This window comes from Ischnura elegans, chromosome 5 (genome assembly GCF_921293095.1).
Source record: "Ischnura elegans chromosome 5, ioIscEleg1.1, whole genome shotgun sequence".
In the NCBI taxonomy this organism is placed as follows: Eukaryota; Metazoa; Arthropoda; class Insecta; order Odonata; family Coenagrionidae; genus Ischnura; species Ischnura elegans.
Window position 1 is genome coordinate 89,023,031 of NC_060250.1, and position 72,089 is coordinate 89,095,119.

A 72,089-nucleotide genomic window follows, 5' to 3' on the forward strand; every position below is an offset into this window, starting at 1 on the left:
TCGGTGGCGGCGGGGCAAAGTGCCCGCCTGCCAAACCCAAGGTCGCGGGTTCGATTCCCACCTGGGCAGGCTCGAAAAAATACGATTAGACTGTTATAGTAATAATATACCAGTAGATATAACCGCGGTGAATGATATCGCACAAAATAATCCGATGGGAAATAGGAATCTTTTCATTTGTTGACGATGGACTTTTCAAATACATCAAAGGCTTGGAACAATTAGGCTTGAAACAATTTCCAATAAAATTAAATCGTCATTACCAAAATTAGAATATAATGGGCATTATTTGCATTGACGATGATTTCACCCGGATGAAGTATAAAATGGATCTGGAAACAACTTTCAAACGCCGTAAACGTTGAATTTAAACAACAAAAAGTCATAAAGTAATCATGTGGAAGCCTTGTACTTCTCTCTCAGCATGAAATCATTTTTACAGCTTCGAAACAGTACAGATTATATTCCTCATCGATCGGACCATAGATTTCCGTATTTCCCAAAGACATAGACATATAGCGCTGGTACTCACCAAATTTCGAATCGGAAATAGGTTTTCATATCCCTCCTCAGCCCATGCAGATGAGTAGCAGAATTAAAATTAAGGATATGACACCTGATATAAAACATTTGAAATAAAATGCTTCGAAGTGTTTTATCAATTCCGGTATATACCAACAGTTACTTGTCTTTTCCATTGTACTTTGTGTATTATTCTATCGCTTTCTTTTCACGTAAAATTGTATCAATGTAAATACCAGACGCATAAAAGTTATTCTTCTAGGATAAAAATCACTTTCATCCTTCATCTTAGTTCTCGGGAAAGGAGACTCAAAGCGATGAATCCAAATGGTATTGTACCGTAGTTAGACCATAGTAAACCGATAACTATTCCTTAGAATACCTTGCTTTGATGTAATGCCACTTGTAGAACTTTGTCTCAGTAAAGAAAAATACAGCGAAAATCACCGTAAAATCACCAACTGAGAATTATCAACAGAAGTCGCCGACAGAGAACACCGTCTCAAAGACGAAAGATAATTAGTCACACGATGAGTGGATGGCATGTAAAAAAAAATGAGATGCAATACCGTTCTAAAAGTTATCAAGTGATCACAAAAACTGAAATTTGATATAGGTCTGGTAGAGGGCTAAAGGTAAATAATAAAAATGGAATCTTTAGGCTAGTAATACGAAATATTACAAATAAAATAAAGGCACCTGATGAAGACTATAATATATGAGCAAAATGTCATTCGAGAAGTTACTTGGAATTAAACCTGAGGGATTTTTAATTGTTCAATTGAAAATTTCCACTCACCGCAATGTTGCCAATTAACAGAGGCTTACTAATAAAAAATACGAAAGAAAATACACGAAAATAATAAATGTTTTTTCTTCAACAGCACTATATGAGTATATTTATTTTCATAATCTCTATACTGAACTTCTTCACGGCGAAATTTGGACCGTGAAAAGGCAATTACATGAACACTTACAAGACTGTACAAATGATAGGAGTCAATATAGAACTAGCCCCATTCAGACGAGTAGGTACACTATTCGCATGAGCTCAAAATCTAGCCGCATGAAACCATCTATCAGCCTCGTTAGATTTGATTGAGAGCCACTCGAATTAAAAATATTACACTCCGACGAATCTGCGGAAAGGCTGTGAGAGATATCCCGCAAAAACCCTGCCCTAACCCATAAAGCTATCCACCCGCCTTGATCCAACTGAATGAATCTATCTACCAGTTGACATACCTATGACATATTCCTTTCATCGCAACAACATTTTATCTCATTTACTAGATAAATCCAAAGATTGAACACAAAGCAGAACTTGCCCCGTTAACACTCAGAATACAGCCCAATACGAAACGACCTTAAAGGCTTACGGTTAACCTTTTAGATTGACCTGACTGCCACACGGGATGCACAAGACTACGGCAGGTATATCCCTCAATCCCACACATATACATTCAACCATCCCCCAGCCCTAATCTGCTCGAATGGCCTTAACTCCGAGTCAACTTCACCCGACTACATATCCCCATTACCGCCTACAGCATCTAATCCGATTCGCGCGATGAAGCGGCCAACATGGCGTTTAGCGAAGCAGGTCGAAGGAGTTATCAAAGGCGTGCGTCACCGCCAGAGCCAGCAACAGTGTGTCCTCCGCCTCATATTCCCGTGTCATCACCACGGCACGCGGGCGGAACGTCATAAAGGGTTGAGGGGTAGAAGAGCCGCTCATGGGGGGAACGGAACATGGACTCCTCGCGGAAGGACAAAGACGGCACGTACACAAGCACGACACATGCACGTACAAGCGAAGAGGGTCCCCTTTACTCCATTTATTTCCACCTTTCTTTTTTTTTTTTAATGAGTCCTCCCGTTAACTTCCCCTTCATCCTCTATCTTGCGCGGACTTCATCTCCGCGGTTATTATTTAAGGGGGTTTGGAGGGAGAGATACCAACTCGCCGAGAGAGCAAGCGAGGTGGGTCTCAAAGGATTTCATACCCTTACCTCCGTTCATTTTTTATTCTATTTATTTAGTTGTTTCGTCCATTTTTTTGTGTTTCCAGCGAGTGAGCGTTCAGGGACAGAGATGGCTTTCTACGTTTCAGTCCCACTCCTTGCTGATGTAGATCCCTCTGCTACCTCTCCTCCGTCTCTTCGCCCCATTGTCCTTACATGAGCACTCAATCCGTCGTGGTTCCCTTCATCCCCTTCCTGCACAAAATATCTCTCTCTATTTCCCCATATCTCCTCGTTTAAAAAAAATGATCTTCCATCCGCGTCTTCCCTTCTTCGGCACACGCGATCGAAGTGAAATTATCCAGGTGCTTCCACATAGTTCATTAACGCGAGCACACTCAAATATTCCCCAGAAATCTACAGTCATACATCATCATCATCACCGGACAACGTTTCACAGATTAGTCTGACGCAGCTCTCCACTCGATTCTCCAATCAGTTAACCATTTCACTCCTAGGTATTGCCCCTCTTTCACATACTCCTTTACCTGATCCAAATATTCCGTTCGAGGTTTTCCATTTCCGTTCTTGCCATCCACTTGTCCCTCGATTATTGTCTTCATCAAGCCATCATATTTCAAGACCTACGAGGTTGTTTCGTCTTCTTGTCAAGGTTTTCATAAGGCATCTCTCGTCTTCTACTCTTCTTAGGACTTCCTCACTACTTACTCGGTCGATCCATTTGATCCTCATGATTCTTCTGTAGCACCACATTTCGAAGGCCTGTAACCTTGATTTCTTCGCTACTGTCATAGTCCATACCTCATTTCCATGGGGGAACATAGTCCAAATATAAGTTCTATAAATTGCTTTCTTATAAAATTCCGCTGTAATTAGATCTTTCTTTTGGGTGGAAGGCTCCCTTCGCCTGGGCTATTCTGATGATAATTTCTTTCTCGCCTCTCCTCGTCGCCAGTTATCCTACTACATTCATACTTAAGTTTCCAAAAAGACAGAGTTTGAGCGAGAGCACCCAAATAAAATGGGAATAGAGTTCACTCATTTGTGCATCAAGCGGACACGTAGCCAAAGCATTCGGGTTCTTGGGTGGTGTGCGGGTTGTGTAAACTGGTAATTTGTTGTAAATTCGCTCGCATCAAAAAGTCGTCCATTTAATTAAATTAACAACATTTTTTGCTTAGTGCTCATACACGTAGTCAACGTTGGTTTTTACCGAAACTGCCGTAGTCATCATAGTTTGTTCTCCATGGGCGTTAGTTTCCGAAATCCGCCAGAGTTTTCGAAGAATTTAAAACTTTAGGGCTCTGATAGCAGTGATTAGTATTAAAGTGTCAGTCAATCGCCACGTCTAAATATCAGGCCACCCGTTTTCTCCTCTAAAACTTTAATAATATTATACAATAAACGATTCGATTCGTAAATGCGATAGTACCAATATCAGTCTACTAAACCTACTTTAATTGGCTGATGAAGTATTCATAAAAATATTATGCACTATCACTTGAGTCTTAGATGGATTTAAATGTATTCAAGCTCGTTTTCTTCTAAATTTACTGTTACCTTTGATGCTTACTTTTTTCATATCCGGTGGTTATCCCTTCGCGCCTTCATGCCCTCCTTGTTCCGCCATTCATGTTCTTTTATAACCTCAGTCGCTAAAAAGTGATCTTTATTTTTTCTTATGTCAAAATCGTTTCCAGTATTGTATTTGTTACAGATGACTCGACATGGCTTACCATTTTTAATTTAACTCATTTATTTTTTCTGGTAAACTAGTCAGCTTCATCAGTCTTTCTTCAACGCATACTTCAATGAAAAGAACGCAGAGCCCCCGCTCAATCGACAATTTTTGATGACGGATTAGTCGTTTACACTCATGGTTCCGACTGGAAATCTTTTGGATACATAAAGCATACCCGGATCAATTTTTTTCTGTATCTCAGATTTGAAGCTGTAACCTCAGTATTTTCGAAAAAGGTATTTTTTTAATTCCGAAACAGAAAATGTAGACAAAGGTCTAAAGAAATTTCAATGTGATAGCGTTATGGTTGTTTTGTAAATAGGTGACCAAAATAGATAACATAAGACCGATCTAGAGTGAGTTATGAGTTATCTTTAGCACAAATCACCCAAGGAGATGCCCAAAACTGAGAATGAAGGAGATGCCGTGTAATGAAAAGAAAATATTTAGGATATTTCATGTGAAGGAAAGACGCATAAAACATTAAGAAAGCAACCTTCAAATATCAGCCACTTGTCAAGAATGTGGAACCTAATTTTTACTCTATTAAGGATGGCTAAAAATGATTCCAAAACAGACGCAATAAAATGTCTTTCACTTAATTAACATCTTTACAATAAATCATATCGCTGATAGATAAGGTAATGATTTGATCAGTCTTTGTTTAAACAAAGTCAGTTGGAACTTTTAAAACATAAATTGATTCAATAGACAGAGATCATACGCACATATGCAAAATTACCATTATACGGTGAAGATTGCCTTATGAACGCGAAAATCCGAAGGACGATAAAATTATTTTAAATTTCAGAAGTAGAGCTGAAATATTCTGAAATTAGGGAAAGTAAAAAATAAAGATGGACACCATTGACTCCCTAGGTTTGCATGCCTGTTATTCAGTGAATTCAAGCGGATATTTAAGATGAAGAGGATAATTTTGATGAAGAGGTTATTTTAACGGATCTTCTAATATAGGGGGACGTTAAATGTGACATTAGATTACCACCTTAAGTCTTACGTAAAGAAAATTGAAAAATACCCATTATATTATAAATCATAAGTTTTAAGTTAGGAATTAGATACGAAATTGAATATAAAACATTAGAAAAATACCTTGAAAAAAACATAATAAAGAAAATTACGCCTGCTTAAATCAGGAAATTATCAAAAAATATTTCAATTCTTACATTAGATAATTGGTATAAAGGAAGCAAAAAGGAAGAGCAATATCGATCAATTTAATTCGAACACGAAGGTGCTCATGGTTTTATGTACGTCCGAGAGTGATTAATATTTTAATTAAACTTCAAGTCGAGATGAGTTAATTTTCACACTTGAAAATTTCATTTGATCCTTTAATTTTCGTTCCATCGTGGATTAATTGAAGTGGTTAAAAAGCTTCCATTTATAATAAATTAATTACACCTTTGAAAACAATGAATTTAGCCTCCTTTCCGGCTTTCTAAATGAAACAAAAAGGACGTCCCTTCGTGGTTACGCTCTGTTGTCAGCGAACCCGAGTAAAACTTTTACTTCTGTAACATTTGAAATTAATGTTTATGTTCAATTAATACTATTATTGATTTGAATTTTATGTTAAGTTTGATGCTTATGTATAATGAAGAGGGATGGAAGGTTGCCAAGGGGTTTTAGTGGGTTAAGAGGGGATTGTTGAGAGAGAATCCATTAAGAAAAGATCTTGAAGGAAGGAGGAGAAGAAATAAATTTTATTTTTCAAGAAATAAAAAGGTTTCGGAAGGAAAAATTGTCTGATGGCACACTTATCTATCGTTCCTTAATTATTTTACCCAAGGAATTAAGATCCTAGAATTGAAGCGTTAACACGGGAAAGGTAGTATGTCACTAAATGCGAATTTTCAGGAGACGAAAAAAAGGGGTTTGCCAACAGTGAGAAACTCATATTAGCGTACAAACTTCGTCAATCGTAGCAATTTATATATTGTACCAATTGGCTTCCTACCATTTCCATGCCATTGCCATATGCATGTACCACCTTCTCCATGAAAAGACGAAATTTCGATTTTCTGACTTTCTTCCTTTCCCATGTAAAGGCTTCAATTAATTATTTCAATATTTATCTTCTAATAGCACAGCCGTAAGTGGTAGATCGATCAAGCAAGCTAAAACTTCTCGACTATAGCAGCCCTCATTTCTGCGAGCTGTAAAATTTTGGCTAAGCCGCATGGTAACTTATTGATAAGGTTGAAAGCTGAAATTTCGTTAAGGTTAAATACTTTGAAGATTGTGGAACATACCATTTTCTCGTTTCCGAAAAACCTTTTGATAACATTATTCGTACGAAAATTCTGTTTCACAACTCTCGGTTCCCTTTATCTCCTTCAAATATCTAGGCGTTCGTTCTCAAGATTTTGGGGCAACTTTTCCCAGAATTCTCCTTTTCCGGTTCATCGCTCCCATTCATTCTTTCCCCACAGGTCCCTCATTCCTTTTCTCTAGACCAGCGGCCCTGGGAAAGCTCCACTTTCCTCTTTTTATTACGTGAGCCAATCCAGGTGTGCTCCTGGTTTTCCCATATAAACTGAAATAATACCCCAAGAACTACTGGGCTTTCAACGTGTTAGCCTGTTTCACAGAAAGATTTTCCGCGTTCTGTCGTCCCAGAAAATCTTCTGAGCCTCTTCCCTCACCTCACCTGCTATGAATAAAAAAAGTCTACTGTGCAAAAGTAAATGTACAATACAGCCTCGTGAAAAGTAACTAAACACCTAAAACTTTGAACCAAAACTGTTTCAAGAGTGAGAGATAGAAACGAAGACCTTGTAATAAAAAGAAAATACTGCATACCCACTGAACACGAATGTGTAGCATTAACGTTCAAAAAGTAGCAATATTTCGATTTTCACATAAGAGTTGAAGATATTTAAGATATTTATTAAGGATGTTAAGGGTAAATTTACCATTTATAAGTCCTGCAAGTCCTTTTCATATGGTGCGAGTATTGGTACAAATTTGTACCTTTAATAGTACCCACTGTTATAGCAACCAAACAAATTCATTCGACTTAAATATAAACATCCAAAGTTATTAATAAAAAATATTATTTCTACTGCTACCTACCTAGTTGTTCTTTCAAATTATAGCTATTTATTGCGCCAAAATACTTATTATTGAAGAAAGCTACTCAGAATTTCTGCGTCAAAATTAATTTCACGGTTTTTCGAATGATCTGAGGAGCTACTCTAAACGCTGGAGTGTGGGTGTCATCCACGGGAACACAAGTTTACAGCGATCTGAAGGAGACAAATTTGGAACTTACGTAGATTAGGTTACCCAATATCTGGTTCGACATTCTCACTTGCCATTGGTGATTTTGACCAATAGGGAGGTTTCCTATTATTTTTTATTGCCTTAATCGAAAGATTATTGCTCCTGGAGTACGTATTTCACGCTTTTAGATTTTTAAATGACAATATCTTTTTTTCGCGATTTAACGAAAAGTGAAAATTTTCAAGCGCGCAAAAACGCAACGGCTAAGTATGAATGCTGGGAAAAGCCCGTGTGACGTCTGGCTGCTGCTGTGTGATGCCAGGGTGCGAGGCTATGAACGCCGCTACGATGCAGGCTGCTTGCTGCCGTGCTTAACGGTAGCGCAGAGTACCCTGCTAGCAGGGAGCGCTTGGCTTAAATAAGGATTATTAGTACCCTATCAAACGAAGGAAACTTTCCGATAACAGGCGATTTTACTAGGTGATTATTAAGAGATGTTTCCCTGATCTCTGTGCCTCATGCATGCATTGGTAATCTCAGACGATGTAAAACTCCTATCTACTCGTATAGCATCTAGGCCCCTGTTTGGTCACGTGGAGTGGCATCGCATGAGCGCCAATCTGGCCTTTTTCAAATTAGGATAAATTTGACCATTAACATTCGTCTAAACTGGGATTTCTAAAACCATATCATTTGTATATTATGAATACACTATCGGTGGGTAACGAATCGCAATCAATGCCTTTCGTTTTCTTTGATGAAGGAAACTAATCTATTTTGGTGTCACGACTATAAAACTTAATTTCCTATTTTCTTTAACATCAACCGTTAGGATTCACCTTTTTTTTATTGTGGCCATTAAAAATTTCATCTTAGTAACTCGCCCACACCGCAACAAATTTGGGACCGGCATGTGATTAAAAAAAACTGAACCTTATGCTACAGCACACGAGTACAAATGGTGGAAAACTGAAATCTCAGCCTAATTGAAAGATTTACTCATAGTAAGTACGTAGGTGACACAACATTCCAAGCTTGGGTAGACAATGGATCAAATTTCCTTCGAAGTTTTCAAGAGGAAATTCGATTTATAGCAGAAAAATATAATTTTACTGTGAAATTCTGAACGATAAAAAGAAATTTTCCCTTTAATGCTCTCTTAATGATAATTAATCAGCTTTTAAGCAAACTTTCCCAATTAACTTCATTACTCATTTTATAGTAGCACTATTCGCTGATTTAACTATTTATCCGATTACAATTGTGAAATTTTCTTACTACGGAGTGATAATAACCGTAAACTATATTCAAAAGAATTAACAATGCATGTTAAAAACGAGCGTAAGAAATAATGGTACCTCAGTTTTCACGACACTTGCGTAATGAAGTTCCTCACAAGTTAACTATTTCATCATAACAAATAGAAACTACGAAATTAATGGCGAGTTTGACAGAGGACATGTATATCCAAGGTGTTAAAGATAATCGTGGGAAATTGCTTTAGGTTCCGATTGATTTGAACGCCTTGATATATGGAAATGATACACCTAGGTTTTGAAAATATCTTGCAAGTAAAAATTAGGAAATCTTGCTAATATGGGTGAGCAGGTAAAGAATATATTCATTAGGTCCGTTGGTGAAGGTATTAGGACCAGATACTATGGCAGACATAGACTAAAATACATCACAATTTAAAATGAATACATAACCCGAAATTAAAGAGAATTAATATCTGTCCAACGAATGGAATATAAGAATGAAAATATATTTTCCACAAAGAAACTTAACAACTTATATTCAAATTTTATTTGCCCTAAAATATCCACGGAGTACCAAAACTACAGCCTTTTTCAGATCCACTCTCATTCATACATACCTAAGTCTCTTCATGACCTATTTTCCAATAGTTACTGCACACCAATACACTCTTTTTTCAGTTTATATAATAGTAGATACATGAATTAGAAATTTAATAAGCAATAGGACACAATGCTGTTTAAATGAACAACAACGATCACATTTTCGTAATGATGATGTTACCCGGGTCGTATCAATTACAACAGCGAAGTGAAATTCACTAATACATTATTTCACTATAGAGATTTCACATCGTTTGACTTGAATTTGCATAGTATACTATGTGCCACATTTTTATCCTTTAGTGGACCTCGGCTCAATGTACATACAAATAAAATGAGGTCATTTTATTTTAACTTCGCCAAAAAAAGGAGATATAAAACGTACTCACTCAACCTAGGATGGGGGGAAATTAAGTTTTTATTTTCCGCCTTTTGCCTTGTTTTCGTTTTTCCCTACTCCTGACACCTTACCTTCTAATGAAAAGGGATACGAGAGGAAAATTTACAGAAAGCAAGAGATGGAGGATTTGTATGTACGTGCCAGCCGTAACACGGCTAGCGTCCCATGCGAGATTGATAGCAACAGATTATTAGTTTGCGCCTCCTTCTCCATGATAGATGGGAGTCAGACGGGTGAAGCGATCCACTGGAACGGCTAGAGGGAGACGCTAGCTATCTTCTCTGTCGTAGGCTGGCAATGGATTTGCGGGCGCTCTAACCACCATGTCTGCCCTATCTACCCCTCCGTCCAACCGGCACAAGAGAGGCAATCTGTCCACGGAAAGGGGCGCCAGATGCTGAAAGAGGAATCTTCAGCAACAAAAAAAAAGTGAAAGTCGGGATTATTTATTGCCGTGTCTCCATAATACTACGATACATCAAGATCAGGATTACTAAACGGATCTTGTTACTCGTTGGTGTAACTTTTCTCCCAGCAAATAAAATACAGTCGGCTTCACCCAGATTTAATAAATATAAGCTCATATTCATTTCTATACGAAATCGATTGACAAAAATATTAACATCATAAAATTAAAATGAAATTAGATGTTACGCATTCACTGACAGCAACCCATCGAGAGCAAGGAACCGAACACTAAATTACCGTTTATAGATGAAGAAAATCTCAATGATTTTGAGACCTTCTCTATGCAAAAAAGTCCAGTCATTAGAAATGAGAGTGATTAATTTTATAAATATGAAAATACTATAAGATCTCCGTAACCATACCCTGGCATATGATAGAGATCGATAAGTTTTTAGGACCCCAAGGCATTTCTTAAACAGCAAGTACTCAATAAGTGACCCCCAAGTTACTATTTAGATGAATACATAGCATTCTAAACGCAACGTAAATTTCGCAAGAGTTGACTCTCCCACAAAGGGATGAAGAAAACTTTGCTTCCACGGTTTTGAGAACTTTATCACAAATAAAAACCTTAAGTGGAATAAAAGTATAATTTTCAACTATTATGACGGAGATGACAAAGAAATATTCGCATAACAAAATATGAGGAATAACAGCTCACTCCTTACGGGTTTCCGATAGACTTGGGATTCAAAAGTTTATCGCACAACATATGAACCCATTTCCACGACCGCATGCAGAAGAAAACGAGGTTATCTATTGATCGGTAAGTCATGTAAGTACTCGAGTGGTGGGCCGACGGAAAACTCCTTACTACGACGTCCATTTCAAGCTTGGTTAGATAAATAGCCGCCAAACAAGCAGAAAAATAACTCTTGGAATATATACATACCCATCTTGGTCCGAGCTCGAGGCTTGATTGCAAGGGTGTTCGAGTCATAAATGATTCATATTTCTGGACGTGGGTTGAATACGCAATGCGTGACAGTATTTTCTCAATGCAGAAAAACCGTAGACTTAGATATCAAAGGTGTAAGATACTATTGCTAAACATAAAATTACATCGCCACCTACCATGATTTTCACGTGACATCACTAAAAGTCAACCTGAGTGATTATACTTACCGTAACAATTGTTTTACAATATCTCTAAATTTTTACATTGGAATATTTTCTAATAATTGAAAGGATATGGAACATCTAGATAATGTTTTTAGAGATAAAGGATAAGTTTAGGTCCAGCTAAACCTGAACTAGTAAGCAACTATAGGCGGAAGGAGGAAAATCGGTGTTTTGTCAGCAATGGTGACAAGTCGGGTGGCGCAATATAAATCAGTGAAATGCACTCCTATCGATTTTGAATTTATTATTTCGCCAACATATTGCATTGCAAAGTAGGCAGTCGTTTTCAAGTAACGATTTGGTACTAAAAAATTAATACATTTCACTTTTACCCAAAATAAGTAATTTTTCCACAAAGTCACTTCTACCTGAGGCACTTAGCAGTTGCTCAGTCATTTTCAAATAGGATTTGATTTGTTCCACGTCATTATCACCGCTAATTTTTTTTCTAAATACTTGTGAATTTTACCTCAAAATTATTTTTCTCCATGTCTTACCATTTTCTTTTACATCCATACCTGCTTTTAACAGCTCTACTGGCTTTAGACTCCAGACCACGATTAAATAAATTAAAAACCAAATTCACAAATCATAAAATCTTTTATAACCAAGCTAATAAAAAAAACAAATCCTTCGATAGCTGAAGCGTAAGTGTTGCGATGAATATCCGCAATGAGTGAATGGATCGGAATACAACACTGAAAGGAAGCAACTAGGAAAGATCATAGAAAGAAATAGTTGTCTGAGAGGGGAGAAATTTTGCGATATTAAGGTTGGGAAATGTAATCAACGAAATAAAAGGGGAAATAATTATAAACAGAAAGACGGAATCAATACGTAAAATGGAATGTATGTACATAGTAGTATTATTTCACTTTTCAATATAAAATTATTTTCGTCTAGCAGACGTATAGAAACTATTAGATGTCGAAGGAGAGAAATTTACACAAGGCCTTGATACCGCTCATTCTCGTCGGTAGGCTCCAAGGCATTCAAGAAAGCAGGCAAATACAACAATTCATGCTATTTTGTAGCTTAATGCCTTCGTTTCTGGTCTACACTGTGTTTGCGGGTTCTCAGAGGGATCTACGATAAAATAAATGAATAAGCCCAATAAAGTGACTGAAATGGAAGAAATAGAGAGAAGAGAAAAATGGAATACGTGTTGGAAATATTAGAAAGCCTAGAAGTAATTCATTCAAAGCTTCTATACAGCTTATTTTCATTGGTTGGCTCCAAGACATCGAAGAGAGCAGACAAACACTAGGCCACGTTTTTTTCTATCTTCATGAGTTCTTCTCTTATTTAAACTGACTTTACGCGCTCTTAGAGGGAGCAACGACAAAATAAATGAGCGAGTCCAACAAAGTGACTGAAATGAGGAGAAACAGAGAGAGAATAAAGAAAGATGGAAGAAAAATGTCGGAGGGAGCCTTGTGACGGGGAAATAACAGGCAGGAGGAAGCAAAAAGTGCAAATAATCAGGGCTGTAGCACTTCGGAGCAGGTGAAACAAAAGAGCCGGGATAAAGCTGAAGGGAAGGAGTTCAAGAGAGGAAGGGACGTCTGTGGGGGCGGTGCCCTATGACCTCTGACTGTGGTCTTTGCCCCCACAGCCGAAAAGACGAGCTCGTTCCTCAAACAGAGTTAATACAGCTCTCGCAGGTACTCAACTGAAAAGCTTGCCTAATTTTCCCTCTGCTCTCCGCCCTTGGGCAGAGTGCGAGCGTGTATTCAAGGGAAAATGACAGAGGAAAAATTTTCATTTATTTGTCGAGAGCAAGGGGTTTTCAAAGAAACACTGGGATGCTTGTTGCCCCTCCGCGGAGTAATTAGCCTCAGTTCAGCGGGGCAATCCCTGATGAGCTCCATATTCTCCTCTTTTACTTGTTAAACATTCACGGTGACGGAATCAAAGAATTAACTTGGTAAATTTAACTGCAAATGAATACCTGGCGCAAATTACAAAATTCATCGCTGATTCTTAAAAAAACAATTCTTTTCTCCAAAAGAAGTATCGTGTCATTCGGATAATGTACAATCATTTACCATCAAATTGGTACGGAAATTCTGCGGGGGGTCGAAAGTGAGGAGTGGCTTCCGAAAATATTAGGCGAGTACATTCTAAAAAAATAACCAAACGATATCCCCCATAAAAAATAACATTTGGTGTGGTGATTCTTATGGCCCTAATTTATGACTGAAAACACTCCAAATGAGATCGCAGCTAATGATTTCTTTCGCTAACTATTGTTTAAAAATGGTGTTCCAAAGAGAAAACATTAAAATTTTAGCCCTGCGTATTCACTGTCAAACTGTTCTTTTTCTTCTTTATATTTCGTCTGAAACAGGATTACAAGGAGCTCTAAAAATGCAAGGTAATGTAGTATCGTTGTTAGTTATGGACGGTTGTCTAAAATTTTAGGCTTAACAAAACCAAACAATGCAGACTTTAAGGGGATATGAATTACACAAATTTTCTTCCCGGTATTTAGATCCTTCTTTAATTCTGATATGCATTAAAATAATTAAAATTATACTGAATTTGTATGCATATACAATGGCTTGAAGGCATTTTAGATATTAGCATATGTATGTCCCTCATTCGACATAGAAATAAATGACAAATTTCCTCCGTAACTCACGTTCGTGTACATAAACTTTGGTCAAGTACATTAGTCAGATCCTTATCCTATTTTGTGTATAACGCAGCCGAGGCCGCAGAAAGAAACAAGTAACTGTGAAAACACAATTTGCTTTTCCAACCGGCACTGATATAACTCAAGGTCATACTCCCTTCGCAGTACTTTGAACGAAAACATGATTGCATCAAAAATCGACCACGTAAGAGACACAGTACAAAGAAAACATTGAAAGAAAGGCGTCAAACATTACATCTCAGACCTGCAAGACTCTTCTGGTAGTTAAACATTTATCAACACCGAATTATAACCCTGTATCCGTATTGCTTACAAGAAATTTTCCCCTCTCCTGAATATGGGCAAATAAACTATTACAACTCCATAATGATATTCAGCTTTCATCAAGGTAGTTATTTTCTCATACTAGAGTAATCGTTATAACTTCCTCTATTGTTCCATTCTTGATCTCTAAATTAATGGTTTCGGTTGAGAAGCACTGCTTCAAGGAAAGAGAAGTCCTCTGATTCCCTACACAAAAGTTACAAGCAAAGTAGTTAACTCAGCTTATTAAATGAGACACAAAGATATCGCACTATCCACTTTTATTTTAATTTCACCAACTCTACTACACGTGTTTCGAGTGGCTCACTATGATCATTAGGTAATAACATGATTCAATTCCAAATATAATTGTATTTTCCAAAAGTATTTCCAAAAGATATATCTGTCTGAAATTGAAATATGTCAGTACCTGAAGATGATTGCAAGCCAATCGAAACATGCGTAGTCGAGTTTGTGAAATTAAAGTTAAGTGGACAGAACGATATCTTTGGGTATCATTTACAAGCAAGGAACTTGAAAAGGAATGCGTGACCTTAACATCCTACCTATAGCCATTTTCAGAATCAAAGTAATCAAAGTTAATTAGCGTAATCCACTCTTGAGCGGGCACCACCAATTCTGTCCCAAGGGTGGCGTCGCATGAAGGTGATGAGTCAGATGTATTGGTATGAACTTAGCGACGGGAAAGTCGTACGTTCGTAGATGAGGGGGAAATAAATTCATGGTAAGGATGGGAGGAAGGGGTATGACAAGCTCGGGTGAGAAGGGCGGTTTAATGCACTGCGTCTCGATAAAAGGGTTTCGCGGTAGGGCGTGGCCTTGAGTGCGAACGTTTGGAGGCGGTATATAATGAGGGTTGGGCTTAAATTATAGCAGTAGTTAATAGGTTGACATCCGTATCGTTACGACATCACTTTGCTCACTCTGGATAGTGACAATTCCTTCTAACCCGTTATCTAATTTTCAGCCAATTTTCAAATAGAGCATCTATGATACCCTAGGGAATGACGCGGTCTGTAAAATATACACTCCCTCGAGAACCCCATGGAGCGGAAAAATACGCCTCCGCCATTCTTCATACAAACAAAAACGTTGGAGTGTCGCATGCTTTCTCCGCCAATTCTTTATGGCAATGATACACGTGAATTCCTCATTTTTCCAAGTATGCAACGCGTACTCCTCTCTACCACGCATTCAATATTACACACATAGCGATCATTCTGATGCATGATTCCATGCATAAATCAATAGCAATTAAATACTTTGATGATAAACAATTCGTGGCAAAAATTCACAACTATCTTCAACGGGCTGATCGAAGACAAAGAAAGATATGGTAATGTTCACACTACTCAAAGAGTGATATTCTTATCCATGAACCTACACGGCTAACACAAAGCAAAATGAGCTAAAATTATGTTTTTGACCTATAAACACTCAAATATTTTACTACTTAATTTAAATACCTAAAAATATCACATAATTATTTTTAATATAAGAATAGAAGTTGTAGTACATAACTACCGTTAACAACGAGCCATTTGATGAAATATTAGGTACAGGGAGCGTTTTATTGGCATAATTCAAACTGGTTCTTAAAATTACAACCTTAATTGAAGAACAACTATTTCATCTAATACTTCATTACAAGGTATATGAAAAAGGTTCACTGAACAACTAGTGGTGTTAATGCACAACAACTGAAACTTATATAACTTAAAATTTACATAGCTCCAGAAAGTGAAGCATATTATCTACTAACACGTTCTATCCATTGCGAGTCCAAAAATTCCATTCCGATTCCATGCCATGTCTGAAAATTCCATTCCATACCTATTTTCCCATATAAACGAAAATGTTTGCTAGGCAAAGACTTCATTACGCAGAATGACGAAATAATGAATGTGTTGTACTTCTAAAAATTTTAATTTCTCATTAAGATGACATAACAACGTCAGAAACCACGCCAAAAATTGAGAGGGTTAAGGCAAAAATTAATTCTTACTGATAGAAGTAATTCTAGTTCTTTGTTGATATGCAATATTGGACTATCTCACAAGATAATTTTCATGAAAGTTTAATGTCATCATCGGTCAATGATTGCTGCTTTCATTTTAGTAATTCTTCCAAAAGAGCTAATTTGAAGAGGAATGGTTATTTTCCGATCCATTAAGTTTTCCGTCCATTCCGATGTTGACCAATGAAAGATAAAAAATGAGATAATCCAACAAAATCATAAGAGCATTATCCCGACCCTTCGTTATGAAAGAGCAAACACTCCTGGCCAACACGCACGAAGAGTCTAAGCTGAATATTTGTTCAGTATTATTTTTTTCGTCAGAGAAAAGAGAGAAGGAAAGCCAATGTATCCAAATTAGCCCTTAGGTTATATCACTGGGGCGTTGAAAATTCCTCCGAATTGCCTGAAAACTGCTCACCATTTCTTTTCAAACATACATAGTTATTAGTGCCTTTAAACATTTATTGACCGCACTCAGAAAAACAAATCTATTTCTTACACGCACACATTCTCAATTTTTTTTCAATCTAAAAATGCTCAACTCTCCCCACGTTCTAAATTTATAGCTAGTGGTGAACCGTCGCGTTTACTATTTTCTCTGCGCTGTTGATTGAAGTGATTCGGTGATTATCAGCCATTATTTTCGGTAAAATCGCCATTATAATAATGACCATTGAGAGTTGTGATAGAAGTCGCTTCATGGTGAGAAAAGAGGGATTTTTTTATCTTTCATACTCATTAGTATAAGGGAATATGTTCTAAATTTTGCTTAGACTAAGCTCTACTAATTTCCGAAGCCACTAACACTGATATGGAACTATTTGAGGAGCTCGCACTTAAACTCTATGTGCGCACCTGTGACAGATATAGATAAACACTCGCCTATAAATTACTGGTAAATACCTCACCCATGATAGTGCAACATAAGCAATTAAAAAACATTGGCTGCCTTATCAAAGTACAAAAACACGCAGCATAAATGCAATATGTTGAAAAAAGTTCGCAATAAGCTCTATGGAAAATGCATAATAAGATTCTAAAAAGACAAAAATTAAACGTAGAAAAATATTAACGCTAACTTTAAATGTAGAGTAAAATAAATAATATCCTTGACTGCCAGCTGTCATCGACAATCCCAGAATAGACGACATGAGGATTCTCAAACACTTACCTATCCCTAGCCAAAAATCCATTGCTAAGAGAAATTAATTACTAATTTAATGGAATTTATGAACATTTAAGTAATTTATTTCTATTTTTGCTTTATGATCACGAAGTCAACATATAATTTAGGTGTATCAGAGTCCTTTAAGTGGTTGGAGACAGATTTTTTCTATATTTGACACGGCCACAAAAACAAAGCTGAGACTTTAATTCTTCCTAATGGTGTTAAATACAGCCTCAGTGCTTTTAGCCTTCGTGGGGACGGATAAGGGTTACAATTTTTCGTCGAAAAACGGGGAATTTATAAAACAATTAACACTAATAGATCCCATTACATCCGAAAAACTTCATGGTTTATCATCAGGAACAAAAAAAAGATAAAATATTAGGAAGCTGTTCACCACTGCATTTTTCCAAGAAATCGCCTGCATTTGAATCAGTCTTCATCGCGAAATTCCAGCACTCCAGTCCTCACACCCTCCAATAAACCGAGATTCGAGGCGGCACTCACTCATATCTATTCGTGCCACAAACCATCTGTCATATTTTCGGATCCCTTTCGGGTAGACGTTCGCGGAACGCAAATCGATAGCTCTCGATCGATCGGAAAAACTGGAATACCACGGCGATATCAAAAGAGACGAGGTGAACAGAGGGAGGGGAAAGAGTTCTGCGGTGCGGGGGAACAAGAGGAACGCGCTTTTAGCATTTTTCGTTATCAAGCCCGCCTTTACCACCACGTGGAGGCGCTAGAGTCGAAATTGAAACGAGGTGCGTGAGGGATTTGTTGGGTCCCGCCGAGATCCAACGGAAGCGAGCCGTAAAAGAAAAAAAAGTTAGTGCCGCCAACCGATCTGGATCTTCGCATCTTACTTTCGGGTTTTATGGCACAGTTTCGTCGATGCCGCTTACACCAGTCCACAATGCGACACCTGAGGCCGCTTCGGAGCTTCACTAACACAAGTTGGCTGACGGCAAGCTCGTGCGCCCTTCATTGCGACGTACCAACGAAGCAGCACGTGAGTTCCACCCCATTCTACTTTATAAACATCTCGGATACGTCATGATTACATTCAATTGACACCTTTGGGGAATGGTTTCCACGGTTCTCCGAAAGGCATGCAAGGTCATTATTACTATTTCTCAGAGCTTCTCTGAGTGTAGGTGAAGATTTCTGACCTTGAAAAACTCCGTGTTCGCGCCATAGGGAGTCCTATGCTTTAATCGCCACTCGCTTGCTTTGTTGTTTGTTGGGCGCCCTTGTGGGGGAGAGTTTATTTGTTTAAAGGTATTGTTTTCGTGGTTGTTGGCCGTGAACGGCAGTTGTGGATGTGTCGTCAAGTCGGAAGGATCTCGAGCCGACGCGTCGCGACGCTGCCTGAGCTACCCAACATGCAGTAAGTTTACATATTTAGGGTGTCCAGCCAAAGGAGTAAAATTTATGCATAATTCCAGCTTCTCCCGGGAAATTTTACAAAATTACAGGTAATATCTTACGTGATTACGGCGATAGATACGAATTTAAAAACACCCGAAATCTCTTAAATGATTTTAAATCATATTATATTCGTGTATTTACAGGGAAAAGGAATATGTTAGTCAACACAAATTGCATTTAAATTTTGAATTTATTCAAACCAAGCCAAGGAGCTGCATCAGCCACATAAGTAGACGTCGACGCCACCTGGCATTCTATTCCTCGTGTTTTCAAATCTTACTTGAGTCAAGAGCCATATTTCGGTTCTGTTGTCTTTTCTGATATCCCACGGTTCGATGCGGCTGAAAAAATTCTACTGAGATATTGCACTTAAAATTACAACGAACACATTTTAACCAGATTATGGTTGTTTAACTGGAAAAATTATATTTGAAATTAATTTGATGTAAAAGTTTTTGAAATTCCAGCTTGGAGCAAAAATTCACGAATATTTTTTGCATAATTCCCGACTTTCCCAGTCGCTAGACACCCTGAGATTCACATGTATTCAATATTCATTCGGATTCGAGATTCACTCGATTCATTATAAACGATTTAAAGAATCAAACGATTGCACAGTGGTCCCAATTGCGAATCTAGCGGGACAAAATTATTTTTCCCAAAAAACTTAGAGCTTTTGTCGTGAAAACATTCCGAATTGCCAAATTATAGACAAAAACACAAAATAACACTGTCATAGGTCTTTTCAAGGTGGTTTTTATGATTAAATTTTAAAAAATTTTAAAAACATTAAAATTAAATTTACAAAATAATTTCGTCTTACTCAACACTTAGAAAAATATGCGGAAAATCATTAAAAAATCTTTAGTAATGCGCTTTTCTTAATTTAATGAACTAATTACGCCAAAAATATACTCCTAAACACAGGATATACACATAAAATAGTTTTTCATAGAATGTGAACTGCGGAATATTAGTCACCTTCATCATTATTACTCTCCCAATTCTCTTCATCTCCGAAATTTACCGAATCCACATCCTCCATCTCTTTAACATTACTAATTTCATTAAATACAGGTAATATTGGTTCCCTGAGAAGCTGTACATCAAGAAGGAATAACAATGCCTTGGGTGCAACGAATTAATACTGGAAACATAACGATCAGATGTGACTAATAGCAGGTTAAAAACATCTCTCATTGTGTCCTTTCTTGAGTATTTTAGCGCGTGATTTTCTTTGATTTTCCGAATATGCTTATTCCTTGCTTCTTGGGCCTCTTTGGAAAGCATTCCAATGGGAACGAAATGCAATTCAATGGGGGCAATCAATCACTTTTGTCTCATGAATTAGATTTCATGTACCGTGAAAGGCATATAATACCATGAGTATGACGCATGTATATTTTTTCTGTTTTTTTAGCATACTTCTCAAATTCACTTGTACTTATGGAGAAACCACAGGAAAGTGCGCTAAGAATTGCTCCAAACCACTGAAATAATTCCACCTCTACTCCAGTAATGCCTGATGAAATGTCAGGATTCTTTTAACGTCAAAATTCTGATACTATGTATAATTTCTTCCCGTTTATTTCGATGACCAAGAGCATCAGTGGAGACATCTGCGCCTCTATCTTTTGCACTTCTTTCACAGTTATTTCCTAACTTTCACCTTCCAGAAATAATTTAATGGGTCTACAATACCTGATCGAAGATGGCCTGGTATTCTGCCATAAGATATTGTTTTTATCATTTGATTTTAGCTGAAGAGGCAACATAGATATGGAAAACATATAGGAATCGTCCACTGGACCTTATTCCTTCCGAAATACAAATCTTTGCTTATATTGCTTGTGCCCACTACTCCCATCTTAACCCCACTTAAATGCCATCGTTAGTTTGAATTCATTACCAGACCGAAAGAAAGCGGCGGCAACATCTTTCTGAGCCAAAATAGTGTTATTCACTAGAGCCAGTAATTTGACCTCGGCCGAAGTATCAGTAATGGTCAGTTCTTGTGATGGGGGATAGCAAGACAACTTTGAGTTCAAATTTATCTTGAATGAGGGATAAATATCGCACCGTCTCTGAATTTCCTCCGAAATTCCCTACCTCTGAATCCGCCACTGACCGGGACGATCAAGTAAGAAAATAGTTTAAAAATATATAACCACAGTGTATGCGCGACTTCCTTCATTACTTATTTTATTTATAACGTAAAAAACCTAGGTTGGGCAGAATCACAGAACACACTAAAAAAAGGATAAAAAACACTCGCAGTAAGTACTAAATTTTCGGTGGCGTATTACCACCTTCCTCAGAGTTAGGTAGGAGACATGAGTTGAGTTTAGTCTCCTACCTTACTCTGAGGAAGGTGGTAATACGCCACCGAAAATTTAGTACTTACTGTGAGTGTTTTTTATCCTTTTTTTAGTGTGTTCTGTGATTCTGCCCAACCTAGGGTTTTTTTACGTTATTTACCTCGTCGAGGAACAGTTCAAAGTGTCTTATTTTATTTATATATGCACATAAATTGGGACTGACAAAATCATAATAGCAATTACAGTCTTGGCTGAAGAACTAAGTAAGTGAGAGTCAAAATATAATTTATTGTTGCTGTTATTGCATTTATGTGTTCACTTTTCTAGGGTAAATATTATTACCAGAAAACCAGAGATTCGTTCGACAACTGAAAACATGCAGTCGTAAATTAGTTCTTATAAACTAGTTTATGAATTTATTTAGAAATATGAATCTGATTTCGTTTGTTCCTAATCTAAATATTCATATTTATGCCCTTTCCGGCCTATCGTGAACTCTTCCTCGCTTTATTCTACCTTACTTACGTCTATCAATTCCTAGTAATCTCTATTATTCGGATTATTGCCAAGTTTCAAATCTCTAACTGTACACTACCCTGCTGTTTAATTTTGCATAGCATTTCAAGGACACTGGATAATAAAATAATTCCCAAATCTTACGGGAATGCTTTACATATTTTTCAATAAATATTTCCCCCAAATGCGAGTACAAATATCTGGCACTTACTACCGCCCCAAGGCATTTTACATGTCCACAAACATACTAAATCGTACCTAAACCAGGTTTATGATGCAATTAAGTAATTTCTTATAGAAAATTCTGATGAATTTTCCACGTGATCATATTCAGTTTCAAATTCAACACACTCCCAAATCAATGTATCAACCACCCACTACAATTATTTTCGGTCCCACCCCACCATGAGGTATTTAGCCGACGGAATTTCCCGCCGCCACTTCTTTCTCACTATAGTTTCTTCACTTAGTTCTTTCTCACTTTACGTTTAGCGTCTTCTTATAACTTTGTTCCTTTATATCTTGGCCTTTTATTTAAACTAGTCCTTACATTGCTGTTTCTATGAAATGACCGCAGAGGTCATGGAGGACATAAGGACGCCCAACATGACTGGGTCCCCTGATAGCGTAGGTATTCACGATTCATTACGCACTCCGTTCTTGGCATCTATCATTTCAAGAAAGTTATTAAGGACCCAGGAGTACCTTTCAAAAGGCTAAATTATATTGACCTCATTATTGCCACAAACTTGACTAGGAAAACGGTGAATCATGTAGGAGAAGAGGAAATGTGCGTAGCTACTAATACACTCAAGGAACTAGGTATTTGGCCGATCGACTCGTCTATAGTACTCACAGAGTGTACACACGACTTGTAAACGCTCTGAGAAGATGCTTCTTTATATTCTTGGAGTATTTTCACCAAAATGTGTACCACATTTTACTTAGACAATGATTTTGAGAATAAATATTTAAGATACACATCGTCCAGATTCACTTTTTAACTAAGAATATCCCACGATAAGTGAAAGAAATTAAATAAGAACTTTTTTTATCAACTATGGTTCTCTTTAAAAGAAAGATGTGGTCTATTTAACAAGGATTGACCGATAACTCTGTTTTCTTTTAAAAACACCTGTGGTAACCATGAATCTCATCCCAATTTATGTTTTTCTCATCAATGATACTCTGCATTGGAACAGCCCCCACGGAATGCGGCCCCGAAAATCTTCCCTGGCGCTAACCTCATTGGCGACATTTCATCCCTTGGGGTTGAGGGCATTGGTGTCGCCTCAAGTAAGGAAGCCTCCGCTGAGGGAGGAAGGGGAGAAATTGGGGCCGCGACGAAACATAACAATCTCGTTTTCCGCCACACCCCCTTAAACTTTCCTCCTCTCTTCCTCAAGGTCCGACTCTCCAAAATCCCTCCCTCCACCCACCCCCGCAACCTGTGGAGTAATTGGTGGTTGAGAGGGCTACACTGGGAGAAGAAGAAGGAGCAAAGAGCGGGGGAGAGGTGCGCGGTGTCGTCATCCTGAATCGGAAGGGGCGAAGCGGGGAGGGAGGGAAAGAAAAATGAAGGGGGAAATATCCCGTGCGCATGCCCTGACACACACACACACATATAATACGCTCCCCTTTCCACCCTTTTCCGTCCGCTATCTCTCGCCCACCCCACGGCTAAGCTGCCTCTCTCCCTATCTCCTCTCCCTCACACTCTCAGCCCTGACCATCGATCGGGAGCTAGAGGGGAACAGGGGTGGCGCCTCGCGACCAAGGTGAGGCCGGGACGTGGGGGAGGAAGGAGGACAGAAAGGAGGGACAGGGGAACGGCTGGGAGCAAAGGCGAGGGGGGTTTAGGGGGGGTTTTTGACGGGATGAACGGGATGCGTTCACGGACCATGAGGGGAGAGAGAAAGAGAGTAAGTCCCTCTCTCGTGCTGCGAAACGCACTTGCGTTCTCCGTGGCGGCCCCTGGATTCCCTTTCCTGCTCGGAAGAAATCGAAGGAAGCGAGCAAGGTGGGTGAAGAATGGGTTGACAAGACGAGGGGGTGGGTTAGTGAGAAGAGGGGACTGGTTTGGGGGGAGGGGGGAGAAATGGAGGGGAAGGCCTGCGTGACAGCGCCGTGCGGACCGAGTAGGTGCGATCGTCCCTCCAACAACACGTGAGCCATCGCTTTCATCATCCGCGGGGACTGTGCCCAAGTTTAATACCCCCTTCCTCTCCCACGCGTTGGATTCAAAAACGACCGTACCCCTCCCGCCTCGCTCCCCTTTCGAATCGTCACATGCCACCCTTTACCCTTCCCCCCGAAGCCGTTTCCGTGTCTTAGAGCGAAGAACGCCACCGCCCAGGCCCCCATCTCGGGATAGATATGAGTCACTTTTGACTTTGACAAGAGGAGGCGACGCCCTGGTGCTCGCGAGCCGGTGATTGCTCTCTCCCGCCGAGAGCACCACGCACCGCTGCCTTCGACTCACCCCTCGCTATCGCGTCCATACGCACGCGTCCCGAAAAAAAACCCACGTCAACTCCTCCCACACCATCGTCAGCCAGCCACGGTGGCCAACCCCCTTCTCCCTTCGCAGTCCCCATCCCATCATCCCCCCCTTGGTGGGCAAGCCATTGTGATTTCTCCGACTGTGTACATCCGGAGTGGAGGGAAAAACCACGTGGCTCGGGCGCGGCCGACCTGGAGTGGAGCTGAGAGGCGACGACTCTGCTCAACAACAACAGCACGTAAGGAATCAATTGCGTCCTCCGGTAATGTGAATGTTGGGTGGAGATTTGTGACAAGAACGCCCTCTACTATACTCATCAGTGTCCAACTTCCACTAGTCCATTTTTACGTTTCGTTATGGAAACAGCAACAGCACGTAAGGAATCAATTGCGCTCTCCGATAACGTGTATGTTGGGTGGGGATGTGTGACAAGCACGTCCGTATACATCACCCGAACTAATCAGTGTCTAGCCTCCACTAGATCTATTGTTGAGGAGTTCACTTTGTGGAAATTCCTCGATAGTAATTATGCACACAGCTGTAGTAATTCTCCACACAAGAGCCCATGATAATGGCGTGTAAGCGTTGAAACCGGTTGAGCGAATAAAATAGAGTGGAAAATTACTACAGTTATTTGTTTCATTACTAGATTCCACTAGTGCATTCTTATGTTCCGTTCCAAAAACAACAGCGCCGCTAAAATTCTGCGGTCAGATGACCACGGTAAACGAGCTAAGAGTGGATGTTTTCATCGTAATGGACTTACCATATTTCGAAGCAGCGGCCAGTTACCCTTTTCTGTGCCTTTCCCGTTAAGTTCATCAGCTTTACTTCGATAGTTCAGTTAATTCCAGAATTAACTCTCTCTAATTTTGTTCAAGCGATTCAGGCGTGATGTAGTGGAAGTTCGACATATTGAAATGAAAAGTAGTAGCACTTTTCCTCAATTATTTATGGTGGGATGATTGCGATAAGTGCAACTACTTTTCATGTCAGTGTCTCCAAAAATATTTTGTTACACGGATAGTATATGGATAACCTACAACCTTGGTTATGTCACCAATTATCCTCTCACCTATGTGCAATGCAGTGGCGCAGCGAGGGGGGGGTTTTGGGGGATGAACCCCCCCCCAGAGCTCAGAGAAATTTTTAAGTTTAATCCATTTTACTTATTTGGATCACTATTACTTATAGAATAGTGTCAGGATTAATCAAATATCCCTCAGGAAGCCGTAAAACTCGCCATTTTGAACCATTATTCTTAAAAATTTTCTGGAGGAGGGCTCCCGCAACTCCCACTTACCCTGGCGTGTATGCAATACCCCCACACCCGTAAGTATTAGTTGCGCCTAAACCCCTCCCCCCCCCCAGCCTTAATTCCTGGCTGCGCCCCTGGTGCAATGGACGCGCTGGAAACGAACCATAGGTCGAAAATCAATCCCCCCTGTTGTCCACCTTGCATCATGGTCACTTTGCCTTCCTTTTCGACCCCTCGGACGATGTGTCATTTTCGCTCTCAGTTACACAATCTCGACTCCAAAGAGGCGGAAAAATTATCCAGGCCTCAGTGACCAGGTGTCCCGGGGACATTGACCATCAAATTCGTCGACCATTCGACGATGAAACCTAATTTCAGGGGGGAAGGTAACCGGGGAATAACACCGGAGAAACCCCGCGTGAAATCCCTCCGATCGATAAAATCTCAAAGATTAGCTCTGAAAAGCACCACTTAGTGTACAGTGAAGCGCTCGATGATTAGATTGATGAACGTACCCTCCAGGAAAAACCACTCAAAAATCTAAGTATGGTTAATTTGCACCATACCTTTATCTCCAGATTGGTTGTTGACGATCTTAAAATTTATGCCGGCCAGTAGTTCCGTTAGAAGCATCATAAATGGCGCTGTTAGTCCCCTGTAAAAAAAAAGAAACTGGCATAAGTAACAGCATGCATAGGCAAGGATCACGAAGGCAACGAGAGATTTTTTAGCTTGAGTTAAGCCCAAGCAGCAAGGGGCATACACTTTCATATTTTGCTTCCGAATTTACGCAGAAAATTTTCTTTGACTCAATAAAACAAATTTTATAACCTCCAACACCAAAAATTCAAAGCGATAAGTTATTCATACAAGAGGTCGCATTATTTATGCAAGAAATAGCTAATAGAAAAAAATATTGAGGTACAAGCAAAGTTTCATTGAAATGTACTCGCCATTAGAGTGGAGCCGTGAAATGTGGTACAGCAATAACAATTTCTGAATGTTGGACTTTAAATTATCAGCATGACTACATATAAATGCGAATAAATGCGAGTTAAATTGTATATCTTAATTGGATGATTTACCAAGGGACTAGAATTCGCGACTAAGCAAGTGGAGTTCATTTATCATTCACTCACGCACGCTAAGATACTGAGAAGAAGAAATAATTACTGATAGATTTTATAGTCTCGTGAGGATGCATGGAACTAAATCTGAATCATATCGTAAAAATGCCATAGCACCACATTCCAAGACTAGATAATGATCATTCACTTGAATAAATTTAATAATATACCCCTTCATGCAATATTCAATGCATATCCAATGCAACATTCAATTCTGCCATTAAGATAATTTACCACATCAAAGCAGTATGAAATGCGCCTTAAATATTTTCCCGTAATTATGGCAACGGTTATGACTCTAACTTTGAAACAACCTCTCGTACGCCAAATACCAATAAAACTTCAAGCAAAACTGGTATTCTATGCATAATTTTTCATTGGTAATGACAGTAAAAAATTCCTTCAATGAGAATGATATGATTAACCAAATAGACCACATATTACTTAATTGTAATGATAGGATTCCATTTAAGATTAGGAGGGTTTTAACCTACGCCACAAAATGAAAAATGACTTAGGTTTTTTAATAATTAAGTTAATTTTATCCTAAGCTCATACTTTTTCTTCAAAGTTAGTTTTTAACACGAAATTTTGTGCTTTAACTCTGTGCTTATACTCAAACTGTTATTTTTAACATTTTTGGGACGAATTATTAGTCTAAACTAAGTTTTCGTGCATGTAAATTTTCTTGAATTTTCGGATGGCACCATTAACATAAATTACGAGAGATTTCCTCTGGAATTAAGGTTTAAAAAATTACAATTTATTGACATTTTTATGTTATGAATGGTTAATGAATTTAGATAACAATAATAACTTAGGAGCATAATTTTAATGAAATCTTGTAGAATGCTCTACAAAATAAAATAATTCTCTCTTCTAATTTCGATGAAGCTGTGATAGCAATTAAATACATCTAAGGCTCAGATTTGACCAATAGGTATACAGGATGTCCTGTATGTATCGCACGACTAATTAATAGGGCGTGAATAAGGTATTCAATTCAACCAAGGTATCTAACGAGTAATCTAATGGAAAAGCCAAACAAACCCCATAGCGCAAATATCGCAGAATCGATTTATTATAATTTAAAGAACAAGAATTAAATGTAATGAGGATGACACAAGTTTTTTGATGGCCTAAGGGAGCCTCAAATAGAGCCTCACACAGATTTTGATTCAATGCGTTAACTGTCTCCCTGATAAATCAATGCATGCTAGATCTGGATATGACATGATCGCGGACATGAGAGATGGAGAGGTAAGCAAAGGTAGTTATGGAAACCCTACAAAAATTCTTAGTGAGGGAGGAACCCACAACCGAGACTCCAGGCCATTCGTAAACTTAAGGTGGGCTTTAGTCTTCTTTCTGCGATTCTTAGGCGATCCATGTTTGATTCACTATATATAACTGTGCAATATAGGTAGTATCACTATATGTAACTGAGCGATTGCAGCTTCCTTCATCGCCTCGTATGAAAATAAATAAACATGGTGAGCATTATTTTATCGGAATTGAAGTCCTTGCCGTACAAGTATAAGCCATTGATGAGATGAAAAAGAGATGTGAGAGATTATTCCTGGAGATACTACAAACATCTGAAACATTCGGTTGAGTCTTTTTCATAGAAATCCGAAATTAGGGTTTAACCAAGAATACCTGGACCGAAATTTTGTCTATCTTTGTGGAGCTTGTAGGCAAGCATAACCTGGTCTTCCAATATTACTCGGAACCGTTGTCTCCTAGAGATATATAGTGAATATAATGAGAGGAAATTGAAAGGATCCACTTCATTCGATGTAGGTACTAATCGTATTTATTTTCACCGCCCTATCTTAGATGCCGTGTGCATATAAAAATATTAGAAAACTTTTAATGCGTGTAAGCCAATGAAAGGGACACGTTCCTGCTAAAGATGGAATAACGGTAATGTTTGAATGCTATTTATAGAATGCCATAGGCAAAGAACAAAGTTAAATTATTTTGTGAAATTAAAGTGTTTTTGAAAGTTATCCATGCCTTAAGTTAAATATAAATTAAGCGTGTTTTAAAATGTTTACATGATAGAATGAGGGCACCAGGTGCATTATTAATGTGACACAGATTAATGAGGAACATACAAGCAAAGCACCAGTGAATAGCGATCTGTCATGATGACAAAAATTACCTAAGAGACTTGCTAAACGGTTGTTGGTCAAGTAGGTTACAGCCTAACATTCGGGAGAGATTTACATGCATGAACTAGTAAGATTTCACAAGTACATAATTTGTGTGGACAGACAAAAGGCTTCCATCCGAAGTTTGCTGAAAATAAAATATATATAAAAACACATGGTGAACGAAAAAAATGCTTAGCCCATGTATGACTGTAATGTACGAAGATCATACAGCGCGTCATATTAATAGTGCACAGCGCAAACCTCAATGGGAGTTTAAGAGAATTTATGAAAATATGAAATAATTTAGCAAACAAAATGACTTTTTCCACGGGAGTTTTTTTTCCTAAAAGAGAAAAAAATATAAAAAATTGTAACCTACTAATGTACTCATATTGAAGTATTGAACCGTATTTTCACGTGACGTCTACAATGTGAATGTCCCTTAAATGTTCCTTCTCCCCTTCTCTACCGCAGGAGCATCAAGATGGAGGGAGGGAGAGATAGAGGGGAGAGATTAACGCTGACCCACCACCCGCACTTGAGCCACCCCCATCCTCCGCCGGACCTCACGTGTGCCTGGTGAAGACCGAGGTGGAGGGCAGGGGAAAAAAACGAAGCAAGCAAACAAGTGAAGACTTCCATCACTGGCGGGCCTCAGGGCTCAACGAACAGTGGAGAGAGAGCCGAGGAGATAGGCGGGAAGGAGTAGTGAGCCAGCCTGCTTCTTATTAACGAGGGTGGACTACGAGGAGGTCAGAAGAGATACTGTGTTGTTTTCCCCTGCAGCGAAAGGCGGGCGTTACACATAAGCCGGGGAAGGACAGACCAAAAGTGTGCAAGGGGTGGAGAGAGGAGGGAGAGAAGCGAGGTTAGTGGTGAACGAAGAGAATTATTGGGCGCAGAAGGGAAAGCAGAAGCTCCCGAGGTAAACTGTGTGCTTCGCAAAGGCTTCCTACTCCCGCGACAGCCCGGTGTAGAGGCCCGTTTATGCCCAAAGCGCGAGCTCCCGAAAGAAATACGGCCATCCTTGTGCTTCGCAGGGACAGTTCTCTCGAGTAGTCAGTGCTTGACGGACAGGGACGCGAACAAATAACTGTTCAAACTCGCTTTAGCCACGGAACTCGGAGAGTGAGAATTTGTCGACTTCACAGAGTTAATAATGGTGAAATTACGAACACATAGCATCTGCACATTTAATGAGGTTTTGAGGCTGACGCACAGTTTTAGAGAGCGTCAATCATATCATCTCCAAGGATAGAAAACATCGGCGGTGCATCGACTGAGAGCAGCATCTGCATATGACAACGATTGACCGCGGACATCAACTGCCCCACCTTCACCCAAGTACATGCTTAATGGACCCCGGAAAACTGCAAAATCGATAATGGACGAGAGGTCAACCATCCTCTTTGAGAGGACCACTCTGCACGAAAGAACTCCGATGGCGGACTGAATATTCGCCAGCACAATCTTCCTAATGATTCCTATATTCCATCGACAAACCAACATATACATCGATGTCCCAGCATTTCCCACCTAAAAGAATTTAGTAACTCAGACATGGACGCGGTACCAGTGGAGACCAGGAAGGACCCTGCCATTACCCGGGGAACCGGTATGTCCTTGCGGACGTCCCTGGCCCTCTTGCTAGCTGCAGCAACTTTCGTATTTTTAGCAGCCTACACTTACGGTTTTTCATCATTTGCAGCAAAAAGTGAGGGTCCCTCGTGTCCAGCAGAGAGCAAGGAAGCGAAAAAAGAGGGCAAAGATTATGCTTTAGCATCTCCAAAAGGCGAAGAAGAAGAAGAACCCGACGAAAGACTGAGCGGTGCCGGTGCCTCTACACCAGGCTCCACGACAGGTCAACGGGTGGCTGGTCATCTTTTGGCCGTCCTTCTGTTGGCTTCGGTAACTGCGGCCATAGTGGAGGCCGTCAGAGCCCGGATGACCCGCACTACTGCCACCAAGGCGCCTGAGGCCGCGGCTCCCGGAGTCGCAGAGGTGCACCACCACGGTTCGAATCCAGGATGTCGGGTTTCCCGCCGAGGGACTTTTCAGGAGAAGTCCTACTCCTATGACGGCTACATCTATCGGTCAAGGTCCAGTAGCGCGGGAGTAAGCAACCAGCAGGAGGGTGTACCCGCTTCGTCCGCAGCATCGGCCACACGGTCGCAGAAGGCCATGAGGTTCCGTCTGGCCGGTAAGACAGGAGCAACGCCGCCGCTCTTGCGGCGCAGTTCGTTCCCGGTGATGTCTAGGACGTTGTCTAGAGGAGATTCTAACGGTGGATCACCGGCGACGGGATCTAGGAAACCCTCCATTAGCGACGCCGGTGACGATGAGCTGGGGGATCTGCAGAAGAAGAGGGTACGCCTCATAAGGAGGTTTTGAGCTTACAATATCGTACATTTGAGTGAATGTCGATATGGATTTTCTCAGCAAGTTCAGAGTTTTTTTTATTTTTAATTGTTGATGGTTATGAGAGAAAGGTTCCAGGGATATTTTGCTGAATTACGGCAAAAAACAGTGAGTAACATCGCTGAATTTTCTTTTTTCTCTCAATTCCAATCCCGTTCACATGACCTATATTACGATATAAGGCGCTATGGTAAGATACGGTCACTAAAGTAAATCTAGTTAAATATGCATCTCTATGCTATAACATGATAATTCTAGTCATTTACGTCGACAATTCGAAGAATCTCCCAGTATTGTTTATGTTAACGGACTAAACTAAAAGCACATTCAGGAAGACACAAATATCATGTTTGTAGTAGGTATCCTCCTTCGGAGAAAGAGATTCTCCCTGCAATGCCGTCTCAATTTTCAACTGATAATATTTCATAATAGTACGCTTTTCTGATTCTATCTTTATTCAACGTAAGACTGCCATTCGACACCAACGGTGTCTTCTTCATGAAATCAAAGCTCACTTCGTCGCGTATCATTGAATGACGAAATATTATATGGGTGCATATCGATAAATGGTACAAGTACTAAGCAGTCTTCGGAGATCACTTAATACGAACTAATATACCTGATTATTGATTTTTATGCGCAAATGAAAATCAATTGTAAATAGTGAAGTTGGAACTGCATATAAAGACTGCCTTGACAAATATCATGAGTAGATGCTTTGTCTGTTTACTTTTACATCGACAAGACATGCTTATTTTCTAATCTCTACAAGTGTCATGTAAATAATGTATCCTAAAAATTATTTTATAAACTCGAAATAGTGCTCCACGAGTAAGTAATTTTGAACACTAATTAACTCAAAGTAATTACAGAGCAGTTCTAGTCTTTACATTGACCCTTCTATATGCTTACGCATGAAATGAGGCCTGCAATGAAAAAATCAAATCTCAAACAATGTACTCTCTTCTCAGGTATTCGGCTACAATCTCATTTATTTTATACACGGTACTTTATACCTTACTATGCAACGATCTCAAAGTTTCAACTCTCCCAATATCATCACCAGCATTAATATATTTCCCGTGAGTCATAAACTCGAGCAAAAATATAAACAACGCCATATTCTGGTCGTGGCGCATGAAGGTAGAGGAGATACAGTAGTATCTAATTCTAAGTCTATAACGAGAAATATATTGCTATAATGTATCATACGTGTACGCTTCTAAAGACTATTGACTTAAACAGTAAGATATCATTAGAAATCCTTAAGAAATATGACATAAATTACCGCATCAGATATTGGAGAGCCAAGTAAAAATGAATTTTAATAATAAAAAGCAAGAAAATAAGATCTGGATAAAAAATTCATTCAGGGAATTGTGGATTCCGTTTCGAAAAATGCGCTTAGACTGACCATAAACAGAGCCAGCGCTACTACAGTCCATTAATCTTTAATCGGTTCGTGTGCCTTTTCCTCATAGCAAAAACGACATTGTCTATTTTCTGTAACCCAACGTCATGATTACTTCACGAAACTGAAGACTGTTTTAATATGGTGAGAACTTCCTCATCATCTAATTGCTCATTTTATACGCTGTTTTATTGATAACAATATAAAATAAATAATCACCCATTTTAAATTTTTTCGTTACGATCTATGGAAAATGGAGAAATATTCACCATTTCTATTTAAAATCCCTTCTAAAGAAACAAGGAGCAAATAATTTCCAATGTAGGCAATTGATGTTTTTACCGTAGGAGTAATATGAATGTGCTGTTTAATAATTTTTCCCATTTCTTGACGAAGTGGCATTCCCATTTAAGTAGCCATAAACCCACAGGAAACTGTCACCTATAAGTTAATGGATGTTTTTAAAAAAGAAACTCTAGAACAGAGCTATGCTCTCCATACGAGTAAAACAGATCTCTAATGATATGGGCAATTTCGGCCCCTTTAGGAAAATAAGAGCCATGTGATCTTTAAGCCCCATACGGCCATATTAAATACTGTTTATATTTGAATTGAAATTAGGCCTATTTCCCAGCTCATGAATATAACGTAAACATAACAGCAATTATGACAAACTATCATGTATTAAAGCTAAAGGTAATTTTCTGGTCATAAGTGTTAACATATACCCCCTACTGGGACGTAAGTACGAATACGTAAAATTCTTTAAAGAGCAATATTTTTTAAGATTTGTTGGTAACAAATTTTGCTTATGAATGCATTTTACTGAATATTTTCTGGTTGTTGTTCTAGATTATTTTTCAGTATGAACTTGTAAATACTATACACTAAAGTCTAGCTCTACAATAAACACATTTATTAAATTCTGATTTTCGACTGTTTATTTACCCGACAGCGTACGATTCACAATACATTCAGCAACAACTGCTAGCAGATAGATGAAATACCCATGATCTGAACATGAAAATGATTCGAAAACATAATCGCTATCGAAGAGGAAAATAGCAGACGATGTAGATAGTTTAGCAGTGCAGTTTTTCGTGTATATATTGTTCAGAATTTTAAAATAAATTGCTTTGTTATTTTAAAAAAATAATGAATATGCCCAAGGAATACGTATTAAATTATCTTCTACAATCTTCTTTACACCTGTTCTGGAAAATTAGAACGAAATATCAACATCAAATAAATTAAAACAATTCCTCCCAGATAGTCATGTATATCCTACAAAATAATATACATATTTTACGTAATAGAAGATTACACATTCAATAACTTAACCAATTACCGATGATGTATGACCAACTTGCGTTATTTCCTTGCCTTACACTCTTCAGAGACTATTTTATAAACTCAAATAAAATCAAGCAATTGAAAGATCAAAAAAATGCATGCGCCTTAGTAGTATACTTATATAGTTTTTTTTCATCAGAAGATATCGAAGATCTAAGTCAACCCGCTCCATAATTGCAGTGCCCCAATGCACTTTGCATTTACCACCGTGAATTCTTCAACCAAAGATGCACTTGTATGGCCGATTTTACGGTGAGTAATCGAATCAAAAAACAACATCCTACATAAATGTCTGCCTCCCTTTCGTCGGCTGAGAGTGTTCATTCCGTCTGCCGCCTGATCGTCAGCTGTTGAAAATGAGGAAGGGGAAAGACGTCCCGAGCTTTGAAAACTCGCCAAGAGGCGTCAGGTCGGTCTGAATTCTGCCATAAGGTCTCTGCCATCGCTTTCCACGAGCGGAGCCTTCCCCACAGATTGCCTTTGTACCACGAATGCGATGGAGAAAAGTCTGGGGAGGTGGGAAAGAGGGGAGAACATGGAGGATGAACGTCCTGAGGGAGAGAGGGATGGGAAATCTGGAAGCGAGGGGGGGAAGGAGGGGAGAATTTTGAGATAGGAGCAGACGATCTGACGCCAAGGAAGGCACGATACACAACCGCTCAACCGAATATTACCGAAGCGAGGTTCACTTTCACCCCATGCTTAACCCACGCTTTCGCCCGGAGTAAGAGTCGGTTCGTACTGATTCCCATACGTAGATTTTAAGGAATGACTCGCGGGTTTCCCTCCGGAGGTTGTTTTGCGTACCTGGTCACATGTTTCAAAGACTGAGTCTTCTGGGTAAAATCTATATTTTTTATCTTCTTCATTTTTTTCAATCTTGGCGATGGCAGACTCAGCCTTCGAAGCGTTGGGACCAGTCATCCATTACAAAACGCGATGGGAAACTCGAGAATAATTCCATCAGAATTTAAGCCCGGAAAAACGAACACTATTAAAATGTAACAATATATGCTATTAATGCTTCAACAATATCACATACGACGAAAAGAAATAAGAGTGGGCACATAGTATACATGTCGTCTTGGTGATACATAATTTTTAAGCTAGTATTAAATTTATCGAAAAGAATCTCAATACAAAATGCAAGAGCGAGTCTGTAGTTTTTCGGTTCCGCAGAAAAATTTCATTTGCGACAAGTGCAATGCGGCTGTTATGCATTCGTTGCACAAATATTTTATAGTGTCGTGCAACACATTTTCGCATATAAGCGTCCAAGATTTTCTCTCTTTGAATTTGGAATTCATAAAATACTTCTTAAAACTATTTTAATACCCGGTTCACTTCTAAATTGAAAATCGACCATTTATAGTTATTTTTTGATACATATTATTTTTAATATTTTTGTTACAAATAATTGGAAAACCATTAAAATTTTCTCACACTACTCGTTCTATAGAAACTGTTTCTCGAGTGCTAGTTCAACAATTATAAATAAATTATTCCTAAAATTCAAGCATACGGTTCAAGGTCACAGTAAATTTAATTTAAAACAAGTTTTCGTGAAAAAATATACATTTGTTAAACTGGATACTTTCTCAAAAAAATATTAAATTTAGCCTTTGATAGTCCAAATACATAAAATATAGTCAATGTAAGAGCGAAAAAAATGTGTGCGTCTACTTTTAAATGCACAATTTTGTCTTAAAATGATAACGAGGGTCAATAGAGGAGTGTATTAATAGCAACACTGAATGTTCTATAATTACATTTAGAGAAATTCTGTGTTTTAAATTTCCTGTCTCCGAGATAAGTTGCCATTGGCTGGAAGTCGCAATGGAAATGAAAAAAGATGCATAAGAGACACATTTAAGTTCTATCTTGATAAACAGTCGACTTTCTTGTGAATTGGATTCCAAATTACCTACGAACGATAACTATTCAGGCAACCGCCTCAGTAACAGCAATAATGAAGGGTGACAGTTAAGTTGGCACTTTTTTTTAAGAAAGGTACCATTAATATTCGATTTGGAAAAAAGGCATACTGATGAGTACATGGTAACTTATCCCGGAGTTTATGATACCTCCCAAACAACGCTAATGGCTGGCCATCAGTTGGTTTTCCCTACGGTGACAAAGGATAGTTGACTTTAGAAATACAGAGAATGATCATGTGGGACCCCTTAAAAGAGTTTTAGCAAACAGTCCTAAACTCAAAACAAAACTGAATTACTAACTCCCAAGATAACACTTTTCAAAAAATACTGAAAAAGTCCATTAATACTCGGGTTTAATATTTTTCCCTCAATACACACCGGTACCGTCATCAACATTAGCGCCTAATTCAATCTACCACGAACAACAAGATTTTTATTTTACATTCCGGCCCCATCGAAGGGGTACTTCTCTTTTTCCTCCACTCTTGACCACGTAAGTACTCTGCTGCTCGAGTAATACATATTCGTTCGTAAATTTACTAAGGCTTTGTGCCTTGTATGAGATCTTCGGATATAGTATGCATTTTCTTAAGGAAGGGACCGCATGACTCATGAATACAGCAACCAAACACACCTTAAATAACAACCGCAATCGCTCCTTATTAATCGATAAAAACCCGATTAACTGCTAGGAAAGTATTGAGAGAAATAAAAAGCTAGTATGAGACCTATTTTACAAATCAGATTTTAGTGATTTTCCTCTGAGCAGGCATTTGCCTATACTGTCGATTTAGATCGCCGAAATAAATTAGATAATATCTACGATCGTTTCGTCACCTGAGAGCTCAGTACGGTGGCATAAGAATCACTTTTTCAGTACTTGTAACGGCCATGAGGAAGTAATGCGCACTCCAAAAACAAATTCACAAATTGAGGATCAATGCCACTGACTAATATAATACTCTTTATGAACCGAGTTAATACGAGGTGAATGAGTAAAACAAGCCCTGAATGACTACGACGTATTCTTTATTGTGCCATTCACCCTCTATGACGGCCTATGAAGAAAATAGGTACGTTTGGCACCTTCATGCTGAGCCCGATGAGATGGTCAGATTTTTTAAGACATCTGGAGGAGAAGGAGAATAGGAGAGGACTTCCGTGATGGTATGAAAGAGAGAAAAGCATTAATGGAATCGTGTGACGAGGACGCAGAAGCATTTAAAGGAGGAAAACTGTCCCGAGTCCACCAATCAATACCGTATTTTCTGGTTCCGACGGCTGTCAACGGGAATAAAAGACACCACCCAACCTCCTCCACACGCCCTTTGGAGTCGGACCAAGGGTGTCAAGGGTGTGACATGCGGAAGACACGGACGATGGTGCCCCGACGAAAGGGTCCCAACAATATAAAAGCGACACAAGCCGCAAAATGCTTCTGAATGCCTGGACGGACAATTTTCCAACTTATGGGTCCTCAGAAATATAATCCGTCAGCTGGTCACGAGATTAGAGGCCTGACGAAAGAATCCCTCGGGAGACTCAATGCCCGCTTTTAACAAATTGGTAGGATTCTTTTCGGATACCCCGACATGAAGGGCGAAATGCATATTTCAAGTTGGTTCTGATTATAAGCAATCGTGGAATATCAAGCAAGGGCATTTTGAGCATACGATGAGCAAGCGAAAAACCTTACTACCCCATTCCTCAACATCAGCATACGATGGCAGAAATTGCTGATATGTAAAGCGGCGAACAGAAATAAAACAAAATATATTGACCGTGGAATACTTGAATTTAAAACTAAATTTAACCACCGTTTAGACATTTACTATTTTGCGCAGCCGATTCAAACACCCCAGAACAAAACAGTCCATAAGAAATAAATGTCAGCCGAAGACAAAAGACAACTCACGACACACTGCATAGTAGTTAAGTTGATGATCTGAAGATAAACGTAGTTGGGGGCTGGATTTCTTTTAGATTAACATGAGATTCCAATTCCTACATAACCCAGAAAATTTTTTGTGTGATAAAACAACTTTGCTTGGGCAAACCATTTGAATGTGGGATTTACATATCATAGCTCCATTTTATCTTTATGTATCATACTACTTTGTAACTATTTTATATTTATAAAGCTAGTATATTACTATTTTATCATTTATGAATCATACTATTGAGTCCAAAATTAGCATACAATCATCGTAACCATAGCTTCCAAATGCACCTAATTGTTGAGACCTTAACCTTTTAGAAGGTAAGTAGTGTAGTTTTTAGTAAGGAAAAATAACAAACTTTGCTGTCTACAGCTTAACCTTTAATCGTCAACTAGATAAACTTTATCATTTTCAAGAGTAGTGTTAAAGTTAAGTTGTAGAAAGTTAAAAGGTTAAGTTGTAGAAAGAAAAGCTTGTAATTTTTCCTAACGCAGCTTCCAGAGCTCAAAAACAAAAGGGTAAAACGGTAGCGTCAGACATTGGCTAGTAATCCAGGGCTACCTTACTGCCATGAGAAACACTTGAAGACACTAAATTCCAAAAACGATATACGGAGAAAAAAGCACACTGGATAATTACAAGGAACGGTAAGTAACAAACACAATTATATAAGATTTTTCTTCTAAGAATGGAAACCTTTAAATTTGGATAAAAAAATAACAGCCGGATTCAACTCCATGCGAATTAAGAGAAAAATCATTCGAGGGTGATTGTGCAACGGGGAAAAAGTAAAAACATTCCCTTTTGAAGGAGGGCGTCGGTGCTCTTGACTCTCTCCAGTTTCCGATCTCGACGGGGGAAAGGTAAGACTGCAGCAGCCAGCTGGCTGGCAGGCAGGACACTGCGCCCCTCCACAGCGCACCCCTCCTCAAACCCGATTACTTCCCTCGCCGACTGAGACGAGAGGACACTTTTTGTGGAGAGGGCGAGAGGAATGAAAAACTTTTCCGCGTCATAACTCCCCAACCCGTTTACCCGTGGAAGTAGGGAGAGATAGGGAGTGTGGGGGAAAGGATATAAAAAAATAAAAGGGGGAGCCAATCTTCTTGATTACGACCTGGACACCCAGTGGCCATGCTGCAGTCCTTCAACCCATTCTATAACCCTTTCTCGCTGGAAGTGGAGGGATGGGGAACCTTCAGCATTACGCAGATTGTTATTGCCCGAGGTGGACTCCAGACTAAGGTAGATTTGGGTAGGTATTGCCATGCAGTCTTTTAAAAAAATCCTACGACTTCATACGACTCTTCATTACGTGAGGAATTCTTATTTTTTCATCGCCATTTTAAATTCCTTCCTTTTGAAGTTTACGTAACATTATCCCTTTATTCATCACTATTTAAAAACCCTCCATTTTGAGCGTTTACGTAGGATCTTCCCCACGCTCTCATTCAAGCATTCCCTAGGCCATCATTATCTTACACTAGAGCTACTCTCCATTCCTCCAATGTTCTAAAGTGCTTGCATCTTCCGGTCCAACATGTCTACTAAATCTCTGTTAGAATCTTTCTCCAGCCTACTATAGCTCCATCACATTAGAGTTTACGGCAAAATCCTAGAGGTGCCTCATCAGGCCCCATAATATCCTAAAGGGTGGCGTGTTGCCTCACACACGTGCAGTAATATCAATGAGAAAATTTTATATTTCTTTCTCACTGAATCACTGAAACGATAAACCTAGGGGTGTATCCTTATATAATGCTAAACTGAATTATATAGATAAGAATCGACCTAAAAATAATTCACATTTTTTTAAAAATATTCATTATTTGAACCGCAATATTCCAAGTTATACACGTGGTTATCGTTAACAACCCCTTCAAGGGAAAATGCGGTATAAACAAACAAAATCACTAGAAGTCACCCCGTCAAAGATTGCCATGCCGATTTCCTTATTTATGACCTCTTTCTGTAATACCTTTAGCTTGTTTAGATAAAAGCATATGCAAGTATCAGCATTTCCGATAGCTACATTTGAAACAGATGGTTGAAAAGTATTTCGGGAAATTATACAAAATTAAAAATCGAGAAAACTTCAATGATATCACTAGTGAAAACCAAGGCACATTACAAACCGTCAATAAGGTAGTAAATAGAATAGTTAGCAGATGAGACTAAATCAGCAGGTAGATAACCGAACCTACACCACTCTGACTCATTCGCGCTCTCTATCCCGAAGGATTCCCGTTTGCTTTCGTGTCTAGGGTCTCACATCCACCCTCTCGAGTCGGATAAATGGATATCTGGCAAGGGTGACAAAAGAATGAGGAAAAGCATGGAGAGACCGTTCCCTCACAATACTACTCCCACAACCTAAACCCTATGAAGACCCTCTTTCCCGCGAGGCGAGGGCAACAGGATCTAGGGGGAGTAATTCTGAGGGTCGTGGAGTAAGGGTGAAGAAGAGATGCGGTAGGGGAGGGAGATACAGTTAAAGTCGCTTATAAATATCATGCATACAACGAAATGCCGCCTATAACGAGGTGAGTTCCCAGGCCCTTGGACTTTCCTATGATCACCAATGTTAATTTCCCCGCATGTAACGAGTTCGGATGTCATGTAATCCCCGCTGTTATGAACTATTCTATGGTATCTTAGGGAATTATTTCTTCTCCTATAAACAAAATACGGCCATCTTCGCTACTTAACCGTTCCTTACCTTATTATTAGTTGTTATTACGCGTGGCCATCACCACATAGTTCTACTTTTCATCTTAAAATACTTCCCTTACGGATCTGTGGTTTAAATAAAGACGAATTACGGAATATTAGCCGGCAACTCTGTGATTTATAGGGCAAAATCCTTCATTAAGGATATAATGAAATCACGTTTATGACAAAATACAACTACGAACCAAATAAATTCGTTATAAGGGAGTTTTAAGTATGTGTAAGTGTGGCGGGAGATTCATATTGAGGGGAAGGGGGTTATTGCAATGTCGGACTCCGAGGAGAGTTGAGCAGGGAGTTAAGGGTAGGTGGGGGAAAGTCGGCGCCGGGAGGTGGGGGATAGTTTAGGACGACGTAGGTTCGACGCTTTGAGGGCAAACCGAGGGTGGTAGGGGGGGCACTCTCTGGTTGGGAGGGGGAAAGGAGGGGTGGGCAATGGGGAGACTGGGGAGGAGGAGCGAGAGAGAGGAGAAGGGGGGAATTGAGGAGGGGAGGGGCGGGCGGGGATCAATACGGTGAATGCGGCATTGCCAAGTGTATGCATACGTGTACGCAAAAGGGCGGCCCCTTCGAAAAAGCGGCGGCACCCCTCCCTATCTCTCTCGACAAGACTTTGCTTCGCTCGCAACTTACCCAACCCCCAACCCCCCCCCCCCCCCCCGCACCCGTTATACATAGCGTCCCACGAGCCACGGTCGCTTCTCCACGTCCACGTCTTTCCCCCTCTCTCCCTATCCTTCCGAAAAAAAATTACTCTTTCAAAAAAAAATCGCCCTCCCGAACCTCGCCGCCATGCACTTCAACCCATTCCCCCGAAAGCGACCAACCCAACAACCCACATCTACCCGCCACTTCATAACCGCTCCCAAACTGGAAGAGAGGGAGAGCACGTGGAGGAGGCCCACACCCCCTGCCGTACTCCCGCACCCCTTATGCCTTTAAGGAGTCTTTGCAACCCCCGTTTCCCCAACCCGTGCCTAAATTTCCCCATCCTGGTAAACCCTGTGTTCCCACACTCATTCCTCCTCCCTTGTCTCTTCTCCCCCGACCCGCGATCGCACCGGCAGAAACGAACGTACTCTTGGTTACCTTACCCTCAATGCATCTACAGTCTTCTACCAGCCAGGATTATGCCTGTTTGACGACTGGAGTTCCAGCTCACCCTTCAGTTTTCCCGAGTTCGGGTACTGGGAGAGAAATAAACTATAAGAACAATGCTATTTCCTTTCTGCTGACATGCGTGGAGCTCGTGCAAAACCCTTACCTGTAACATAGGACATGATACTGCGAGCGGAGGTTGTCTTTAGCATCCTAAATCGACGCGAAGCTGGTTTTCACTCAGATTCCCTCGATTTTATCATTATCCACCTAATTTATCCACCAACACCCTTTGCCACAAGCGACCAATGCCCTCACTTAAATGGCCAACATTGGTGGCTATTCATAAAAATATCCCCCAAGACCTTTTGGAAGGCTGGTAAACAGTAACTCGAATTATTTTGTTTATCCGTTTCGCGATTGCAATTTTAAATCCTTCGTAAGTAAAAATGAGAGATTTCAACAATTATTTTACCTTTTCTTTCATAATGGTTTCAAAAGGTATAAAAATAGTGGCCGAAAACATAATTTCATTGGAAAAGTTAGAACCGTTCAAAACAACTCAGAAGTAAAGTATATCTCTAGAACCAATATCTCCAGGTATCTTCTTAACAATCCTCCCACTACTCAAAAAAGACTTCGGTTGTTACTTGTCTCCTTAAAATAACAAACTAACCATGTCGCGTAAACTTTCGTCCGAACTAAGACGACACCATGTTCGTGCTTCACATAACTCTTCCTGTGCCGACACACTGTTCATCCCACGAATCTCAACTTTTCTCGAAGTCACAAATGATCACAGTCGTGGGTTACCTTTCCCAAATAACAACAACAGCCTCCTAGAGCGAAGCGCGGGGCGTGTTCTCCGCATGAGAGACCAATCTTCCAACACAAACTTCGCCTTGGAGCACTCACATAACTCCTTATTTCGCTTCCTGCCACTTCCTTGACATCCGTCTCATGCCTCGGGGGAGTTTCCGCCCTCCCGTTACCGATCCTCCCATTAAGTATTCCTCTCAAACATTGGATGGAGGCATTAAAGCCGCAACCACCCCACGAGGCCTCCCACTACCTCAAATCCCGCCGTCACCCACTCGCGCACACGATTCGTGGTAGTTTCGGGGCGCCAGCTAATCATCCCACTTTCCTATTCGATCGGGATAATGACGAGCTAAATTCTCGCGTAAATATGAGATTTGTGGAGCCATTTGGCTCTACCACGACTGGATTCAGAGCGGTCCTGTTAACATTCTAATCCCATATATGGACAGGAATGGAATAATTGAAGTCGTTAAAACTTTCGCGGTCCATATATTGTCAATTAATTAAAATTGTGGGTTAACCCGCGTCTTGTGGTCTCAAAATCAACGTTTCTTCCCATGTGACTACGTAGATTTCCGCGGTGTTCAGGTTCCAATTTCTCCATGTTTCCGGTGCAACCGCGTCGGTTTGTTGGTGATGACAACAGTTTCGTTTCATCTTCGACCTGAAGACGCTGGCAGCAGTGCCAGCGAAACTGTTGTCATCACCAACAAACCGACGCGGTTGCACCGGAAACATGGAGAAATTGGAACGTTTCTTCCCCTCTGCTGGGGACCGATAGGTCGATATATAAACAGGAGCACAAGCTCTCCATAGCACGTTAGCCCTGAAAGAGCGGGTAGCCCAAATTTTTTTCATTGACAATAGAAATATTGTCGAAAGAGTTGCTTACACTTTCACTCTCTCCTCCTGCCACAGCTTGATATCGTGCTTCTGAGCAAAAAAATGAGTCATCTGATTCGTCACGCCAATCGTTATTAAAGAAGCCGTATAACTTTCCTTGCAGGATACACTGAAATCGCAAACAAGGGTAGGCGATGGGCACACATGATTGGTAATTCTGAGTCGAAAAGAATTCTCCTCTGCCAGAAGGGGCTACTGCACTTGAAATTAGCTTTTTCCACTACAAATTTCCCAGTTGAATCGTTGAAAAAAGGCACTATTTAATGCATTATCATCAATGCTAATGTCTTTCAACTATAATGCTTCTCCTTAGAGTACAGAAAGAGTGGAATCTAGTTCCCAATAATTGCTTATTCCGGAAATACTCCTAACACAACAAACAGCTCCAGGATGCACTATTTACCCTTCCTTTTTAATACGATCATACGCGCAGCATTGAATTTTATTGCATGAAATTAATACATCACAAATGTGAATGAACTGAAGTCAAAGTGAGGAAACTTAAAGGTTAGTATATTTTTAATAAATATATATAAATAATAAATTCAATTATCCACGCTCAATTTGGTGTTACATCGTCCACCATTATTACTCTGAAGACACTTGCACATTCCATGTCACTGCATTTTCCGTCATTCCCATCACACATTTAGCAAAGTCCCCGGTCCACTATGATTTAACTGTATCACTGAATGACTAGCGCTGATAAAAACCATTAAAATCAAATCAAATAAATTTTATTCAGAACTGAATATAGGGAAAAAATCTTGCATACTCTAAGACATGTACTATGTCAATAAGGGAATTCGAGGAAGTGATTTTTGAGCCATTGTAAGAACTTAATTGCTTTTAGAGGTTAACATATGGAAGTTCCCATCCACGAGTGGTCCGAAAATTAGCATAATGACCCACCTGATTTCCGTTAGTCTACATCCCATTCTCTCGCAGAGACTGTAATTTTCAGAAGCCAAGCCGCTTTCTGAAATGCAACCATAAATTCCACCGCGATCTCCATATTCCCTTGTTTGCTAACGGCTAATGGTGGGTCCACCCAAGCCATTCCGGAAGAGGGATAATTCGTTTTTATGGTTGACCTCGGAAAAAATCTTCGTCAGTATTTCATACCAGCCAGACCAAAGTATAACCTTGTATTTCTATAGTTCATCCCAATGGATGACGTTTGTAGTCTTGTATACATTTCCATTTACATTAAATGCTCATAACACACACCTTCAAAACAATACATAAGGCGGGAAATTCGTTACTAGTTGGGGTACCTGGAAATTTCACTTCGTTGATAAACCATCAGCCAGTATTTCCTACCAGCCCAACCAAAGTATAGCTTCGCATTTTCAGAGTCGAATTAATACTCCTTGATATTTACATGTGTCATCATTACAGCAAACTCTCCCAAATGGATAACGTATTTAATATTGTATATTGTCACATATTTTAAATGCTCGCAACATGCACTTTGAAAACAGTGCATAAATGGACAAATTCATTATTTTTGGGGTACCTGAAAATTTCACTTCGTTCATAAACCATCACTCTTTCAAATACCCCTTAGTCATCGATCGGCCATTCCTCAGCCATCTTCCATCCATTTTTTTTCGTAATATTCATTCCTGGTGCCGAGAACATTTCCTCAAATCCCATTATCTCTTTTCTTTTCAGCAATTTATTCCATGATCTCGTTTCGCTCCGCCCGAGCCAACTCATTCTCCAAAACTTTGATTGGACCGCGAATTTCAGAGACGTCGAATCAAATGTTTGCCCCCACTCTCTAATGCAAGCGCGGAAGCACAATGATTTTCGCAATTACACTAATGATATTGGGGAAGAACTTGGAGAGAACTCTCCCTCCCCTCCTCCCCTTCACGAGCGGTTTCCATTCCCTCACTCCCCAATTAGTTAAGCCATCCAGCTCCCCTAGCATAACACTCACCCTCTTGCGTCTACCTAAACCTTTGTTCTTCCTCTTCAGCTAAAGAATACGCTCCATTCTTCTGAGTTACCTCGCGTAAACTATGAAAACTAAGCTCAAATGAAAACCATCTTATAAATGTATATCTTCTCAATGACAAGGAGTCGTACTTAACAAACCTTCATATGGTTAAATTTATTGTGATGCGAATTTGATAAAATACGCTTCCATTCTATACATTAAGTAAGGAATTTCGAAAGGATTATACCTACTATAAATTATGATTCAGATAAATTCTACCTAAAACTTCTTAAATAATGAGCCTGAAACATTCTGTTCGTAAACGGGAACTAGATTTAAATTGTCACTAAGGAATTCCTTCCCAGTTCCCTGAAAATTTTAGTTTTTGAGTGCACTGACTCAGAAATGCTTTTTCTTCTCTTAGGTCAGCATTAACTTTCAGGAGTTAAAAATGGGTAAAATAACTTCACAGCCCTCAAATCTTCCTCATATTCCTGAAATTCCTCCCTCTATCATCATCCTCACCCATGTATAATAATCACTTAATTTTTTTTAACTTTATATTAGAAAAAACGCGGGTATATTTTTAAAATCCTTTCATCAGATGGTTTGGTATACAACAAATAACCTCGTGAAGGGTGAAAACGTGTGAAGTAACGCAAAGAAAGTATCGGTTAACCGAGACTGGAAAGAGGCAGAGGAAAAAGTATTGCATTTGATGTCCCGAGTAGTTGTTGATAGAATTACCATTATTATAAGTCTACTAAACAAAGTGCTAACTTAAGGCATACAGGTTTCATCCCCGAGAAATCCAGCTTTCAATAATAAATGAAATGTGACACGTTTACAAATGCTTACCCTCATTTCGAACAATAAATCATTATTTTTCGCAAATAACATCAATGATTTCCAAACACGTACAACAAACCTTAATTCGTCATCCCGTAATTACATTGCATCCTCTTCATCATCCATCTCACAACAGATTATCTGCGTCCGAGCTATATTCTACGCTTCCATTATTCCTGAAAGATTAATATTAATTACGCTTTATAGATTGATATCAATCGACAGGCAATAAATGAGCACATATTTTATTTCCCAATCTCTTCCATCGTCAATCATGCGGATCAAAGCTTTATCCCTCTAGTTATTGCAATGCCTATTACGACTCCACAGAAAACAAAAACCGGAAAAATTCAGATAGAGCTGTTTTAATGTTTTACAAGTCGGAACACTCAATGGTTTATAATTTTTTATAAATAATAAGAGCCAATGTTAGAGTAAAAGTAGTTGTAGATTCGGTTCCAGCGGTTCGAAATCATCTGGAAACAGCAGTTTTGTTTGATTTTAATACTGGCACATTGAATATTTAAAATTATTTGCGTGGTATAAGCAATTACAGCCGGAGGTATAGTAAAAATAATATCAAATTCGGGTTTAGCGGATCGACTTCATTCAGAAACGACTGTTTTAGTATATTTTAATTTTTTTACATTCATATGTTTAAATAGCTTTACAATGTAAAAGTAATTGCCAAATATGAAGCAAAAATAACTGCAAGTTCGGCTTCCGCAGATCACAAACTTCATCAACAAACTTTTCAAACAATGATTAAGTAAGACAATATCGAAAACGCGTTCCGAGGATAGTGGACATTCTGAAATTCGCAAGTTCAAACTACACTTGCGCACTTTGTAGTTTGAGTTTGAATATTTCTCACTCTCTCCATGAGTTAATTTCATCACTTCCGGTTACGGAACGTCTTTATACGAACAGTCGCATTTAGGAAATAGCCAGTTACGAGTTGTCTGGTAACCAATTGTCGCGGTTACGAGATGTCGTGGTTACGAACTGTCCCTTTACGAGTTGTCGGTTACGAGATGTCAAATATGAAATAGCCGTTTACGTATTGACGTGATACCCCTTTTACAAATACCTTTGCCCTTTACCACTGCAGGCAAAACATCAATAAGTCGTGCTCAAGTCAAGACACGCGTCTGCCACCGACCGCAACGTCTTGAGCCTTCATTACCCCCAACCCTCTCGCTACGCTATCTACAGGTATTCCCCCGTTTGCACTTTGCGACCCTGGGCACCCGCAAAACAGCAGACCGCACGCCCTCTCTTCACCCACCCCTAATATCCCACGAGGTTTGGCTCGTGCGGTGAACGCGCGACAACGTCGCAGTCACCACGGGCATGGAGGTGTAAGTGGGAGGAGGAAAAATAAATAATGAATCAAGAGGTGCTGCGGCGCGAGCACCAAACACACACACACACGGACACAAAAACATGCACCGCGAGCAAACACACGCAAAAAGGGTAGGGAGTATGCCGAGTGCACGAGTAGTGGGGAAGGCAAGCGGGGAAGAAGGCACGACGAATCGAAATCCCAGGGAACGCACAAAGGTACACATAATTAACAAACGTTCAGTGACACGATCCAAACCCTACGATGTGTGCCTCGAGCAGTGCGAAAAACGCTTCATTTAGCAAACTTCTATCAACGCAAGGGGTCTTTGGGGTAGGTACCACAAATTAGCGACAGAGATTTTTGCATGACAAAAAATAAATGAGAGGATACAATATTTTCCTCACGCAAATGCGTACATCCACTTTTTCCACACAAAGTTTTTGAACAGTTTTCTTCAATATTTTTCAATAATATAACCACCACTAGCATGGGTGTTAAACTGGTACCAATGGAAAAATATTTTTTCAGCTCTACCGCAATACTGATCAAGTAATGCTTAATTTGTAATATATTTATGAAGTCGGCCGATTTAGGTACACAATTGGAGGCAAGTTTTCCGGAGATTCACTGGGAACTAATCCAAAAGATACCATCGAACTAATAGCATTCCAGAGAATGGAATGGTGCCCGCTTCGATGGGATCAATACAAAAGTGTTTGCAATTATTCCATGCATAAATAGGAGGACAGAATTCCATGGGGAGGTCGACAACATTTCTTTTGAAGCTGACGGGTACGTTTTCCAAGTTATCCACTTCACATTCCATGCAAACGACGAGACAGAGCATCTGGAAACAAAAGGAATCCGTATTAACGCCTATAAAAATTACAATTTTTAAAAACTTGTCAGATACCTGCCTTTCATTAAGTGCAACAAATAGCCAAAGCAGCGATACACAATTTCCTAATTACATGAGATGAAAATTCAAAATAATTCTCAAGAAACGGAACCAATCACAGGCTTAAATACTCAATTTTTACCCCACGTAATAACTCAAGCAAAATAATGACGCTTCACGCTTTAAGAGGGAAAAAATATTATTTAGAAAATATAAGAACACAATATATATCCCAAGTCCTCTGATTCTTACTAAACAAAATTGCAGCTATAAGATATGACTGATGAATGGAGCACGATGAAATCGAGGTTGATGGTGTAAATAAATGAAAACTTTCACTAAACATTAAGTTGAACGGTCATTTGATTCGAGAATGTAGACTATTTTTCGGAATCATATTGTGAAATTTAATTCGGGTAAAGGCCACATGCTCCCATATCACGCAATTCTGAGTCAGTTGGCGGTGCCTAGACACTTCAACGGGACATCCCTACCGTCGATATTCTACACAACTACGTCAGCGATCCCGGAAGTGAATGTTAGCACGTATGAAATCTTTTGGCATGAATCCAGTTCATATTCTACGCAAATGCTTCCATTGTGATTCATTATCATCATCACGTAAATACCTACCATCCACTAGGATACAGCTGGTATGGCAAGCCGTAGACAGGGCAGTATGAATAGGTAGAATTGATGTTTGCGAAGGTAGGAAAAATCCCAAAACCAACTAAGTCAGGAAATAAGAAACTCAAAAAAATTGTATAATATTTAATCTTATCTTCGGGAGAGTTCATTTTAACCCAATCACCAGCAAACTTAAGTTTATCAAATACCAGAATTGTAATTTCAGAGAGGACTGAAATCGGCAAAATCAAAATTAAATTCTTAACATGTTTACTAGAAAACTGAAAATATTTCCCTTCTAAAATTAGTACTAAAAAACGATTCGTTCTGATAATATTAGTACGAATTTTTTTATTAAATTCTTCTCCTGGCCTACCCTTAACCAGCAACTCATTGAAATTACTCTGCCCTGAAAGGATATAATTAAACTATAATATAGACCTGGAGAAAAATTGAGTTCCCTTAAAAGAATGAAGTTCCACAAACGAATGCTTGCAGTTCCCACGTTATTCAGGAACGCAGGAAACGAATAATACCACTGCACTCAACCGAACGGGGTCAAGACGTCGAGAGATCAGGAAAAAAGGCGTCTAAAGGCGGTATCTGCACCGCGATGGTCGCTCAAACGGAAATTTTTCGAACAGGTAGGTACCCCTGGCGGTGCATATATCGACCTCTCGTATACCCACGTCCTTTCTCACCTCACCTTCCCCCTCCTCGTGGGCACAAAAAGGCCCAATGACTCTGCCTTCCTCACATTTTCAATTCATCCTTGATCCCACCCAAATGGCCTCTGACACCACTTTTCTCACCCATACCACCTCTTTCCGTTTCCCAGTCCAACACCACAGTCCTGCCGAACCGACTCGGCGGAGTCCATTTAAGCCCATTACGCCGCTCACTCGCGTAAAAATGGAAGGGGGTGAGGCTTTGGAGAAGAGTTTAAATATTTTTCCCCCTCGATCCTCACCCTCATTTCTTTTCTTCCTCTCCTCTTGCCACACTCCGAGAATTCATGCCCTCCGCGATATCTGCATTATTTATGCATCCCGTTCCATACGATGATTACTGCGAAGTCTTACAAATCCAAGGTTGGATTGGTAAAGCCCTCAATTTTACGTTCTAGTCTAATAATTCCTTCCTGTGTCTCTAGCTATATCCTTTCAAAACTCGTTTGTCCGAGTCTAGTTACAGAATTGAATACATTTCTCCTTATGCAACATACAATACTTACTACTTTATCTTCCTCTTGCTGGTCACAACTTCGTTTGCGGCATACCCATTCGGATCCATTACCCAAATGGTCTCTATACTGATTTCCATTTTTTTAAAACTACTCCCTCCTATTATATTATATATCCTAGCTATATAATCAATTTTAATTCTGATCTAGGGTCAGAAAAATAGTGAATATCAGTCAAATAATTCAGTTATTTCACTATTTGGGTATAATTCCGCATTTTTCATTAATTTCAGGATACTTGGGAATAGATCGCTACACCGAGGATTGATATTATTATTATTATAGTATTCTACTGATTGAGGTAGGTTTCCATGAGGTACTAAAGAAGTGATCTGGGAGCCTCCCTATTCGTCCAGCACTGCCTTCTTCAATTCACTGTAAGGCCTACTCCCATTCAATCCATCTAAAAATCCTATTCTCTTCCTTCCCCTCCCTCGTTTACCAAACATTCTACCCTCTAACACCGTTTTCAACACCCCCTCCCCTCTAAGCACTCCTTCCATCCATACCTTCTGTCTCCTCCGTATCTCATCAAAACGCTGCCTCTCCTCGCCAACCATATCCAGCACTTCGTCGTTCCTTTTCCTCACCGTCCATTTTGCCTTCTCCATTCTTCTCCATACCCACATCACGAATGCCTGTAATCTTCTTTCGTCTTCTTTCCTCAGTGTCCACGTTTCTGCACCCTAGAGAGCTAGACTCCAGATCAAACTCTTCACTAACCTTTCTTTAAACTCTTACATAACGATCCTCTCAGAAGCTCCTTCCTGTTCGTGAACGTCTCCTTTGCTAGTGCAATTCGCTTCCTTATGTCCTTGCTACTGTGTCCGTTTTCCTCTAATGTGCTGCCCTAATAGTTGAAAAGCTCTACCTGCCCAGGTTTTTCCCCACCTACTTTTATCTAGAGTCACACAGCACAATTTTAAATATTTTTGCGAGGAAGTATTTATGCAGACGCCATTGTGAGCTTCTTTGAGTTGATACCAACCTTTCCCTCTGCAACCAACTTAACCTTCCCAGGCTTATGATAATGATGTCTTCCCTAACGACAAATCAATGATGCTGCATTATATCAAAACATGGTGGGATAGAATACCATTCTGGAGCAGATAAATATTGATAAGTCCGAGAAGGACGATAAAAAGAGGGAAAAAATACTCCCAAAAGAGATAGGAGCTGGAAATATTTCCACGTAAATTCAATAATTAGAGCATAAACGTGCAACAAGTCTCAATAATTGAAAATGATGAAAAATGAGTTTTAACTGCTTTTGAAGTTCTTATTTCAATTTCACAAATGGTTTCCTAACCCCAGCCACACGCCCATGCGGTGAACAACACCTAGTAGTCAGTAGACAAGCGAATTCGTCTTGGAGCCCCGCGATTCTATAGCGTAGTCTCCACAAACTGAATTTCCATTAAGTTTCCAAAACATTCATTCCTCCATCTTCCATCCGATAATTCTTCGCAGTGATTCTATGAAACAAAATATTCAAAGTTATCCTCCACATAATAGCCATTTATAATTAATTTGATTTATTTTTAATTTTATCCTAACTGTATTTGAAGAACATACGTCCAAAATCAAATGCAGTGAAAATATAGGTGCATATCATTCCCTGTCATAAAATCCTTCGTTTATGTAACCTTACCGTTACTTCTCCCTGATTCCCACTATATGTGAATCGAGTGGTAAACACCAGATCGATTTATTCTAACCCAGGCGTTCCGAATCGCGTGGAAAGGAAGGGAGGTTCAAAATCGGACCCACGAGAGGATGAAGGAGGAATCACTTCGGGTCCGTGTTCGGGAAATATGCATTATCCACGGTTGTCGCGTCGAAAGCGGACAAATCGATGGGAAGGAAAATAAACACATGAAGCTGCAATAGCTCGTCAATTCTTTTTTAAGCGTATACATGGCATGTAACCTCTCCAGCACTACCCTCATATTCATCCAGTTTAACGATTCAAATTCCGTAGCGATAGTATAGGAGAGGAGGACGGCTAGGGCTACTCTCTAAACGTGCTTTCGACACCACGAATAGCAGTGGTGAGGGTGAGAGGCCTTTGGAAAGGTCCGATTACTAGAAATCATTGTACCTTTTTTAGACCGGAGGAGAGATAGAGAGAGAGAGAAGCAAATGATACCATTTGTCACCAAAGTGGTGGTCGGCGTACACAAAATAGCACTCAGTCATATAAAAAGGAGTCTGGTCGTGAAAGCACAGGGCATTCGCTAACAAAAATCACGGATACAGCGGTGGCCTCACGCTTCAATGAAATTCCGAAGTCAGTGAAGCGCTGCCGATGCATGGACGCACGATTTCAATTTTTTGCTATCATTCACGGGGAGGCAAAAATGTTTTGGTAAGCCGCATGAGCAAAAACGAACTCACGAAAGCTTAAAAAAAGTATACTCTGGTATATCTCGCGGATATGTCGTTTTGTCCTATAAAAGCACTGATGGCGAGACCGGGTAGGCGTGGCATCATGGCGCTGAAGGAGGATGGATGAATTTACCATCGCAAATTCAACAAGGACCACGAATAGTGCTGAAATACAATCAATCCATTAAAAGCTGAAGTCGCGATCATTTTCGAGCTAATACAATTCGGGGGAAAGGGGGCTTTGCGGGGTGGCTAGGGACACAAAAGTACTAAGTTAAAATCGTGATGAAGTCTCTTGGATATGTACTCTAATCTAAAAAGCTCGCCGCTTGACTTTCCATTAGAACACTTACCGAGTAAATTTTACCAATAGATTTTATAGCACTGTATTGTTTATTATTAAATATTACCACTTTAAGAATTCCTCATTATTTGTAACAGCTTTCCCTATCTATTGACACATGTAACCATAGTGAGAATAGGTACAACGGCTTAGCTCGATCGATGAAAGACATTATATGTAACGATCGTCAAATTAAATAAAGAACTATTTTCGAAAACAAAAAGTGCATTCAGATCAGAGCATCAAATGTATTTTATAATATAATCAAAGCCTTGCCAATAACATGCAAGTAAAATCAATTAATTCAAACATTTTTATTCCTGCCAATCAATAGAAGATAATTTTCAGAGGAACAAAAAAATAAACTTTTTTTGAATAATAGAAATACCACTTCAATCTTGTGATTTCTCAAAGCTAAAACACTCAAACTACAGCTCTTAGCCCGCATACACTAGAATAATTACATAGTAGATTATTTATCATAATCCGAAGTGGGAGCAGGATGAGATAATGCCCGTCATGGAAAATTATGCACCCTAGTCTAAATGATGGCTATTACCTAGAATCATCGCGTAGATTGTAATTTATAATTAACTGCGTAAGATTAAAATTAATGCTTAAATTGAAAAGTTTGAAGTGCTCGTTACTGGAAAATACTGATTCAGTCCAGATAAAAACGGATGTAGTGAAGGTATGGCAGTTGTATTCAGCCAAGACCTCGGAAATACCCAGAAATCAAGTTTCCTTCGCTTCACCCCAACACCAAGACCAATAAGCATCGTTGTAATACCTAAGTCCAAATGGTTAATTCCATAGCATAGATCAAAATATCGGATAAAAGATCCTCACGCACTTGGACCTCGAGGAAAATGTAAATTAATGTCACTTGTGCAATCAATTTTTATAATAATCATTTTTACTCGACAAAGCTGTTTTACACATTTGAAATATTATTAAAGAAGAGTTCCGTTTCCTTATTATGTCTTAAATTTCGATCTGAATGTGTTGATTCTTATTTTGTACCTTCAACTACGATTTGTCAGAGTTTTAAACGGATTTTTTTCATTGATGGACGCTGAGAAATCTCAGAGAGCATTCATAGCAATCAAATATTTCCGTCATTAAAAGAATGAGATCCCACTCGTTTTGAGTTCACATTTACAGGCAAATCCGAAAATCCTATAATACCGAGAAGATGATGTGAACGGTGATCTTCTATCCATGAAACACTGACTTCTCCAGTATACGACGTGATGCTAAGAAGCGCTTAACTCAATTCATTAGAGTCCATTAGCAGAGGGCGTGAAAGGAAATACGACCGGATTTGCAAACGATAACTCCAATTTGGAGATTAACTGATTCATCAATAACTGAGGTCGTCTCCGAGCGTGGCTGTGAGGCGTCTCCTTTAAACTAGGAGGCGCATCAAGGAGCAATAACTTCCTTTCCACGAAGGATCTTGAGAGATAAACTTCTCCGGCCACTTTTCACGTGCTTCATATACTCCTGCGGAATAATCCCAAGCAAATAATCTTGAGGCACGTACTTAAAACGTGCCTTTCAAGAATGAAGTACCTAATACCGAGCTACCTCCTTCCCGAAATAAGGTCCGAGATGAAAGCGTTCGCAGTACGTACGCCAGTTACTCAGCAGTGAAGCCAGCAGAAGTCTTTCGCATTATTGGAAAATGCCCATGATTAAGGTTATTTGAATTTGAGATATGTACAACAATATGTACTCGTAACGAATGAACAGGAAAGACATTTTCACTGGGAGAAACAAGATTCATAATTCCTCATGACTCCATCATTGTTTTTTTTTTATTAAAATACTCTGGCCTCTGAATAAAGCCAGAAACTTCGGATACCTTCCCCTTAAAATTCACCATATGAGAGCTTTATACTGCCAATTAGCTCCCATGGCAAACATTAACGTAAAAAAAGTTGACCGACCAATAAAACGAGCCCAACACGCTGCCAGATGTAACGCCCGAATATCAGCCTTTGGGATTAAATGAGACTAGTGCGAAAAAAAAAACTCAGAGCCTCTGAGGGCGGCATTGTACGGGTAAGTTTCAGCTATTACGGTGAAAATGAGGAAATTGAGTGAAAATGGAGGGGCTTGTACTCGGTCAAGAGAGCACAGAGTTGGACCAGAGGAAACGAGCGGTGACGGAGCTTGTTCTGCGAGGGACACGAGACGACAAAGTTGGAAGCGATGTTTGCCCCCGCTACGCGATTAACCCTCACTTAAACGCGGTTGCTATCACACCCCTTTCTCCTCTAAACACTCCCTTACATGCATGACAACTACGATGATGGACATTCCGGGGAAAATGGGTTCCATTGCTTCCTTCTGTGCCATCAAATAAAAAGAGAATGACTTCGATTGATTAAACGCTACATACAGGTACGAGAAGAATAATTTATGCTGGAATCCGCGGATGGCTAGAAATATAAACCTACCATACTTTAAACCATCAAAAGAGTACGAAAGTGACTCTAGGAGCCTGACAAGTAGCCTTACTTACATCGTTAACCTACTGAAAACACAAATATAACATGAGACAAATTGTTGGAGCAATCCTAATTTACCCAGACTCAAAACAACTGAAGGCATACGATTTAGGATGAATATATTTTATCTTCTAGTACTGTTAAGTTTTGAACGAGCTGGAAGTATTTTAGCCAGAATTAGGAATAGAAAAAATCTTGGATTTATCACGTACCACAGCATTCAAACTCCAAGAAGCCATGAGGTACCGGGCAAATAGTGTGTTAACATAATAAACAGTTTGAGTGTTTAGCTTAGGGTCAAAACGTAGTAGGTATCAAAGTTGGAAAAAAGCACTAGCATAGACAGAAAACAGAGACCAGATCAAACAAAAAGCCTTAATCGTGGATTTTAGAGACGCACAGAATTCAAGTTGCAAACACGAGGGGCGGAAGCAAGCTTGTTTAGTCTATGGTTAAGACAACAAAATATTATCTCCTGAAAACGTAACACAAAATATTCATTTAAAAATGGCCCTAATGAAAATAAAAGCAGACACGTGCAGGCTCTACTACACTGAAATTTACCGAACAAAAAATAAAAGTAAAATAATAAATCTTAGAATTTGACGAAATGAAATAAGCTCCCACCAATCGAAGTAAGGAATCTACATAAGGATTAATACTTCAATACTAGGTGCAATACCGGGATGGCGAATGGCTGGTCAAGGCGAATGATTTTTTTCTCTGTGGATTTCCACACAATTTGTGTATTGCGGTCGACTCCGTGAAGTTAACACCGTGACTAGTCCCGGTGTACTTAAATTTAATACTAGGAATACGAATTTTAAAAAATGTTGAAATACTTTGGTGCACATAATGCTTGATAAAATTAACGGCGGAAAATAGTGATGACTTAAATATGTTTTACGCAATCGTACATTCATTGTGCAACGAGTTCACTGCACCGTATCGACGGAGACTCGAAATCACGAATGGCTTTTAAATGGAGCACCGGGATGAATTATTACCAGAATGATTAATTTTATATCGTCTTTACACTGCCAGGTGATCCCAATCCCCACAAAATGTATGATTCTTTGCATTATATCCATAAGTAATGTCCTAACCAATTTATAATCCCATATAGCACTAGTTCATACTTGGATTATTCTATAACTATAATTTTGTGTTAATTATTCAGTACTTGGTGCAATTCACAAAATGAAAATCCCAAGCTATATTTTGAACAAAAATGGATTATCTACATCATATATACACCAAAATAATCCAATACCTCCTTATTGAAAATGACAATAAGTTCATTAGTTAACTGCGAAATAACACATTCTACTCGCAGCCACTGCGGTTCGGCTTTAAGTGCTGTCCCATGCGAGGGTGTAAATAATCTTGATTAATCATCAAGAAAAGCTTACGTGATGAACAGTGTGATCTAGCCATTCTCTTCCTATTTTAATCCTAAATAACGTCACATAGAGCCCATTCCAAATTAAGTACACTCAAACAGAGCACTTGAAAAAGCAAACAGGTCAAATTTTCAGATAAACCTTGAAATCAGTTGTTTAATTTTCTACAAATTCATTCTCCATGATAAACTCCATTGGAATATTTTATACAGCCTAAAATATTTTAGTCATAAACATTTCATCATTTGAACACGTTGCATACCGGGGTATTTAAATGAAGGGGAAGTCGTACCTGGGTAGAGGTATTGAGATTGAAAATATGTGCCAATTTGGGAGAATTGCATTAGGTTTAAACAAGGTTAAAAAGCTAACGTTTAAAATAAAATTTTACAAAATCAAAAATTACGATACGTCTATTTATAATAAGCAATGACCAACGACTAGAAACTTAATATCAAATACCTAAAGTATTCTTAAAAATTGTTTGAGTAGACGTGCCTAAATGACGATAATCTTCGTCATCCGTCCAGAACGCTCGGGAAAAATTACAGGAATTCTCACCATCCGTACGCAACGTGTCAATTAGCAATGAAAGATTGTGAATTGCGGTTTCAAGCCATGGGTAAAGAGAGGTGACATGACTGAAACAAATTTTTATCTCGATGTAGCGATATGCACAGGTGTAACGAAGGTGACCAATACCAAAATGTGCCGTCTACAGTTAGAACGCTAAGGCAGATTTATAGTCGCTCAAAATGATGTAGAACATGGGTTTCCCTTAACGCTCATTCCCATATTTCAATAACTGCGTGAGTAGAAAGAATTGTTTTTCTTTGAACACTCATCAAAGTTTACTTGGGTAGGCTTTCGCAAAGTGGTGAAGATTCAGCGGAGAGTTTTTTCGGGATATGCACCGCGTGAGTCCATATTCACAGGCGACAATAGGGTGGTTTCCTTCATCAAAGAAAACGAAAGGCATTGATTGCGATTCGTTACCCACCATTAGTGTATTCATGATATGCAACTTATTTGGTTTTAGAAATACCGGTTTAGACGAATGGCAATGGTCAATTTTATCCCAATTTGAAAAAGGCTAGATTGGCGCCCATGAGATTCCACTCCACGTGACATCACAGGAACATAGTTTCTATACGAGTTTTACATCATTTGAGATTACCAATGCATGCATGAGGCACAGAGCTCAGGGAAACATGTCTCAATAATCACCTATTAAAACTGGCTGAGGTCGGAAAGTTTTCTTCGTTTGATAAGGTATTAATAATCCTTATTTAAGCCAATCGCTACCAGCTAGCAGGGTGCTCTGCTAGCTGGTATCAGAACTCCTGCGTCGTATCAGAACTCAAAGCTTCGTCCCAAGGTCACCTCACTTGCGGCAGCGGGAACCAGAATGACGTAACACGGGCTTTTCCCATCTTTCCTACTTAGTCGTCGCGTTTTCGCGCGCTTGAAAATTTTCACTTTTCTTTTAAACGCGAAAAATGGATATCGTCATTTAAAAATCTAAAAGCGTGAAATACGTACTCCAGGAGTATCTTTCGAAATAAGCAGTAAAAAAATAAAAGGAAACTACCCTATTAGGCCATAGTTAAAACTGTCGTCTACGAAGATAGACACACGTGGTGCATGCCCCGAGAACGTCTCCACTGAACGCAACAAAATTTATTTGACGGAGATGAGAGGCGGACAATTTAATTTCAGAACGTTATTCAGGAACAATTTAATTTCATAACGTTAGTCAAGTTTTTGGAATCTGCGTCAAATCGACCACTACTTCACGTTGGAAAGGTGATACCAAAACGAAAACGCCTGCCCCTCGCAGTCTTCCAATGCCGGGACACACTAGGCCGAATCTTAAGGATGATGGAAAACTTTTTCCTTCTTGGCAAAAGAGGTCATCAAAGCGAGAATGTCCCTCAAGGTTCTCACAGGCAATATCACCAAGGGGACAGACTTGACTGCCCACGCACGTGCTCCCTCGTCTTCTTCTTTTAGTGGGCGTTCACGGCGGAGGAGAAGGCGCGCGCGCTCACTTAGCGTTTCCACGGGAAGAGGGCACACGACCGCACTGCGGTCGCGACACGGGGGTTAAACTGTACCAAGGACACGCGTGACGGCGAAAATCCCCGTGGGAGCGCGTGGGGAAAGACAGGACGCTCTCTGTGGCAAGACGGCGTGGGTGACAAACATAAAAAAATCCGTTCTGAGACGGTTATCTCAAAAGAGACCTGCGAGAGGATTTGAGAGTGAGACATTTTTATGAAACGAGGATGACGAGCGAATTACAGCTAGAATATTTGTCATGAGAGTAGGTGCTTATTCGCAACAGAAATCCAGGCGTACCAATAATTATATCAGAAAGTGAATGGCAACGGCAAAAAAGCATTCAATAACTTGGATTAGTTGGGAGAATTATTTTTTTGTAAAAATAATAGACAGGTGCCGTCTGGTACAGATTGAAGCGTTTTCTGTTGCGGAAACTTTTACACCGAAAAAGGAGGATGATGTTGGACTCCATGATTTATTGCCGATTAGATATGGAAAATGATATCACGCATCATGAAACAGCACTATGAAGCTATAAAAGTCCAATTAAAACATACAGATTCAGCTTCAATGTTTCAGCTTACATCTCCAGCATTATCCGTTATACGCCCATGAGAAAAGTAATGGATACGAAGTGAAAGAAAGAAACGGATACGACGAAACAAAAAAATATGTTTACCTAGTGTCCCCTGGAGCTAAAATCGTCGTATATTTCTACAATCATAGGCATGAACAATATTCCCATAAAGTAACTCCTTCGGCTACGAAAAGAATTTCAGCACCAGTCGTTGCAATTGCTAAACAACTCAATGAACGAGCTGCTGTTATGACCCAAACCAGCGACAATTCGTTAAAATCTTCAGAGCCAGGGACGCTGACTTACAAAAAATATTGGGGGGGCCCAAACTGGGGATCTTTCCCAGGGAGATTTTATAAGTAGTGAGTTTTAAGTTTTTTAAGCATTTTAGAAGAGTCGTATGATCAACATTAGGACCCTGATAACTCGAATCTCGATATCTGGACACTCCAGGGAAAATCGACAAGCCTGACACATTTTTTCCTCACACCCATAACGAATTTTTGAGGGGGCTCGGGCCCCCTCAAGCCCCATGGAGTCGGCGCCACTGTTCAGAGCACAAATGTCCCGTTGGTTCTCTTCGGCGTCCATTTTAGCGACGTTCTATATCAGTTTATAAGGCTGTACTTATACTCCAATTCACCTGATTAGTAAATGCTAAAAGCGCCCATTCTATCAGTTTCAAATAAGAAAGAAGGAAAATACTAAAAACAAACACATAAACTCAGGGAAATAAATTGGGCTCCTTCAAAATTACCTCTAATACTGTCCCTCTTGCAATCTCTTTCAGTGATGCTTATATTTAGGATTTCAATTTTTTTAAAATGCCGAGGTATATTAAATCGCTGGAAAAATATCATGTTGGCATTGGTCACCTTACATATTTTGTTTCAACTTGAAATATTGAGCTTTCTAGAGAAACTGGGTTGAGTAACTACGAGAATATAAAGTGGCCTCCAGATCTACTGACATCATATTATATATATAAGATTCTAATATATCATTCACAATCATCACCTACGGCATCAAATTATTGTCTGGAATCAGAGTACGTTGCCAAATTAGATTATGAACATAGCTAATCTCTCTCTTCGTTAGGATCGAAGGTAATAATGGGCAGATATACAATTCCTTTATACCTTTTCAATGGCCATAAAACACTGTTATTTCTCTTTTCATTTCCAAACCGTTTTCACCTTCACCGAGGTCATCACCTTCTTCATAATTTCAAAAAACACCGATACAACATCTAAAGTGGCTTTAAGGAATTAATTTAGACCACTATAAATATCTATTGAATCGGTTTATCGCGAAAACAAAATAGTAAATATTTGGTGATTTCGAAGACATTTGGAAATAAATTGTGAGTCTCAAAACAACAATATTTCCTACTTCGATTCCAATTTCCTTCAGTAGTGATCGGTTTTGTAAAAACAGTCGAAAATCAATATTTATGAAATAATAAAAAATCTACATATAGAATAAAGATAACGGTCAACAAATGAAAACCTTCAGTTTTCCCTCGGTAAGAAACAGCAAAGGAAAATTTCGGGATTTGCGCAATGTGCATGAAAATAACAACACCTTTTTTTCCAAGGCTATTCTAAAATGATATGACTAACTGGGTAAAAATAGAGTATTTATAGAATAGACATTTTAGTACAATTCAAGTCAAGATAACGACTCTCTTTTATTAAAACGGATGGATCAATGCCACTTTCATGCATCCTTTAAATAGGATAATGACACATAAAGCGACGTAGTTCTGGCGCTATGCCATCTATAATGCTGAAAATTTTCAGAACAAGCTAATGAGTTGTGCCAGAATAACCGTATAAATCACATGTGGGAGTGCATTGCGCAATAACAGCAGTCATTAATGGCCAACGTTGATACATTGCCTAATTTTCACGTAGACAGTAATAAGCCGAATAATTGGGACACCTAATTGATAAACATTGCTCATTCTCACTCCGTGTCCCATGAAATGAACAAAACCTGATTATAAATAGAAATGTAACAATCAAGACTTTCATCAAGGGGAGCACTCACAAAACTAAGGCCAACCTAGACAATATGATAATTAGTATCGTTATTTTTGCTTGCCTTTCGTTTATGTGGAGGTTGCCCAGGTGAGCAGCAGGTTAAATTATGGGCTGATCAAGCTTTCAGACAACCCATCTACAATTCACACGGGGCGATTTTCTAATTTTCTGCGTTTGGAAACTCTTCTGAATGGCTAGGTCTCAGCATGAAGCTGTGGGTATCAAGAGTGAAGACTTCCAGTCCTATGAACAAACCAGTCATCGGGTTGATGCATCGGGTATATGATAAAATTCAAGATGAACGATGCTAGAACTTCGGCGACTTGCACGTGCCTTCGAGATTCGCGAAAAATGGCAAATGAGATAGAATTAATCAGCGGGAGCAAAGTAAGGTAATGGGTATATGACCCTGATGCCCGAAAATTTGTATGTATATTAGTACGAATGATATTATGACGAGACAATTGATTATGATATTTAGGCAGACGAACCCAGATTATATGTATCCTTTATACCTGTAGGTAAGATCTTTACAAAAATATAAGGAATAGTAAGAAATAAAAAGGCATTTAAGTTTGCAAGCAGTTATGAAGTAACTTTCCCAAATTTCTATTATCAATTTAGTCAATTATTATAGACCAAAAGATGCGCACCAGCTATTTTGGAAGATAAAAAAGAAATATACTGGTGAGAATGAAATCGTTCATGTTGTTCGCACGAAAATTGATGCTCCGGTAATGATAACCTAATTCTATAAGTAAATATAAAGATAACCTAATTCTAAATTATGAGATTGAATCTAGCAGCAACTACACCTATGTGGGATTATATTTTGCAGCGACGCATTTTTCGTTATGGAGGCCGAGTACGCCGGACAGATTATAAAAAATACAAGCATGAAGAGCGACGGCATTCATTCACATTACGACCTAGAAACATGAAGAAGGCCAATTATTAAGTAAAAACACACAAATGGAGGATCGATTGAGCTGTAATCCTCCATTTAGAAGAAAAGAAATACTATGAAAATACTGATGACGACGAACACACAAAACCCAGTGCTCGTAAAAGTGAAGGAACAATCTCAAAACCAAAAATTTGGTTAACATGTTCCCCCGAACAAAAATTTCGCCGTTTAATAAATAGTTCTTAGTAGAAGGGAAAATAGCTTCCCACCTACCTTTAAGTTTTCTCTCCCACGGTCCTTTTTTATTTTGTTGCGTCATCTCTACACTGAAGTCGAAAGTTTCGCGAGCTATTCAATCAGGCTCGACGGAAATAGACATGACTGATAAACTCGACTTCAAAAGCGAACGGAAAACGTCGATGGCGATGGGACGAGAGCCGGAGTGGAAAAATAAAAGGATGAGATAAACATTTCCCGCACGAAAAATAAAAGGCTGGCGGAGGCGGCCACAAAAAACTTAACAGCCAGGCGACGGGTTCGGCGAACCCAGCAGAGAGGGAAAGAGGATTGCAATGGAAGACTTGCTGATGTAAACGAACTCATCTCGGTAATCCCTTCTCATACAAATTAGGAACTGAGGAATTGGATGAAGTCATCGGAAAGAGTGGACATGAACACGATTGATGGGATGCCTGTACGGCGCAACACGGCCGCAAGTTGAAACAAAACAACATCAGACTGGATATAACTTTCTCCGGCGAATGGCTGACGTGAACAGTCCTCGGGTTTTCATCCGGTTAGATCCTTCAATTCCATCCCTGCCAACGTTTCGATGAATGACTTTTTCATCGTCATCAACGGCCCTAAAGCATTGGCAAGTATTGAGATGGGGGAACTAAACCGGTTGGAACCCGAGAACTGTTTGCGTCAACATCTGACGAATAAAATATTTGCAAAAGAATTGGAGATTCAATCAGGGTTCCCACTCTAACTAAAATATAAAATTCACGGTTTTTTTCCAGGTTTTCACGGTATAAATGTCATCAAATTCACGGTTTGCAGATAAGGCATTTTAGGCAGAAATATTGATCACGTAACATTCATCGGCCGAACGTTGACCAAAAATATAACAAACGCGACAGATGCCTTGAATACAAACGCAGCAACGACAGTGCTATCTCTCATGATGACCCCCATAGTTAGCAAAATTGTAAAATTCGGGTCCGGCTAGAGGGTGTGAGTGGGAAAATGGATAGAGCAGGGTGGCAGGGAAGTGAAGAAGTGCCTAATTTTTTGTCAGGGTTAACGTCTTCCAATCACAGGCTTAAGGTTAATGCGCTGTCATGGCACACGGACCAATACATAATTCGCTTCGACTACACGTGTGGAGTTTAATTCGTGGACACTGTCTGTCTGCGCATGACTCGGCCTTGAAACATGACCTATGTATCGATTGTTCTTTTGAACGGTCAATTGTAGTTCTACAATCAATTTTGAGAGATTTTTAAGGTTTTATGACGAAATTCACGGCTTTTTCCAGTTTTTTTTACGGTAGACTAAATTCATGGCTTATTTACGGTTTTAAGGTTTTCACGGCTGAGTGGGAACCCTGTCAATTCTAACCTTTTTCAAAGTTTTCAAGCTGTTCAAAGTAGTAGGCCAGTAATTGTCCAGGGCACCCATCTTAAGTTGATGGGTGCCCTGGACAATTACTCATTCCAGAAGGCGTGCTGAAGCGAAGATGCGGATCGGAAGGTGCGAAAGCCAGCGCGTCAGGTAAGTCCACCCAATGATCTTCAAAAAACAAAATCGTTGCGGCGTAGAGATAGTCTACTCCAACCTTCATCCCAGTTCTTTCAATTGATTGATATAACACGGTGGATAGACCGATAACTTTCCATCCAGAGAATAAAATCGCAAGTTCAAGTTCAAATGTCTTCAAATCCTGGTGTGGTTGAGATTTTTATGATGAATTACGATGTCCCTTGGCAGGGGCGCAGCCAGGAATTGAGGCTAGGAGGGGTTTTAGGCGCAACTAATACTTTGGTGTCTGGGGGTATGGTATACCCGCAAGGGTAGGCGGGAGGTGCGGGGCCCTCCCAGAGAAAAGTTAGGATAAATAGTGAGTTTTACGACTTTCTGAGGGATATTTTATAAAGCCTCACAAAATTCTATAAGTAATGTTAATGCAATTAAGTAAAATGGATTTAACTTTTAAAAAAATCGGAGCTCTGGGGAGGGGGGTGGGGTTTATCCCCCAAAAAACCCCCTCGCTGCGCCACTGCCATAAGGTACATGTGGAGAGCACTCAAGAAGAGCAGTAGTATTTATTTCTGTACAGAGCGACCACAGTGGGTCGGTAATATTATTTCCAGTTATCGTTAATGGGAACTCTTAGAGACCTTATTACGAGAAAATTTTAAAGTTAAACCGAAATAGTTCCGAATTACAAAAAATCAAAGATGCATAGTAAAATCGGTCCTTAGTGGCACAACTAACCTAGGCAGCCTATCTCTGAATACGATATCAAACAAATCGACCCTATCAACCTCGCAATCTTTCTTGCCGAATGAGAGTCAACCCAACGCTATTAGAGAAATGTTCTCCTTCACGGATCTTCTCCTGAATAAGAGAGCAAGTCTTACGGTAGGAAATTTAAATTTGCAAATTAATAAAGGGGAAACCGGCACCTGGTGAAGTATAAAAATCATACAAGCCTTTAAAAGTTCCTTTTTTCTTAAAAGCTCCGCCAGTCGTAAGAAATGTGTTAAGTGAAACCTAAGCTAAAGATTCATACAAAAAACGGTATGTGAGTTCATTTTCGAGCAGCATAGTAATAAGTATTGAATTCCAAATAATATTCTGCAGTTAAGACGTTCTTTGAAAAGCTAATAGATGAATTAAGAGTCATCACCCAGAATTACCCAGTTCAATAAACAAGCACGGAATCTCGACAAAAGGGAATTGATGTGGATAGAATAAGGTGTAGATTAGAAGGAGAATATGTTATTAACCTTGAAGTGGAAAGCGTGGCTCAAGTCTGATTGTTAATGAATTGAAAATGCAAGATAATAACTATTCGTATGAGGGGCGAACAGTGCCAATATAAAAATATAATAAGTAATATAAATGGCCGTGAATGACGGGGATTTGGGCACACTCACTCATTCGGTGATTTAACCTGAAGACTGATACAGATAGGTGAGAGTAGGGCTCACCCCAGACTAAGCCTCAGCGTGTGAATCTCAAATCATTCAGATAATTAGCTAGTCCCTTTCCCTAGGTCACCTTGCACATCGAGGATTCTTGTATAAAATTGTAATTTAATTCATCGAGGAACGAGAAAATGAAGTTAATACGAAGGAAATGACATTCACTGCTGCGGGAAAATAGACGCCGCAAGTTGAATGAAAATGTACGTTCAAAAGAATCGAGAACGTTTCATTATTTATGTTTACCAGGATTTGCTTAATATCTGCGCTCACTCAGAGATAACCAACGAAAGTATACACGTGGCTGACCCGAAATTCAGTTTTCAACCTCAAGTACCCTCATACAGCCAACACATAGGCGATAAGAAGTTAAAAATTTCGATAGCACACTGGAGGCTCCAAAAAGAAATGGACTAATTTGCATGACTTACGTGACATCACCAGAGAGGAATGGCAGGCCTCTTGGGGTAAAATCTGATTTCCATAACTTGTTGCGGGATGCAGTCACAGATTAAGTCAATTCCTATATTAAACTGCAGCCCCAGGGATGTTAAAATGCCATTGGTGACATATTAGGGATTGTAGATCAAATGCTAGAAAAAAAAAATCAGTCATCGACGGTGATCCTTGAAATGAATTTAAAAATTCGACAGGAAGACTTCACTGGACAGATTGGTGCAGAGATTTGCACGAAAAATAAATGGATTTTAGTGTATCACTCTGTGGAAAAAAATCCTGTGAGTGCGGTAACCTTAATTATTTCAATACGAATACCAGTACCAGTACTTGTATACACACCAGAAATTTTTTATCTAGCTGTCCTGAGAATATATGAATGATATAAAATGATATAATGAAAGATGGGAAAATGGTATAAAAAGATGCGCAATATCTTTGAAATCATCATAATTAGGCAACAATCCTAATATTGGTTTGACGCAGCTCTTCATTCCTCTCTCCAATCCGCTAGCATTTTCTTAGCGACGTATTTCTTCTCTTCAACATCCATTATAACCTGTCCTATGTAACTCAGTCGAGGCCGATCCTAGCCTTTCTTTCCTTCAATCTGTCCTTCTACCGTAGTTTCCATAAGTCCATCATGTCTCAAAATGTGGCCAACCAAGTTGTCGCGTCTTCTACTTAAGGTTTTTAGAAGACTTCTCTTTTCTCCCACTCTTTTTAGCACTTCCTCATTACTTACAAAGTCGATCCATTTATATTCATCTTTCTTCGGTAGCACTACATTCCGAATGATTCCAGTCTTGACTTCTCTGCTGCTGTCACCTCCCAAGCCTCACTTCCATACATAAACATACATCATACTAACATCTGATGAATTGTTTCCTTACTTCTATGCTTTTACTTTCAGTTGTAAGAAGACTCTTTGCAATATTCGAGCGAATATACATTTTTCTACCGGCGATCGACGGTTGAGCTCATTATGAAGGCGGAAGGAAGGTATAAGCAGAGAATAAAGCTAGACAGTCGCAAATTCCGCCTAAAATAGCGGAAGATTTGGTGGGTGCGGATTGGTCCGCGCGGTTCTGGTCCAAACCGAATTCTCCGCCGATTCCCATCCCTCAATCCCACTTCGCAACCGTAGATTTTCACATACCTCTCCTCCAATAGATCGCTCAGGCTCAGGGTTTTCCCCCAAGTGCCTTTACAAAAGGGTTCTCTCGAGATGTGCCACTTCCCCCTCTCCCTCCCTTTAGACTACAGCAAATATTTACCTCCGCATGGAGAGAGAGAGAGAGAGAGAGATAGAGAGAAAGAGAGAGAGAGGACGGAAAAGGTAAGCATTTGGGTGAGGAGAGGAAATTGTCGAGAGAGCTGCGAATGTGCTCGGGAGGAAATAGTGGTATCTCGTTCCAGTATATTCGGTCTGGAAGCAGCATAATTCGGTATGAACGATAAATTAGACCGCCTTATGCAGAGTACTTATATAATTAGATACCTGTTTACATATCATACTTGAGATAAAGGAAAGAGGATTCTATTTACCCGATTCCTTTCTTTTGGCTGAAGGCACAATTTAAGTCAAAATTGCTGTAAAGCATACTTAAGCATAGCCATCCTCTGAGAGAAACACACACGCATGTCTAATGCCAATAATTTATGCGTATACTTCCAATCATCATGTATACACAGATTGACTACAATGACTGTGTTTACTGCATTGTCGACAGAGCTGTTTGTGTGCTCGGGAGAAAATAGTGATATCTCTTTCAAGTATATTCGGTCTGAAATCAGCAGCATTCAAGATCAACGATAGTATGAGGTGGTCTAATTAGTCAGCCTCATGCTGAGTACTTAAATAATCGGATGCCGGTCTACATAATCACACTTGAGATAATGCATCCCGAGCAAATTAATATTTGCAATCAATGGTTTGCATGGTTATTTTGTGGAATCGTGACATGATAGATTAAAAAGTAAACTTGGCTAAAAAAGTAAACTTCCGCACAATAGTTCTCAAAAGACTCAACCGATATCGACCTTTTCAGATGACCTGAAAAGTCATCTGAAAAGGTCGAATTCGGTTGAGTATTTTTATAAATATTGTGTGGAATAAAACCTAGTTTCCATTTTTATCTAAACTTAATATTGACCTGATATTTTCCTTTGACTGAAGGAGATATCTAACGTAAGTCAAATTTGCTCAATAGCATACTTACGCATTGCCATTCTTGGAGAAAAAAATTGCATATCTAACGCCAAAAATTTTATGCTTATATTACCATTAATCATTTTCATACGTATTGACGGATAATTAACTACGTTGAATGTTTAAATTCCTTTGGAGACTTTTTTGTAGCCGTTAATTCCTAAAATACTGAAATCTTGGCAATTTAGTACAGAAAAATGACAGAATAAGGAATATTAATTTTCCAAGAGGCTCAGAATTATGAAAACGCGAACTAATTCCGTTTATTCGTAACATAATTATGTGAACGGAAAACTTGCATGTGCGTGTTGTCAGCTCCCTTAAAATCTTCGGGATAAGAATTTTAATCCATTGATTTTCAAGTCGGTATTCCCGCTTGATTCTTTTACCTAGGAGCAATAAATTTCGAACTCAAATTTCGTGCCATTATTCGTGAATAAGCCAGAAGTATATTCAAAGAAGGCTGGCATAAAAAAACAAGACTGCGGCTTCTGCTTTACTTGTTTGTACCAATTTTAATAGGAAAAACCTACACATTTACGCAGTTAGATTAATGTTTTAATTAGTAAATAAATGAAACACATAAAGTACTCCGAGACTGCCGTCCTTGATATTATTTCAAAGCAATACATATCATTCATCATTTCCTAGCTTTCCGCGAAGTTATAAATGACATACTCACTGGAAAATAGTCATTTGAAGTGCTCGCCTCGCCTCAACTGCAATTAAAACGAGAAGTATATAAATGAAGTACAGCCATTAAGGTTGCCGTGTGAGCTTCCGTACTCGAGGAAAGAGTGTAAAATATTTTTGATGGATTCTATTCCACTACCTGGATATTTTTTTCGTTTCTTTTCTTTTTAACGCATGAAGGCTCTTGATTTTATATAAGGATCCAAGAAATGACTGTCCCATGTGCGATAAGCATCGACATGGTGCCAGTAAAGATACAAAATAAAGCAAATTAAATGACGATATAATACGACTGACATCATAACCGAGCCTACGATAGAATCAACCTCACACTTTCCATTGGCTTCGGGAAAATTGAATTTATACTTTTTTTTAAATAACCTTCCGAAAAAGGAACTTTTTCTCCGAACAAAGTTTTTAATTTTTGTCAATGGAATGAGAGCACTGAATTTTCTTTCGCGCAAACCAACTAGCCAGATTTAAAGTTGAATAACAGGAAACAAATTTAAAACATCTGTCAGGCCTTAAACACGATAAACATTGATGATCAAAAATTCAATTTAATTTGTAAATTATGAAAACCAAATGATATACACAGAGGTAATTGAATGTATCGAATAAATATAGAATTTTGCATTGCCCAAAACTCTCATGAAAATTGAAATTATTAACATGGAACCGACTCGAAGTCTAATGGCTTTCTATCGTCAATTATTACAATAGATCATTTTTGTTGAATGATAAGTGCTAAATTAAAAATTCTCATAGGAAAAAGGATCTCACTCCCAATTTGCCGCACTCAAAATTTTTCTACACGTATGTGAGTAAATAAAATATGAAGTTAATTTATGTTATAAATAAATTTTGTTCAATTCAGATACCATTTTTAGAGTCGTTTCACCGTGAGCTCGTTTCATAAATTTGGAGTTTAAAAAAATTGATATTAAATGATTAAATTACATTTAATACTGAGCAAATGCTCTACATTTCTTTTCTGCCACATTTGTCTTCCTTGCCTTTTCCCTTCTTCAGCTCGCAGTCTTCCGAATTAATTCAACGGATTCATGCAAGATTTAGTGGAATTTCGACACATTGATATAAAAGGTAGTTGCATTTATCACAATTATTTAATGTATACGACGAGTTTCGGGCCACAGAGCTAACTCATTGGAATCGGAAAAAGGCTATTCGGGCTTCCAGCCGCGTGGTCTCCCTCCATTCTGCCGACGTTTCGGAACACGAGTCGGTTCCATCCTCAGGGCTAATGGTGAGTGGATGAAGTATGCCAGGTTATATAGTATTCTTCTTCTTCTAGGGAGACCACCCGGCTGGAAGCCCGAATAGCCCTCTTCGAATATATTCGCCGGCAAAGCAGCAGATTTTACTTCATAGGAATCCAATTGGATGGCTCTCTGAGCCGAAACGCGTCGTACACCTTAAATAACTGTGAAATGTGCAACTATGTACCAATTATTTCAATAAGGCAGTCTTCCGTGCTCGACTAACGGAAGGTGCTTGGCGTAAACTCAAGACTGTCATTATTCGATTTGAATATATATAATCATCAATCAAAAGGAAAATTACAAAAGACCTCTTTAACATTGCGCTGCATAAGAATGGTCAATGTAATGGCCAATTTAAACAACTTACCCTTATCAATATATTCTTAATTTTTAAAATTAAAACTAAAATTACCAATATTTCAAATATTCCCCTCAAAGCAATAAAGAAAGTATTAGAAGCAAATACAAAAATGTTAGCAATTATTAGCTCGAGTACGGAAAACGAGCGAAAATTTACATAAAAATGTTACTAATTCATAACTAAAAACTGTTAGAGAGGGACAAAAAAATCGACGAATGGGAGTCCAAAAGCTACATCAATCCTTCCGAAGTCCTTTGAAGAACCCTCGCACTCACTCCTGAAATATACGTCCGGTCGCACAAGGCCATAGCCCTTCGTCACAGCGAGAAATCGATCCCCGGCCTCGGAGGTCAGCCTCCTCCCGACGAAAATCACCCTCCGTGAGTCGTGCACGGAAAACAGCCAACTGGAAACGAGGGAGAAGGCAGACACTGTGGAAACTAAAGGAAGACAAATGTAGCGGAAAAGAAGTGGGGAACATTTGCGCAAAGAGCTTCACAAAATAAAACCTGTCGACACGAAAGTTCGCACGCATAACCCGACGGTTAGGTGTGAAAGTTTACGTCCATAGGTCACCTTGGATCCAGACTGGCGGGCTGACTGTGTGACGGAGAGGCAGAAAAATAGAGGGACAAGACTAAATGGTGTCGACAGACATTCTAAGGCTGCGGAAGAAAATAAACCAGCGTCCGGATTAATTTATTCCCAGCTTTTTCTCAAAGAGACGAATTGACGAAGAGGATTAAAACTGACTTTATCCCCTAATTAAACAACCCAGAGAGAGAAAATTATCATAAAAGAGCTGAAGTCGGGATTGTACGAGAGTATACTCGTAATACTCGTACTCGTATACTCGTACTATTATAATTCATACTAATTATAATAATATATATTTTCTTCCGTACGCATGTATATGCTAGTAATTATTTTAATTCAGAGAAGTAAGGTAGTCTTTAAGGCAATAAGCCTGTAATTGGGCTAACATCAAAATTCTTCAATGCGGAAATAAAAAAAAAACTAGAATAAAAAATACTCATTACCTAAAGAAAAACATTGAAAGGAAATTTTGCGCGTAAAAAATAAATTCAAAAATGTAGTGACTGCAACATGAATTACAATATAGAATGTATAACACACATAAAGTCAAGCATAATACGCTAAAAATTGCACAGCATTCAAATAGTAAATAGTATCTTCGAATAAGATAATTTTCAGACAAAATGCGACTTCCTAAAGACTCGGACGGACAGGATCCAACGAGAAACAAGAGAT

At 39.3% G+C, this 72,089-nt stretch overlaps 1 protein-coding gene across 1 annotated transcript; it reads left to right on the forward strand.

Moving 5' to 3' along the window:
* The first annotated feature begins 23,926 nt into the window (after positions 1–23,926).
* On the forward strand, positions 23,927–33,590 carry LOC124159221. The gene is made up of 2 exons (XM_046534869.1): positions 23,927–24,526; positions 29,307–33,590. Exon 2 carries the CDS (start codon positions 30,393–30,395, stop codon positions 31,221–31,223), a length of 831 nt encoding a protein of 276 aa, XP_046390825.1. The 5' UTR covers positions 23,927–24,526; positions 29,307–30,392; the 3' UTR covers positions 31,224–33,590.
* Positions 33,591–72,089: the final 38,499 nt, after the last annotated feature.

What these genes read in the sequence shown, in the direction of transcription:
- LOC124159221 (XM_046534869.1), top strand. Translation starts at nt 30,393, where the DNA reads ATGGACGCGGTACCAGTGGAGACCAGGAAGGACCCTGCCATTACCCGG.